The sequence below is a fragment of the Barbus barbus genome (assembly GCF_936440315.1).
Source record: "Barbus barbus genome assembly, chromosome: 12".
NCBI lineage: Eukaryota > Metazoa > Chordata > Actinopteri > Cypriniformes > Cyprinidae > Barbus > Barbus barbus.
In genome coordinates, this window is record NC_136740.1 from 12,003,174 (window position 1) to 12,075,262 (window position 72,089).

At 37.9% G+C, this 72,089-nt stretch overlaps 3 protein-coding genes across 3 annotated transcripts in view; 1 reads left to right on the plus strand and 2 right to left on the minus strand.

The window, feature by feature from the left end:
• Positions 1 to 525, minus strand: part of LOC306878195 (metastasis-associated in colon cancer protein 1-like) — a 5,129-nt gene extending 4,604 nt beyond the window's left edge. The window contains exon 1 of the mRNA XM_079430385.1: positions 266 to 525. The gene's annotated coding sequence lies outside the window, so the exon portion shown is untranslated. The remainder of the gene's footprint in view (positions 1 to 265) is intronic.
• An 18,477-nt stretch (positions 526 to 19,002) lies between these two features.
• Positions 19,003 to 43,338, plus strand: LOC306877848 (ATP-dependent translocase ABCB1-like; the record flags this gene model as incomplete). The annotated part of the gene is made up of 28 exons (XM_079429841.1): positions 19,003 to 19,054; positions 19,352 to 19,460; positions 20,430 to 20,493; positions 20,614 to 20,764; positions 21,001 to 21,088; positions 21,262 to 21,453; positions 21,558 to 21,729; positions 21,932 to 22,056; positions 22,235 to 22,412; positions 22,507 to 22,620; positions 22,714 to 22,824; positions 24,376 to 24,501; positions 24,639 to 24,842; positions 26,202 to 26,372; positions 28,967 to 29,128; positions 30,500 to 30,733; positions 30,831 to 30,980; positions 31,195 to 31,299; positions 34,050 to 34,127; positions 34,246 to 34,329; positions 35,032 to 35,235; positions 35,349 to 35,449; positions 38,184 to 38,324; positions 40,917 to 41,073; positions 41,155 to 41,352; positions 41,461 to 41,667; positions 42,602 to 42,748; positions 43,138 to 43,338. 28 exons carry the CDS (start codon positions 19,003 to 19,005, stop codon positions 43,336 to 43,338), a joined length of 4,026 nt encoding a protein of 1,341 aa, XP_079285967.1.
• A 2,297-nt stretch (positions 43,339 to 45,635) lies between these two features.
• On the minus strand, positions 45,636 to 47,374 carry LOC306878409 (transcription factor Sp8; the record flags this gene model as incomplete). Its single annotated transcript, XM_079430757.1, has 2 exons — positions 45,636 to 46,982; positions 47,354 to 47,374. 2 exons carry the CDS (start codon positions 47,372 to 47,374, stop codon positions 45,636 to 45,638), a joined length of 1,368 nt encoding a protein of 455 aa, XP_079286883.1.
• Between the last annotated feature and the right edge of the window lie 24,715 nt (positions 47,375 to 72,089).

The window sequence follows — 72,089 nt, forward strand, 5'->3', positions numbered from 1 at the left end:
CATCCCATATTAAAAATATAAACGTTCTATATTACTGCGAGTTTCTCTATTAAATAAAAGCATGTAAACATTTAAGGATTAGCCTGTTAAAACGCCATAAGTGCACACATTCCACGCTGTACTCCAACATGCACACAATTTAAATCAAAACACGTGAAAGAGACTTGTAGTCAAATAAGCCTTTTTTATATTCATGCTTAGTTTGGACAAATAGCCTATACAACCTACATCAAATATTTAAACTATTTAAACTTAAAACACGTACCTGGAACATGGTAGTTTCCCCACTCAGTCCTTACGCGAACTTTTTAATCGTCGGGGAGTATCACTCCAACTGTACACCTTACACTTCTATGTGCCTCTGTCTACTTGAATAGCGGAGAAGTGCACACTGGGATACGTAGTACCATACAGTCAAACAAGTGTATTGAACTTCATTCCCAGGTTCTCAGTTAGACTCCACCACCCACAAGCCTCCTCTATGAACGCACAGAGAGTTGCAACACCTGAAACCCCAGGAAAAAAGTGGTTTCGGTATGCAAACTCATGAGAGGAAAAAATGCTTCTGTGTTTCAAAATAAAAATGGAATAAACTACAACACTTCAAATTTTTATCTCCTACATATATATCTATCTATATATATATATATATATATATTATATATAAATAATTATTATTTTCTAAAAGCAGTCTTTATAAAATTGATGAAACAATCATATGTTTTCAAATGTTTTTCATAAAGATTTATTTGTTTATAGCCCTTCTTTATGATGTCAATAATCAGAGAGGCAGTTTTTTGGTTTGGAAAAGATATGCATGATCGAAACTACATTTTTTTTAAATGTTTGCATTCATTTTCACTTATTTATTATATTGTTTACATTATGAATTTTAAATGTCATTGAAAGTGCATGATCATTATGTACTCAAACATAACATGTTTATAGCCATAATATTATGCAGGCTAATAAGCACAAACACAGGGCATGCCTTTAATTCAAATTATTTCCTTTTGGTATTCAAGACAGAATTGACTTAGGACTTAAACGTCCGTGAAGCAGTCTTGTAACATCATTTGAAATGATATTTTAAGGCTCATTAAAACGATTAAATGTCAGTGACCACCCTCTAGTGGTTAACGTTAGCTAGTTCAGCTATGAATTCATGGTAGCTCATTTCGTAAACACTATTGATTTAACAATTAATAATACTTTTTAAATAATTTTATTATGTAGTTTAATGTTAATTTACAAATATTATTGTAATTACCGTTCAGTGCTAAATCGTGTTTGTGCATAAGACAATAACAATTATTTTACATATCTTGAAATGTTACAAATGTTTTAGGACAGGGGTGTCCAATCCTGCTCATGGAGGGCCACTATCCTGCAGAGTTTATCTCCGACCCCGATTACACACACCTGAAGCAGCTAATCATGGTCTTATAGGCATACTAGAAACTTACAGGCAGGTGTGAGGAAAGTTGGAGCTGAATTCTGCAGGACAGTCAGTGGCCCTCCAGGACCTAGTTTCGACACCCCTGTTTTAGTATATATAGAAACTAACATTAACCTCTAAGGTATATAAAAGCTGTAAAATTACTGTTAATTATTATTTCAAAATATCTAATGCATGTAAACTATTTTTTATTTTTTTTTTACCTATGTGTTTGAAAAAAAGATGGGCACTTGCATGATATACAGGTACATCTAAAAAAAATTGAATATCGTGAAAAAGTTCTTTTTCTCTTGCAAGTTATTTCAAAAAGTGAAACTTTCATATATTTTAGATTCATTACATGTAAAGGAAAACATTTTGTTTTAATTTTGATGATTAGAGCTTACAGCTCATGAAAGTCAAAAATCAGTATCTCAAAATATTAGAATATTTACATTTGAGTTTCAATTAATGACCATCTCTGTAAAAGATGATGCGCTCTTAACTTAGTAAAATTACGTTCATCTTACTTATTTGTTTCTGCTCTGTTGACATTACTCAGTTTGATCGAGTTTTTATTACTTTCTGTTACTTTAAGCATTGCAATTAAGTTCAATAAACTTCATTTCTTTGTGTTCAATGAAAAGGTCAAACATGTGACTCCTTTGTGCATGTGCTATAGACAGAGGTGCACATTAGTTTTTCAGCCTGGTTGATTTGGAGATTTGGTTTGGTCCTCACACTGCACATAGTGTGACCCATTAAATAAATACATAAATAAATAAATTAGTGCTGTCAAACGATTAGTTGCAATTAACCGCATTTAAAATAAAAGTCTTTGTTTAAGTATATGTGCGTATTCTGTGTGTAATTATTTTGTATATATAAATACAAACACATGCATGTATTTAAGAAAAAAAATTATATATTAAATATATTTATATATAATATAAATAAGAATATAAATCTATATACATGTAAATATGTTCCAAACATATATTGTATGTGTGTGTATTTATGTGTACATAAATATACACAGTACACATACATTATGTAAACAAAAACTTTTATTATGGATGCAATTAATCGTTTGACAGCACTAATACATATATATAAGGAGTTTATTTGCAAAAACATCATGTTTTTTTATTATGGTATAATGTTTTTATTGTTTTATTGTTTTAGTTAGCTGTAATATATGTAATAATAATAATATACAAATATTAAATGAAATGTTTAATGTTAATAAAAATGTTTTATCCATCTCTGATAATACCAGGTTGCTATGGTCATATAGGCCTACTGTAGATTTGTTTATGCATTAAACAAGAAAAAATATGTCGTTCCCTCAACATAACATCTCGAGGCCACGACATAAGGATGACGTTACCTCGATAAAATGACCTTGTGGCCACGACATAATATCACGTTCCCACGAGTTAATATCTCAAGGCCACGACAAAACTAAGTGAACCGAAGACGGACCGCTCCCGGGCACCGTAAATATTTTCTAAACTTTAACTGGTGTGAAGTGTTTGTTCTTGTAGTAAATAGGCTTTGTCGTGGATCCCGGGCGCTCACGCGAGCCTGTGAGAGGCATTTACAGTAAAGACTAAATATCAGTCTGACAGAAGCCAAATTGAGCATTGTAACCCAGTCAACACGTGAGATCATGCGATGATCACAGTGACATCACACAATCCTCATACTGTGATCCTCACCATGTGAGTACAGCGTGAGCTCATTGTGAGTTCATCTGATCCTCACCATGTGAGTACAGCGGGAGCTCATTGTGAGTTCATCTACATTTACATTTATCTGACGCTTTTATCCAAAGCGACTTACAATTGCTATATATGTCAGAGGTCGCACGCCTCTGGAGCAACTAGGGGTTAAGTGTCTTGCTCAGGGACACATTGGTGTCTCACAGTGGATTCGAACCCGGGTCTCTCACACCAAAGGAATGTGTCTTATCCACTGCGCCATCACCATCTGATCCTCATACTGTGATCCTCACCATGTGAGTAAAGCGTGAGTTCATCTGATCCTCATACTGTGATCCTCACCATGTGAGTAAAGCGTGAGCTCATCGTGAGTTCATCTGATCCTCATACTGTGATCCTCACCATGTGAGTAAAGCGTGAGCTCATCGTGAGTTCATCTGATCCTCATACTGTGATCCTCACCATGTGAGTAAAGCGTGAGCTCATCGTGAGTTCATCTGATCCTCATACTGTGATCCTCACCATGTGAGTAAAGCGTGAGCTCATCGTGAGTTCATCTGATCCTCATACTGTGATCCTCACCATGTGAGTAAAGCGTGAGCTCATCGTGAGTTCATCTGATCCTCATACTGTGATCCTCACCATGTGAGTAAAGCGTGAGCTCATCGTGAGTTCATCTGATCCTCATACTGTGATCCTCACCATGTGAGTAAAGCGTGAGCTCATCGTGAGTTCATCTGATCCTCATACTGTGATCCTCACCATGTGAGTAAAGCGTGAGCTCATCGTGAGTTCATCTGATCCTCATACTGTGATCCTCACCATGTGAGTAAAGCGTGAGCTCATCGTGAGTTCATCTGATCCTCATACTGTGATCCTCACCATGTGAGTAAAGCGTGAGCTCATCGTGAGTTCATCTGATCCTCATACTGTGATCCTCACCATGTGAGTAAAGCGTGAGCTCATCGTGAGTTCATCTGATCCTCATACTGTGATCCTCACCATGTGAGTAAAGCGTGAGTTCATCTGATCCTCATACTGTGATCCTCACCATGTGAGTACAGCGTGAGCTCATCGTGAGTTCATCTGATCCTCATACTCTGATCCTCACCATGTGAGTAAAGCATGAGCTCATCGTGAGTTCATCTGATCCTCATACTGTGATCCTCACCATGTGAGTAAAGCGTGAGCTTCATTGTGAATGCTTCACACTCCTGTCCAGTTGGCGGTGGTAAATGCACCACCTAAGCTGGTTTTCCAACCACCATAAAACATGTAAAGAAGAAGAAGAAAAAGTTGTGCAAGGAATTGTTACACTGCAGAAATTGTCAAGTCAAGTCAAGTCTGCTTTATTGTCAATTCTTCCACATGTACGGTACATACATACAGAGAATTGAAATTGCGTTACTCTCAGACCCTTGGTGCATACAGTTAACATATAAGACACTGACAGTAGACGTTCAAATACGGATAAATACAGTTTAAACATATGTACATACAACTATACAGATATACAAATGAGGACATTTGTAGAAAAATAAAGAAAGAGATAGATAAAGTGGCATAAGGCACATGGCAGATAGAGTGCAAACTGGTTAAATAAAACAAAACTGTGCAGATATATGTGTATATGTATAGAGTGAATATATATAGTGCAAGAGGAGCTTATCAGTCTGAGGACATTTTAGAAAAATAAAAAGGAGATAAATAAAGTGGCATAAGGCACATGGCAGAATAGATAGAGTGCAAACCAGTTAAATAAAACAAAACTGTGCAGATATATGTGTAGTGCAAGAAGAGCTTATCAGTCTGTTAAAGTGACAAGAGAACAGTTTTTTATCAGACTATCCGAAGAGGTAGTTTGCAGTCAATGCTGGATGAGGTAGTGATCAGTCCAATGCTGCACAAGTGACAGGTGCTGGTCACAGTTTTTAAGTGGGTGGGGGGATGTAAGGTCCTGGGAGGGGGGGGGGGGGGGGGGTTTGGGTGTAAGGTCCTGGGAGAGCGATCTTCTCAGCTGCTCTCACTATGCGTTGCGGCAGGATGCGTTGCAAGCGCCATACCACACAGTGATGCAGCTAGTCAGGATGCTCTCGATGGTGCCTCTCAATGGTGCTCTTCTCAATTTGCAGATGAAGTAGAGACGCTGCTGTGCTTTCTTGGCCAGTACTACAGTGTTCCTTGACCTCTCTCACTCATTTGCTTAAGATTTTGAGGGAACATGATTTTGATGTTCCAGCAGACGGAAGAACACTGTTGAAAACACCTCGTTCTGGCAGTTTGACAATAACTGAAAAATCAGGTACATTTTAACTTTGAAAATGTCCATGCACTCATTTGGCAATGTTAATCAGAAATTTCACTGAAATGTAAAATCTTGTTTTTGATAGGTGGCAAATACACATATATTTAAAGGAAGGTATTAAGCATATGATTAATGTGTGCATGTGCGTCTTTCATTATCGAATTTATTTATTCCGTGATGGACAGACATCTGTTGTACCAATCAGTTGGATTTTTGATAACAATGGAACATTGAAGTGTCGATGGACATCATCACTCTCAAACATTAAAAACAATCCTCCACCTAACCCTAACTGGAAGGTTTATGACATTGTGAAGATTGTTGGACCATCTATTGGTAAGAAATTGCAATAGTTGTGTGTGTTTGAAAATTGAAAATCATGAAAATTGCAAAAAGTGCTTAACAAATTTATTTGACCACCATTTGTGCCACAGCTGCCCTAAACTAACATTACTCTAAGACAAACATATTTATTTGTTTTTATTCAGATGCCCAATTACAGTTATGTACTTACAGTCCATAATAGAAAAATAGGTTTTAATAGTTAAATGTTACGCTTGATTAATTAGTGACTTCTGAGAATAATTGAATGTGTGGCTGAAATTTGGGTATAAGAACACAAATTCAAGTTGTTTCAGTTTGTTATGTGTCTAATATAAGACAATCAAATTTTTAGTTTTAAATAAGATTTCTAAAATATATCTTTTCTCTTTATTATGATACGTGGTCTTATAAATTCGCTAATCATAATATATTTATTTATTCTATGATGAATAAATAGTTGACTGAATTTCCATTATACACATAGTATGCATAAATTTCCCACTAACAGGAGACTATGATCAAGCAAATCAATACATCTCAGATTACACAACTGGGGTCTCAGCAGCAGAGGACTCAATTACTTATTCAATGAGAGACACAGAGAAAAAGGAAAAATAAGCTCTGTGATGAAAGTGACATACATTCAGAGACATCTTCCTGTGTAGGTCTGTATATATTGAAATGATTGGTATGCAGAAAACAATTTAGGCATAACTCTGTGATCATTCTTTATTTTTATGTACTAAACAGATGATATGAACTTGAAGCAGTCAGGAAATTAAGTGAAGCAATCTGGTCTGAAGTCAAGAAATGCCAAACCTCCTATATACCATGGTTAGCCTGTTTTAACTTTGAACTCTCTAAAGCACTTTTATATATTTTTTTCCAATCAATTTTTGATTATTTTATTTCTTCTTTTGAACATTAGTCAATATTCCACACATTCAGAAAGTTCAGTGTGAGAGTGTTTCAACTTTTTAACTAAACTTTTATTTAATAAAATGATTTTTTCTTCTGCATGATCTGTCTTTAAAGATACTTTAAAGGAAAAAAGATGAGGATGATCCCAAAAGTTCTGCTTTCCCAGGTGATTTAAACATATACACACATATACAAAAGATAAATCCATGTATTATGGTGTGTATAATGTGTTACTATGCAGAGGTTTTTACACTTTATATAGCCAAAACCCACCATATACGATGAACCTTCAGCCAATGACCCCTTTCCTGTAATAAAAAACAAACTTTAAATTCATACTTAAGAGTAATGTTGGACATGTAAACCTGAAGATAAACATTTTTAGTTCAAATGTATTAGTTTTATAGAAGCTTTACAAAGAATACTGCCTTACAAATCCCATACTAAAGATACAAAACAAATATAAACACTTCAGGAAAAATGTATCTATCAAGAACGGAAAAATGTGACTGTAACAATGTTTGAATATATTAATATTTCTGCTTTGTCTGTTTTGTATGAATTTTTTTGAAGACCCTTACAACCCTCAGGAGGCCTGTTGTGGGTCCCCTGACCCCAGTTTGAAAACCCATGCATTCATGTATTGATGTACATTAAGCCACTTATGTCTTCCTCTCAGAATTTCATGATCTTCTACAACATCACATGACTTCTAAAGAAATTCCAGTGCAAACCATGATACCAGGTGTGTATACATTGAAGGTTTGTTATGGCAAAACATTAGGTGATCATACTTATTTTCATGTGATAAACAGATGATGTGCATTTAAAGAATTCAAGAAATGCAATGAAGCGAGTTGGTCTGAAGACAAAGAATGTTCAGCTGGCCAAAACTCCCATATACCATGGTAAGCTTGTGTTTTAACTTCTCTAAGGAACTTAGCAGAATCAGCTTTATAATTTTCATTGCAGTTTTTGAATGTCTTATGTCTTTTCTTGAAAATTGTCAAGAGTCCACTTATTCAGAAAGTTCTGTGTGTCAAAACATCTGGTGAGTATGAAAAACATTTTTTTTTTTTTTTTTACTTAAATTGAATCTGGTTAAGCTAATTTGATAATTCAAATTTACATTGTTGAGGTGACTGTCTGGATGATAACACTGAAAGCCCTGATAAGAGTTATTTCAACTCAAGCCAGCCAAACCCAGTATTCTTAGGTGAAACAATAGATATTCCCTTCAACACGTGCCTATCACAAAGTAACTTATAAGAGAATTTTGTGTCATCTGCATGAACTGTCTCACAGATACTCTTCAGGGAAATGTGGCAATGCATGAGGATGATCATCCCAAAAGCTCTGCTTCTTCAGGTGAGTTACTGTTTTCCATAAGGGATTTATTGTGTGTGTGTGTGTGTGTGTGTGTGTGTGTTTTTTGACATTGTACCAAATGTCCCCACAATTAAAGTATAACTCTGAACCACCTACATGTGCATTGTGGATAAAATGATTAGGGAAAAAATCTGTTTAATTGATTTATATAAATGCAATTTAACTGACCTTATGTATGTAATTTTTATAACAGGGAAGGAACCAAAGGAAACAAAATGCAAAGTCACCATGGAGAAATTGTTTGGTATGTGATATATCAATTAGACATTATTTAATTCTACAGAAATAAAACATCCTTGGCTAAATAAGAATCTAATTATTAAAATTTTTCAGATCTGAATACTAAGATTCTCCAACAAATTCAAATGTTGGAACAGAGACCAGCTGTCATCATGAACGACTTGGCAAAAGTTAAGTCTGTTCTCATGAAGCGGGCAGATGAAGATACCCATTTGTTGTTTTTTTACAACAAAGCCCCAGTTTAATTGATAATTTTTTGCAGCAGATACCATGTAAATGAAATGTTGAAGCCTGGTATATTTTAATCATAATATTATGTATGTTTTTGTCAGGTACACTATCTCATCCATACTCACGGCAGCTCCAATATAGGTGAGATGGTGAGACAGAGTTTAAAAAGCATGGCGACAGACGATGTTCTCTGTCTGTATAACCGACCGGGAAAAGATGGGAAGAAGGTGTTGCCACCTGTGCTCCTGACATGTTTGAAAAGTAAGTCTATAAGTTGTGGTTTGTGCATCTGAACGTTGCTACAGAAAATGTAATGTTAACACCTTGCTCTTTGTGTTTTTAGGATATGTCAGGTCTTTTCAAACACAGAAATAGAGGTGAAGAAGCAAAAAGTCGTCACAATAACTACACCAGAAGCTGAATGTATTCGCCAAGTTGACATTTTTGTGCCCAGTGCCAACACCAGGCTGAAAAGAAAACAAAATAAAGAAAAAAAACTGACTTTTTGTTTGATTGTCTTTGTTGATGGAAATAAAGAATGTGCTTGTAAATGTTTGAGATGACTGGTCCATTTTAGATAACGGTGAACTAACACAATTATTGCACAGTGGTCTCATATGGTGATCTCACGGTACGAGTGCTCATGCTATGGAAACACTGGACGCGTGTATTTCAGCCGAGAATGTAGTTGTTTAAAACTCAAATCTGCGGTTTATTTATAAAAACAGCGCCTATTTGAAAATGTGCTTCGCCGATTTCGGAGCCGTGAGCTCCAGGCGATCACCGCGCTCGTGCTCATGTATACCGAAGAGAGCATAACCTCGGCTAGTCCTTCTGACATTTGCCGCTGGCTCTGATGTCTCTGTAGTGGATAAACATAAAATATAATTCGTTTTGGGTAAATCTAACAGGTAATCTTTGGTCTATGGTACAGCTCCACATACAGCGACAATGATTTTGTCATCTATTGTTGTTTCGGATTTCTGCCTCCGCTCGTAATCACGTCATTCGCGCAAATCTCGCCGCAGGATGTCTATAGGCCTAGAGGGGCGGAAAATGGCGGCGTGAAGTTGACAGTGTGGGTGAATCAGTCCTCAAACATTTGACCATTTTCTTGTAAATTTTAGTACATTTCGTGTAATATTGCATATATTTTTTACTTTAAGCACTTTCTGATCAGTTAGGGTATCTTTTGGATACACTTTAATGTAATTTTTAATTTATTTATTTTTTGTGTGCCCGTTTTTGAAGTTTATGTGGACAGTTTAACTGTTAACACAGCCTTTTCTCCGTCGTTATTTTTATCCTTCTTGTCAGTGCTGTTTAAATTTTTGGGAAGACTCTTTGGACTATGACAAAAGATAAAAAACGCAAATCTAAATCGATGGATTCATCTTTAAGTCTCGGTGCTTGTGTTACGGTGGACTTTGACTCAGAATCAGGTGCACTCGTTCCTCTACCTGAAACGCCGTCGAAGGAACCAAAGCACAAAAAAGGCAGGAATGACGATGGAGATGGAGATTTGCAGTCTCCTTTAGCCGCGTTAATTATAACGTCCCTCAAGTCCGTCATTAATGAAAGAGCCGACATCCTTGATAAAGGCATCGAGGAAGTGAAATTGTCAGTTGAATTTCTGACAGAAGAAATAAAGGATGTGAAAGGAAAAGTGGAGCGAGTTGACAAACGGGTGACTACTGCGGAAAAAAGAATCGGTGAGTTGGAAAACAAAGTAGCTACAGGATCTCTCCAGATATCAGAGAAGGTGGAATCTGCGCTTATACGGTTTGCCCGAACAACCAGGAGAAAACGTCAGACAGAAAGTTCTGGATATTTGTGAGGCTGTCATCCCAACATCTGCTGGCAAAGCTCACGAGTTCATCGATGTTGTACACCGTTTGGGGAAAGTGAGGAGCGAGAATGCTTTGTCCTCCGGTCAAAAACCACCTCGAGGGATTATTCTACAGTTCACAATGCGTCACTTTCGCGACGCGCTCTGGAAAGCTGCAAAGAACTCTCCTTATCTGGCAAAACATCACTTACGGTTCGCAGAAGATCTGTCTCCCGAGGATCGAGAGCAGCGAAACAAACTTTGGCCTCTGGTTGAGAAAGCTCGGCAGCAAGGACGCCGCGCTTACTTCATTGGTCCCAAGGCGTACGTTGATGGTAAAGAACTTGTTTTACAGGACATGGAGGTCACCGGGTGAATTGAACTTGAGTTAGTTTGCTGTTTTGGTCTGCTTTTCTCAACTCGTTTTTTGGCCTAAGAATGTGACGATGTTTTTACCTACAAAATGCTAACTTAAAAGTCGGACATTAGAATAAGTTACTTTCAGGTACATTGTTTTTTTTTATTTATTTATTTTTATTTTTTATAATTTATTAGTGATTTTATATATTTATCTTTGATTATTATGTTATATTTGTATATTATATCATTTGATTTGTTTATTTTTTCACTTTATTTATATTATCTGTTGTTATTTCTTCAAAGACTCATTTCTTGAAAGACCCCAATCTTGTTTTGTTTACAAGGGTTTTTTTATTCATCTTATGGGCTGACTCACTTGTTATGGTTTTGTTGTCAGATTGTTCAATGTTTCCAATTTTTTTCTATTTGCTCAGTTAATGCAAGAGGGTTGCGTATGATATTAAGCGTAAAGCTGTTTTATATGCGAAATCACTTAATACTGCAATTTCTAGTGATTTTAAGTTTTGGCAATCACAATGTTATTGTTATTTTGTTGTTATTGTTATTGTTACGAGTTATTTTCTTCATTTGGTTCTAATTTTCAAAGAACTCATTTTTTTTATTTTCAGGAAAGATTTTGATATGTAAACTCGTTGAGTAACTAATAATTCTATTGCATGTAAGACTCTCTTATGGTGTAAGTCTTATAAGATAACTTAGTATGCCTTGGATTATTGTTTGTAACCCTCACTGTTTGTTTTATTGTTCTCTCTTTGTCGTTGTAATTGTTGTTTTGTTATTGCATAATAAAAGTCTATAGGCTTATTTCACAACGTGACGTCAGCAAGCCGGAAGTAGGGAAAACTCTTTTCCGGTAAAATCGCTTCCAACGAGTTCGCACTCCATCATGGCAATGAATGAATGAATGAATGAATGAAACGATCATAACCATAGACATAGGCCGTTTCTCAATACCAAGTTCGCAGAGTCTGGACTTCCGTCCTTTCGAGTTTGGACTTGCCAAGTTCGACTCAGAAGAACGAACTCTCGAGGACGGGAGGACGAACTGAATTCTGGGTTATGGCCCGTATCAAGTCCGCACAAGTCACCTCTCGATGCATCCTCGGTAAAAGGGGCGGATCAAGAACACATCCGGGGATTTGAACTGGACTTGGCTAGATGTGAACTTTGAATTGGAACAGTACTTGGGCAGCGACTGATGACGTTTCACAAGTCCACAAGAACACAAGTACAGACAAGTACGCATATTGAGAAACGGCCATAATCTCTATTATGTCTATGATCGTAACGGGCAGCGGCGCGACCGGAAGTACCGCTTCCCTACTTCCGTTCTCGGCCGCCATATTGTGAAATAGGCCTATTCGCGTCTTTGCATTGGCTTAACATGTAAATCACTCGCGCTTAAGAGGCTTCATTCGCGTCTGGTGTGAACGCACCATGCTGAGTGTTCATTTTGTCCAGCAGTGTACATGATGTCTAAATGAGACCGCGGTTATTCCTAGTTAACCATTTTGTGTTAATGGTTAATGTGGGAATACACTTAAGCAGAAGTGTAAGCACGGGACTACTTAATGGATTATGCATTCTTCTTTCCTGTGGTCGAATTGTGGTAAATTATTTACTTTGACAATCCTGAAATATGTAAGGAAAAGGTAGTGTAATTGTAATGTTTGAAGTGTCTTAAATTATTCCCAAAAAGGCCACGTCTCATTCTGAAGGTGTTCACTAACAATAGCAATGTCAGTAACACCTGATGTACTTGTTAAATCATAAGAAGTATGGCATCTATGCTAATATTATTCTGTTTCATTCTAATTCTGAGATCACCGTAGCCACCCGGACTCAGTCTGTATCCAGATCAGATGGTGGAGACAACTCTACAGCCCTGAATGTCAGCAGAGACCATGCCAACTGTGTCCCAAAGACAGATCCCCAGTGAAGGCCTCGTCAACTATGCGGCCATTGGCACAAAACCTCAGCAAAGACCACGATGACAAACACCACGTTGGTACGTCTGGCCGGAGGAGAATACAATACAATACAATACAATACAATTGCTTATTTGGGGACACTTCATTTTTTGGAATATTAGTGACTTGTTTGCAGAGACACTATTTGAAGAGAATTAAACATAGCTGGATGATGATGACATCACTAAATCAACGATGAACTGACTGTTTACTTTTGTCCTCTTTTTAGAGCTGCTTTACTGCATAACTGAATTTTTTGGCATTATTGACACTATTTTCCTGTTTAACAATGTAAAGCTGATTTGACACAATCTGTATTGTATGAAGTGCTATGTATAAATAAGGGTAAGTTGACTTGCTTTTGACAATTCTTCATAGACATGTTTGTGTGCTGTCTGTTTTGAACAATGTTGTATTTTTGAGAATTATATTAGTAGCCTTCAATGTGAAAGAAATCAGTCAAATAAGATTACATCACATCAGTCTCAAGTGAATTGTAATAACACAAATACAATAAGTTGTGGTTACTAAATTTTCTCAAGGCAACAGGTTTCCTCAATTTAATGAAGTAGACAGAACTCAGATTAACTTGTTAGTTTTAAGTTAAGTAGATTCACACTTTTAAGTAATCGCAATTTAATGAATTTAAATTAGTCCAACTTAAAATAAAAAGTGATCACAACACATTTTCTTTTGTTTATTTGTTAATGTAACTCAGAATTGTCAAGTTTACTTAACTTTTTTCTTTTAATTATGTATGAATTTCCTTTACTTAATAATTTCAAGGCAACGGGTTTCCTCAATTAGTAAAGTCAACTAATTGCTTTTTACAGTGTACAAATTCAAATATAAATTCAGGTATCTCTTGTTCTTTGAAACCACAATAATGGGGAAGACTGCTGACTTGGCAATGATCCAGAAGATGAACAATGACGCCCTCCACAAAGAGGGTAAGTCACAGAGGGTCAAAAGGTGTGGCTGTTTACAGAGTGCTGTATCAAAGCATATTAAATGCAAAGTTGACTGGAAGGAAGAATTTGGTAGGAAAAGGTGCACAAGCAACAGGGATGACCGCAAGCTTGATAATACTGTCAAGCAAAGCCGATTCAAACACTTGTGAGAGCTTCACAAGGAGTGGACTGAAGCTGGAGTCAGTGCATCAAGAGTCACCACGCTCAGACGTCTTCAGGAAAAGGGATACCAAGCCACTTCTGAACCAGAGACAACGTCAGAAGCGTCTTACCTGGGCTGTGGAGAAAAAGAACTGGACTGTTGCTCAGTGGTCCAAAGTCCTCTTTTCAGATGAAAGTAAATTTTGCATTTCATTTGGAAATCAAGGTCCCAGAGTCTGGAGGAAGAGGGGAGAGGCACAGAATCCATGTTGCTTGAAGTCCAGTGTGAAGTTTCCACAGTCAGTGATGATTTGAGCTGCCATGTCATCTGCTGGTGTTGGTCCACTGTGTTTTCTGAAGTCCACAGTCAACGCAGCCATCTATCAGGAAATTTTAGAGCACTTCATGCTTCCTTCTGCTGACAAGCTTTATGGAGATGCTGATTTCATTTTCCAGCAGGACTTGGCACCTGCCCACACTGCCAAAAGTACCAAAAGCTGGTTCAATGACCATGGTGTTACTGTGCTTGATTGGCCAGCAAACTCGCCTGACCTGAACCCCATAGAGAATCTTTGAGGTATTGTCAAGAGGAAGATGAGAGACACCAGACCCAACAATGCAGATGACCTGAAGGCCGCTATCAAAGCGGGTTCATCTTGAGAAGCTTATACTATTGTCAATTATCTCTTAGATCCTGTACTAAAGTTCACAAGTGCAACTGAGTTTATTCATAAAGCCACAGTAACTTAAATAGAAAGACTGGTTTGCATGAGGCGCCAAAATATGGACGGAGTCACGCTAAGACTGGGTATGCCCGCATGTTTATTGTTAATATGTGTTAGAGGTCGATGCAGCTCCAAAAACAACTCTTAAAATAACTTTCTGTATTGTCTTAGGTTTGCTCTCAGAAATGTTGTTAATATAAAGAGTACTAAGAACAACAATATTGTATGAATTATGATATATGTAAAGGTGATATATGTTATTTAATTAATAAAAGCCATTGCTGCCTGCATATGGAAAGCTTGCGACAAAATGTAAAGCAGAAAAAATATATTTGGGTTTTTGGGTCGATTGGAACTGTACCAATTCAGTTTGTCTATCTGCTAGGCCTATATATTATTAATACATAGATGTTCAGCATAAACCTGTTATCTTTGCTTGACATTTTAAGATCTCAAATTTCTCACACAGCCAGCAAGCAACGTCCACCCAACTCAATCCAGTCCTTCAACAATTCTGATTTGGTGTGCTATGTTTTTTAGTAGGTTTATATCAAATGATCAAAACCATAAAATCACCCTAAAATGCGTAAAAAAATAAATAAATAAAAATACTACTACCATGTTTTTTGTAAATGCACCATGGTCTAAATCAAAGTAGGCCTACCACTGTACTGCTGGTACTGTCACCAGATTTGTAGTAGGCCTAAGGGAAATTCTCAAATGAATGTTCAGAATCTGGTTTAGGATGTTGTTGATGTAATGTTGATGACAAAAAGAAGGACCCAAGAGAACTTAATATCTAGTCTTGTTTCATTCAAGTCAAAGTTTTGTAACTACAACATGAAGTTTGTGTTGAACATTTACCCAGCACACTAAGTCATTTATGCGCCATTGCGCGACATTGGTCGATCAAACAGATAATCCCGCCCTGAGTCATAAGCCGTTTCTCAATATGCGTATGTGGTGAGTGGGGCGGGGCCGAGAGCCGTGGGAACGGAGCGAGGCCGGTGGAGTTAATGATAATGAGCGACACCTGCGACACTCACCGGTCTCGAGTCCCACGGAGGAGCTCCGGAAGGATAAGAGGAGGAGTGACGACAGTGGAAGAGGAGAGAGGACCGGGCCTGGATTTTATTTTGTGTTTTGTGTGCGGCAGTCGTCCGTGAGGGGCTGCCGCTGTACTTTTACGTTTGTTTATTTTGGTTATTAAATCTTTGAATGTTTGCCGGTTCCCGCCTCCTTCTTCCCTACCTACGAACTTTGTTACATTGGTGCCGAAACCCGGGAGGAAGGAGGGACACGCTGTCAGAGAGCCCTCGCTGCTGAGGGGGATCGCGGTGCTGACGAGATCGGGCAGCAGGGAGTAGCGGGGACGGCCGCTGGCTGCCCGAGGCGACGGTGGTGCTGGAGCGATGGAACATCAGGTGGGACGGAAGACTCGCTGCCGTGCTCCTGGGTCGAGGAGGGGGGCTGCCGTCCGAGAGGGAGCGGAGGAGTCGGCGCCATTCGCCGAGTGGCCGCAGCCTGCTGCCATCCGCCATATTGGGGAGGAGCAGGGAATGGGGGACTCGCTGCCGGCTGCCCTCGACCGGAGGAGCCATCGCCGTCCGCCAGGAGGCGGAGCGTCGAGCCGTCCACCAAAGAGGTCCAGTACCATCGCATGGCACCGCGAGTGAGAGCCTCTCAGCTGGTTGAGGACCAACCAGCAGTGTGTCCGGGAACCGGACCGAATTTATTTTTTTTTTCCTCTCTCCCCTCTCTCGTCTCTGTCACTCCTCATCCTTCCGTCTCCTTTTCTCTCGCCTCGTCTGTCCGTACCCCCAGGTACGCCGCGGCTGCCCTGACGGGTGGGAGTAGAGCGCAGTCTCGAGGGTACCCCCCGGCCTGCGAGGGGCGATGGGGGTATGTGGTGAGTGGGGCGGGGCCGAGAGCCGTGGGAACAGAGCGAGGCCGGTGGAGTTAATGATAATGAGCGACACCTGCGACACTCACCGGTCTCGAGTCCCACGGAGGAGCTCCGGAAGGATAAGAGGAGGAGTGACGACAGTGGAAGAGGAGAGAGGACCAGGCCTGGATATTATTTTGTGTTTTGTGTGCGGCAGTCGTCCGTGAGGGGCTGCCGCTGTACTTTTACGTTTGTTTATTTTGATGATTAAATCTTTAAATGTTTGCCGGTTCCCGCCTCCTTCTTCCCGAATCTACGAACGTTGTTACAGCGTACTTGTCTGTACTTGTGTTCTTGTGGACTTGTGAAACGTCATCAGTCGCTGCCCAAGTACTGTTCCAATTCAAAGTTCACATCTAGCCAAGTCCAGTTCAAATCCCCGGATGTGTTCTTGATCCGCCCCTTTTACCGAGGATGCATCGAGAGGTGACTTGTGCGGACTTGATACGGGCCATAACCCAGAATTCAGTTCGTCCTCCCGTCCTCGAGAGTTCGTTCTTCTGAGTCGAACTTGGCAAGTCCAAACTCGAAAGGACGGAAGTCCAGACTCTGCGAACTTGGTATTGAGAAACGGCCATAGTGTTTAATTATTGTCATGAGTCCGGGTCCTGCAGTTCTTCCTTTCAACACCAGAGGTCACCATCTCCCGGACTCCACTCCCCTAACTGCACACACCTGCCGCATATCATTCACCTGACATTCATCATTACACCCGCAGCTGTTCTCCATTGCCACAGACTATTTAGTCTCCTTTCTCTCACCACTCTGCCTGCTTGTATTAATGGTATTATTGTAGTGTTTGTGCTGGTCTGGGTTACATGCACTGTGTTGCCGTCTCGTATCCCATTCCTTTAATGCTTTGCCGTGTTTATTTTTTTTGCTTATTTATGCTTATTTTTTTGCCGTGTTGGCGTTTTTGTTTATATTAAATACCTTTACCTGCACTTGGACCCAGACTCTGTTTTTTCCACGGCTTTCCTGAAGCGGTTCTGTGACAATTATCTCATATCTTCCATATATGAGCTAGTTGATTCTGCACATTAAAGTTGGATAGGAAGTATTTTTACATCGAAAAAAATAGAACGTCAACTTTAATCAGAACACTGATATATGAACACTGATGGAGGGAAAGCGCAGCATAAGAGAAAGCTTTGAAGGTAGCTTTCTGTTAACTCTTAAATACCCTATAAAAATTATAATGCCCCTCTATATTGAACTCTTAGGAGGAACAAAGTTTGTGCCCTCTTATTGGTTCATCTTTTATTTTTCATATAACCTCATTTAACCCAGATTTTTCCGCTATAAGGTCAAAAGTCACAGTTTTTTCTCCTTTGCACGCCTACCTTTTTATTTTTTGTGCAGTATTGACTCGGAAGGAGGTGTGTCCAGGTATCACAATGCGCTATAAAACATCATGTAACAGAAGGAGAGGCTCAGCCTGCTGTGTCTACATATTGTCTGTCCAATTGGAGCTTTTGTGAGCACCACATGGGGTAAGCCAAAAACAAAAATGTTATTTGTATATTAATTCCTTTTTTGCGTACTGTTTCATTTAGGATAGTCTGGACGTTCACAGACCATTCAAATGGTAGATTTTTATTTACAAATAAAAATAGCCTAACTAACTTTTAACTTTTATTGTAGGCTATGCATTTCCGATCATATCATATTTCACTTGTAGGCTAATATACTTCCGTTTATGTTGTAATCGGTTTGGTAACACATGCATGCGGGTTGAATGAATTTAAACTCAGAGATGAGCTTATGTAATAATAACACCAACATGCTAGATAATGACAGTAAAAAAAAAAAACATATACGTAAAACATCTCTTTATGATTAGTTAAAGGTCCTGTATTTATAAGAAAATATGAATGCAGCAGTAATGTGTTTTTTCCAGTTATAAATCAATGCCATTTTTTTCATCCCCTCATTTATTAAAATTTTAAAAATGTTTAATTAGTAAAAATATTAAGTCTATATAGGCTTCTTGAGTTGCCTTTTAAGGTTCTTTGGAGATTTAAAAAGGTCTAGAAACCCGTTTTAAAACCCGTTACATTTATAAGTTCTTCAGATGAGTGTCTTGGTTCCCTTTTAAATCACAGTTAAGTCAAGTCAATATTATTTGAATAGCACTTTTAACAACGCAAATTGTGTCAAAGCAGCTTTACATCAGCTTGATATAAAGCTGGGTGGCTTTATATCAGATGTACAGTATTTAGACGGGGAAATAGTTTGTCGAAATAGTGTCATTCTCCTCTGGCCAGACAAATTCAGTCTAGGCTAAAGCAGAATCAGAATTACATTGCATTGCATCTTAAAAAAAGCAGAATAAAAAAGTTTTTAAAAAGGTATCATCAGGATACAAAACCTTTTTAAATGTGTACCTCCTTATGCTTACAGTAACTATTTTATTTGTTTAATTATTTTATTTTTATGTTTTAGCAACACAAACACTGTGCTGTCACAATGAAAGAAGAGCCGAGCGCTCAGTCGACAGACCCTCCACCGTACTTACAAGGTGTGTTCTGTATATTCATTTACATTTTACATTTACATTCATTCATTTGCCAGAGATTTTTTTCTTCCCAAAATGACTAGCAGCAAACAATATTCATAGTACATAAGTCTAAAATAAAATTAGATTGGTATAGTTTGAGTAGAAGTCATTTAATTAAATGGCAATTCTAAATATATATATATATATATTTGTAAAATGCTGCGTCATTTAGAGTTAATTATTTATATTTGACAGACACCTTAGACTTACGTTAAGTAAGTAACTGTTCTTAAGTAAGCATAAACCACTTTTGTGCAGAGGTGATCCCCGAGGGCTTCATCAACCTAGCTTACACCCAGGATGAGAAACCTCAGGAAGACAAACCAGAGGAGCCAACGGAGTCCTCTGGGAAATCAAAGGGCAAAGGGTAAATGTGACCAAGGAGCAGAGTTTTTAGTTTTGGATGTGTCTGATTTGTATTAGATTGTTATTAGATGACTCGTGTCATTTGTAAGTAAACTACAGTCAAGAAATGAACAAGAGCTGGGGCCAAAAATTCCCCAGAAAGTTTTCAGAATTCTCTAGTTATTTAAAATGATCATCAATACACCTCTAGTGCTTTTAACTGATACGGGGGTTTCAGACCGGGTACCCCCAGGAGTCTGCAAGGGACTGTTGTACAATTTTAGGATTTTTTTTTTTTTAGCTTAAAATCTAAATTTGACCATAATTATTATTATTTTTGCATTTTCAATATCAGAAGTCATGACATTGATCTTATTTTATTATAACACATTTTACCATAAAATAAAAAATATATTTATTTTTTCATTTTATATTTTTCGAGAGCCATAGTTTTAATGATAAATTAAATAAAAATAAATGTGCTTGTAATTTTGTAACACAAATATTTGTTAGTGTTGCTTAGTATTTCCAAATCAAAAATCAATTTAAAATATTCTAATTTCTCTTTGGCATTGTCATCAGCTTGCTCTTTTTTTCACTTTGGAACTATATTTATTGTGAAAAGCAACATTCAAAAACATTTGAATTGAACTATATACATCTAATAGTCAATTCATATTTTAGTTATAACATAAATGACAATTACTTAAAGGCATACAGTTTGCAAACATTTGGTCTAACATTTTATTCCATATATTATTCTGTTCTATTTTGGCTGAGGATTTAGACACCATATGACTGTATCAATTAATTACATCAATGGATAACTTATATTTTTTTATGCCCCTTAATATGCCTTAAAGGTAAAAAAATATATATATTTTATTTTAAAATGATTTTATTTTAAAAATTTCAAATGGCCATTAATAAATAAATACATATGTAAATCAATCAATCAATCTGAAACCTTGACTATTTCTTGTTTAAATAGCAAAAAGGGAAAAAAGTCAAAAAAGAAGAACGAGCCAGTGAAAACAGTTGGATTTTTTCAGCTGGTAAGTGTGCATCTCTGTAATTCTACATGACAGAATTAATTTGCAGCTTTTATAAGCAGTGATATAACATGCAGTGCTAAGCAGTCAGGGACGGCAGTCAGCATGTTTGTTGTGATGCAGTTTCGGTATGCCACCTGTCCAGAGGTGCTGCTTATGCTGATTGGCCTGCTGTCTGCAGCTGCCCATGGTGTCGCGTTGCCTCTCCTGTGTGTGGTTTTTGGAGAAACGACTGACAGCTTTGTGTCAAGTGGACAGAGACTTAATCTGGCAGGTATATTTAATAGAACAATAAAGAAACATCCATGTAAATGCATGTTAAATGCTAATGAATTCATGTGGTTGAAACACCAGTCAAATCCATCTCTTTAAAAGTCAATAGAATGGACTGATTTGAGTTTAAAATTTACCTCTAGTGTTACAGCTCAGCAATCATCTCATACATTTTAACTTTAATGCGGTGGTCTGGTTTTACTGGTTTTAGGAAATGTTTCTCTCAAATGTTTGCAGGCAACTTCACTGGAAACTTCACCCTCACAAACTCTTCAACGTGTTTGGCTGGTTCTCCTGAAATAGGCATTGAAGACAAAATGACAGAGTGAGAGGCCATCTGGTGTCAGATTCATTCTCATTCAGCTCTCCCTTTAATGATTTAGTGAAGTTTCTTAATTATGTTTAACATTAGTGCAGGAGTTGAAATGTTAGAATCATCCACCTTTGATTCATTCACTTTGTTGAACCTTGACCTAATTTGCTGGTTTATTTGCACAGACACGCTTATTACTTCGTTGCGATTGGGGCTGCGGTCCTGGTTCTGGGAACGTTCCAGGTAATGCTTTTCTTGTTAACTGCTGCCAAGCAAACAAAGCGGATCCGGGAGAAGTACTTTCATGCCATCCTTCACCAGCAGATGTCATGGTTTGACACGCATCAGATCGGAGAGCTGAACATAAGACTTACTGAGTACGTGAAGTGAAGCCACTTTCCAGGCTCGTTTCTGTCACCTGACCAGTTCTTATTTACATCTCAGGTGTTTAAACTCTTTTTAAAATGTTCCCCCAATGCAGTGATATAAACACAATCAACGATGGCCTCGGGGACAAAATCTGTGTGTTTGTCCAGTTCTTCTGCACATTTATTACTGGTTTCATCATTGGTTTGATCTATGGCTGGAAGCTGACGCTGGTTATTCTTGCTGTCAGTCCTCTGCTGGCCGGATCAGCAGCTGTTTGGTCTAATGTATGATGTTTAATAGTCTATTTTTGTTTTTAGATCAAATGGTTTGATGAATAACATAGATAAATGAATGAAATAAAATATAAAAATAGAAATGATTAAATTAAAAATTATATAATTTTAAAATATCTTAATTTTAATATTTTATGTTTTTATTTATTTTATTAATTTATTTGTAAATATCTTACCTTTTTGTCGCCTGTAGATTCTTGCTACTCTGACCAGTAAGGAGCTTACAGCATATGCTAAAGCAGGAGCAGTGGCTGAAGAGATTTTAGTCGCTATCAGGACTGTTGTGGCATTTAATGGACAGAAGAAAGCTGTGGAAAAGTGAGCAAATTCTGTGTTTTTCATGCATCACCATACGTTCACAACTATTTTGTCACTTGAACAGGGGAGATTAGATTAGGCCGTCTTCTAAATGTCAAGAATGCGATCGAGCTGTTCTGAGTGTGTCCGTAAAAGATGATAAATGGTTTTCTGTGACAAACTATTTTCGGTATTCTAGGTATGAAAATAACTTGATAGAAGCAAAGAATTTTGGGGTAAAGAAAGCCATTACCACCAATGTGTCCATGGGGTTGACACAGTTCATTATATTTGGCACTTACGCGCTGGCATTTTGGTACGGGACAAAACTCTCTGTGGACGAGCCAGAGAATTACTCAATTGGAAAGGTCCTCACTGTAAGTTTGTGTGTAACTTTTATTTATCTGTTTTTGAATAAAGTCACAGCAGGAGATGTTTTTTTAACTACCTGCTTTGTTACTTTCTCGGCAGGTTTTCTTCTCTGTGATGATTGGCTCATGCTCTTTGGGTCAGGGAGCTCCAAATCTGGAGAGCATCGCTAAGGCCCGGGGTGCTGCTTATGAGGTCTACAAAACAATTGACATGGTACAAACTTTCAGTCTGTCTTCATTCTTTATAATAACAATACCCGTATTGTTATTCTGGATGACTAATTTCTGTTCCCGTTACCTGGTGCAGCCTCGTCCCATTGACAGCAGTTCAAAAGAAGGTCACAAACCAGATCATGTGAAAGGAGATATTGAATTCAAGAACATCCATTTCAACTATCCCTCCAGAAAAGATGTGACGGTAGAATTGCATATTTTTCCACCTGTCAGGAACTTTATTATTGATACTGTACACTGTAAAAAAAAAATCCGTAAAATTTACGGAAAAAAACTGGCAGCTGTGGTTACCAGAATTCTACCGTAAAAAATACGGTAGCAACGTTTTATGTTTTACGGTTTTAACTTAAATTTACAGTTAAATACCGTAATTTCTTTAATTGATATAATCTTAACATACCAACCTATTAAAGTACTGAAATCTGTTTTTTTCCTTTGAAATACACTGATAACCACCAAATGCAGGTGATGATGAGAAAGTCACATGATGAGCCAAAGCCCACCACAAGCAATTTTTAAACAATAGAATATACAGAAGGTGCACAGTGTCATTCACACAAGCTTTAAACACCATCATGGTGAGACTCATTAAACTGAAATATGCTATAAACATTCATTTAACAACATTAGATGTAACATACAACCCTAATAAACATAACCGATAAGAAAAAACTAAGAAGAAACAGTTATTTCAAAGAAAAAAACGTCAAATTCAAACAGAATTTGAAATGGAATGCAGGGAATTCTGGGAACGTCAGTTTACGGTTTTTCCCTGTAAATTTTACAGGAACTTTCCGTTAACCATGTAACAGGTTTTTACCGTAGCATTTTCACAGTTTTTTACCCTTAAAATCACGATCATTTTTTACAGTGTACATTCTATGTGTTGAAATTATTAGTTAATGAAATATTGCTTTTAATGATTATTTAAAAAAATAATTAGTAGTAGTTTTATCAATGATAATGTATGTCTACATAAAAAATGCTAAAAATGTAACATTGTCATTTTAAATGCTGAAAGGTACAGTGCAGTAAAATATAAAATGAAAATGGATGTTCATTTTGAAATTACTTGTTAATACATTATTGCTTTTAAAGATTAACTTTACTCAAAGTGAGCATTAGATGTTGGCTATGGTAATTTAAATGTAAAAATAAAGGAAAAGGCACACAAGAAGTTTATTAGTTAAAGATTATTAAAAGTAGGCTATTATATATATATCAATAATGTATATAGAGATATCCATTATTGACTAATACTAATACATTTAAAGGGATAGTTCAGTCAAAAATTAAAATTTTGTCATGAATTAAGACTTTCGTTCATCTTCTGAACACAATGAATGACTGAATGAAATGCGAGAGCTTTCTGACCCTGCATGGACAACAAAGCAACTACCATGTTCAAGATCCAGAAAGGCTGCAAGGACATTGCCAAAATAGTTGAATATGTTGAATAAAGTCATTATTTTTGTTTTCTTTGCGCACAAAAAGAATCACTGATGTCAAATGGACTATTTTAATGATGTCCTGACTACCTTTCTGGGTCTTGAACGTGAACAAAAATATCTAAATTAGTGTTCTGAAGGTGAACGAAGGTCTTACGGACCTGGAACGACATGAGGTGAGTCATTTAAGTCTGCAACATTACCTTTTAACCAATATGGTACTGATATATTGTGCATCTATAGAAATTATAACCTACTAAGGACTGATTCAATGTGTCCCTGTGCAGATTCTACAGGGAATGAGTCTTAAAATCCCACATGGAAAGACCATTGCATTGGTTGGAGCCAGTGGCTGTGGGAAGAGCACAACAATTCAGCTTCTGCAGCGCTTCTATGACCCTGATTCAGGAGAGGTAACACTGACTAATGAGCAACCATGTATCATTTCACCTCTCAGCATTCCTTCAATACTTCATGTCACACAGAAAATGATGGAATTCAGTCAGTCTCAGGAAAGAAGAGCTGTTTAATGAAATGTGTACAATTACAGGTGACTCTGGATGGTCATGATATCCGCTCTCTGAATGTGTGCTGGCTGAGGGAGAACATGGGTATCGTAAGTCAGGAGCCTGTTCTTTTTGGAACCACCATCGCTGAAAATATACGCTATGGTCGTGAAGACGCCACTGATGAGGACATTGAACGAGCCATTAAAGAGGCCAATGCCTACGATTTCATTTCCAAACTACCAGATGTGAGTACTGTACTGTACTTTTTTTATATTAAAGGTTTTGACTCAGTTCTGTCACGAGTCTGGGCTCTGCAGTTCTTCCTTTCTCCACCAGAGATCACCATCTCCCGTCCTCCCAGACTCAATTCCCCTAACTCCACACACCTGTCGCATATCACACACACCTGTCACAAATTACACTCCCAGCTGTTCCCCATTGTCATGGACTATTTATACACCACACTCCCGCTACTCTGTCTGGGTCTTTAGTTGTAATTGTAATTGTTTGTAGTGTTTGTTCATCTCTGGGGATACATGCACTGTGCTGCCGTTTTATGTATCCCGTTCCTTATACTGTTCACGGCGCTCTCTAAGTGTTCTGTGAAAAGTTCAGCCCCTAAAAATTTAAGGAAAAAAATAATATTGGTTCTGTATTGGTTATCGGCCATAACTTAAAGTGCCCCTATTATGGGTTATGAAAAGTTATTTTTTTGGTTTTGGGAGTCCCCGACAACAGGTTGACATGCATGCAAGGTCAAAAAACACTAAAATTTTCTTATAATATGCATTTATTTTTCCCTTATTTGCTCAATGACTCCCAAACGATTCGCTCAACCATTCATTTTTACAAACCCCTCCTTTGCGTGACTCTAATCTGCGGTGATTGGTCCGATTGGTCAATTTAATTTAAAGCAGTGATTGTGAGAAGTGCTACTTGTGTACAGTACAGCCGTTACCGGGGAAACTATTTTAACGACAACAAGTGGGCAGGCAATATGCTAATGTTTCCTTTTGATGTCAACATTCGTTAACTTAAGATTCGTTTTAAAAACTATTAATTTCAATGATTCAGAGTCGACTCTTTCTTTTGAGAGACAATAACTTTATACATAGTGCACTTTCAGATTTAAAACTTTGCAGGATGTTTTCATTCACTTAGAGCTATGAATGAATGATGCATTTATATAGCGCATTTATTGTGTATTGCCGATTTGCCGTACACCCAAAGCGCTTTACAATCACGTGGGAGTCTCTCCTCAGCTATGTTACACACTGCATGAAAGGTAATTTTCAAATATCCATAATAGGGTCACTTTAAAATTAATTATCTGCTTTTTTATGGGCCATAATTTTAATATTGGTCAAACCCTACTTAGAAATGTTTTGATTTTTGCATTTTGAACAGATATTATGTATGTGAGCTGCACTACAGCATACTAAAAAAACAAGTTTTTTTTTTTTCTACAAGAAAATGCTATTTCATCTGTTTGTTTGTAATTGTTTGTGAAAATTACTAGTCATTTCTGAATGAAAATTATTTCTTAACCGTTTTATTTTAGTGTAGTTGTGTTAAGACTGAAAGGTCGTTTTTCTCTGAGACAGAAGCTGAACACTATGGTTGGAGAGAGAGGGGCTCAGCTGAGCGGAGGCCAGAAACAGAGAATCGCTATTGCTCGAGCTCTCGTCAAAAACCCCAAAATCATCCTGCTGGATGAGGCCACATCAGCCCTGGACACACAGAGCGAGTCCATTGTTCAGGCAGCTTTGGACAAGGTATGCAAAACATAGTACATTTTCATGAGTACTGGAATAGACAGGTTACAGTTGCTTATTATGGGTATAAATGCCTTTTATTACTGTTTTTGTTGTGCTAACAGAATATTAACCCAAAAAAATTGTAACACTGCAGATTATAGTTTTTTATGATTGCTTAAGCACGATTTTAAAAACAAGGCTCTTTTTTTCAAAACACAACACACAATTCACACATCCAGACACACAAGTATCAGAACAACTCAGATCGTTTGCTAAATGAAGCACTTCATTCAAAACTTTACAATCATTTAACAAAACCCAATTTTGTCACCACATGGCACACACATGGTTCATACAACCTGATTCTGTTTGAACCACTTACACACTATGGTGCTCAATCTTAAACACATGTAACATTTCTACATTTTTCTAATGATATACTAGTCTGGGTATTATTCAGAAATATTGCTAGAGTACACTCCATGACTGACCAAACACAACACACAAGACCAGCACTGTACATTGATGAAAATATTTATTTCTCTCCCCATTGTAAAATCAGTCAATACATCCATGCATTTCCAAAGGTTGCATATTGCACTGAAAAGCAGAGCATATTCTAAATGCAATATAGAACATAAACAACAAAAAGATTTGTGGAGAGATAAAGAAAGCATAAATAATAAACAAAACAAAACAAAAAAAACTCAACATCATCTCTTTGCTGCATCTGGCCATAGCACTTCGTCCACATCCTCTTTCGCAAAACCGGCGAGGGAAGAATCTTCTTGAGTGGCGAATCCATCCTTGCACAGACCCTGAATCAATCAGGTCACAGGCCTCCTCCATGTGTTGAATGAGGGACATCCTGGCATAAGGCTGGAGATTGTAAACCATCCATCGCCATGCCAAAAAAAAAATTGTCCCAGATGACAATGTATGTCATCTGCTCTGCATCCACTTGGTCCTCTGCTGTGACAATATTGTGTAGTCTGTCTAAAAATGTGAATATGTAGGCCATGTTGTAAGGGCCTAAGTTGGCATGCCGGTGGAGGACCCCATTCTGCATGATTGCAGCATACACTCACCTAAAGGATTATTAGGAACACCTGTTCAATTTCTCATTAATGCAATTATCTAATCAACCAATCACATGGCAGTTGATTCAATGCATTTAGGGGTGTGGTCCTGATAAAGACAATCTCCTGAACTCCAAACTGAATGTCAGAATGGGAAAGAAAGGTGATTTAAGCAATTTTGAGCGTGGCATGGTTGTTGGTGCCGGATGGGCCGGTCTGAGTATTTCACAATCTGCTCAGTTACTGGGATTTTCACGCACAACCATTTCTAGGGTTTACAAAGAATGGTGTGAAAAGGGAAAAACATCCAGTATGCGGCAGTCCTGTGGGCGAAAATGCCTTGTGCTAGAGGTCAGAGGAGAATGGGCCGACTGATTCAAGCTGATAGAAGAGCAACTTTGACTGAAATAACCACTCGTTACAACCGAGGTATGCAGCAAAGCACTTGTGAAGCCACAACACGCACAACCTTGAGGCGGATGGGCTACAACAGCAGAAGACCCCACCGGGTACCACTCATCTCCACTACAAATTGGAAAAAGAGGCTACAATTTGCACGAGCTCACCAAAATTGGACGGTTGAAGACTGGAAAAATGTTGCTTAGTGCCAATTGGGCATCGTTTAAATGCCACGGCCTACCTGAGCATTGTTTCTGAGCATGTCTATCCCTTTATGACCACCATGTACCCATCCTCTGATGGCTACTTCCAGCAGGATAATGCACCATGTCACAAAGCTCGAATCATTTCAAATTGGTTTCTTGAACATGACAATGAGTTCACTGTACTAAAATGGCCCCCACAGTCACCAGATCTCAACACAATAGAGCATTTTTGGGATGTGGTGGAACGGGAGCTTCGTGCCCTGGATGTGCATCCCACAAATCTCCATCAACTGCAAGATGCTATCCTATCAATATGGGCCAACATTTCTAAAGAATGCTTTCAGCACCTTGTTGAATCAATGCCACGTAGAATTAAGGCAGTTCTGAAGGCAAAAGGGGGTCAAACACAGTATTAGTATGGTGTTCCTAATAATCCTTTAGGTGAGTGTATATTGTGATGTTACCACCACGTTGACCCGGGACATTCAAAATAGTTCTGTGGCCAACGATGTTTCTCCCTCACCCTCTTACTGCAACATTGCCTTCCATTTTTGAAGACACACAAACTCATCTTTTGCTTTTTTTATGGTGTTTGCACCTGATTGTTGAGTTTACAGTTAAGCAACTAAGTGTCTGCACACCAGAGGGCTGTGTTTGATCAGTTGGTTTATAGGGGTGGTATTTTGGAAAGCAGTGTCTTGAAATGGCAAAGAAGTGACATCATGTTAGATTTCTGTGTCTAGTGTAAATAAGTGTGTTTAGTGTCTCGCAAAACACTGTGTGTAGTGTTTTGCAAAAAGTGTGAGGCTGAGAATGTGCTTATAGTTCTGCAGATCTGGATCTTTGAGTTTCACTAACTGTGTGTTATATTTAATTTTAGTGTAAGCAATCATAAAAAACTGTAATAATTTTGTGTGTTGTTTCTTAGGCCAGAGCAGGACGTACTACCATTGTGATTGCACATCGCCTGTCAACTATTCGTTCAGCAGATATAATCGCTGGCTTCAGTGAAGGCAAAGTGGTGGAACAGGGAACTCACAGAGAACTCATGGCCAAGAAAGGAGTGTATTATTCTCTTGTAATGCAACAGGTACATGTTTGTCCCTCTACATGGTAACTGTGTAATAATAGTGGGATAGAACTGACTTTATGAATTTCTATGCTGTTGTTTCCTTAATTCAGGGTTTTCAAACTTAACAAATTTGACATTCTTACACTTTTGTTTTGCTTTCTAAACTATAAATCATGTAATTAATCAAATTTATTTTATTACATTGTCAGCCACTATTTGTAACGGTAATACCAGTAAGAGAAAATAAATATTTTATTATTACTAAAGGTTTATACATCTTATTTCTTTATTCTTACAGTTAGAAGAAAAAAGATACATTGACAATCTTTTTTCTTATAATTATAAGATAGAATTTTATTCAAATATTTAACATATATATATATATATATATATATATATATATATATATGTATGCATATATACATATTAGATGTGTGTGTGTGTGTGTGTGTGTGTGTGTGTGTGTGTATATACATTTTTGACAATCTTTTATCTTATAAATATAAGATAGAATTTTTGTTATATATATATACACTTATTTATATATACATTTATTTATATATACATATATTTATATATATATATATATATATATATATATATATATATATATATATATATATATATATACATATATATATATTTATTTATTTATTCAAATCTTGGGTTCAGTAAAATTTTATCTTTTTTGAAAGAAATAATCTTTTACTGAAAAAGAAAAAATCTTTATACTGACCCCAAAATTTGTAACAGTTGTGTGTGTGTTTGTGTGTGTGTGTGTGTGTGTGTGTGTGTGTGTGTGTGTTGGTTGCAGGGCCGGCTTTGCCGACAGGCGACACAGGCGGCCGCCTGGGGCGCCATCTGCTGGACGGGGCGCAAAATTGCAGAATTAAAAAAAAAAAAATGTATAATTAAATGTATGTATGTATCGGATTATGAAAGCTGCGCACACGCTGTACACTTTTACTGTACACTGTCCACACACTGCTTGTATTTGTCCATTTCTTTTACTAGATTATACTATCCTAAAAAACGTCACTCTGACAGCTGTCAAACTCACGCGCGTTGTGGCGCGAAAGTTCCCCCCCTTGGTGGTTGAAGGCTATAAATGATCATATATAATCAAAGGGGGGGGGGCACCAAATAACCTAGAGCCGGCCCTGGTTGGTTGGCAGTACTGTGAAATTATAAAAGGCAATTATAATGGAATATTACCATTATAATATCATGCTTAATATTTCTGTCACTCAGTATAAAGGAGTCTTTATACTCTTAAATTAAAAATATATATAAAAATGGCTGTATCCTTTAGGAAGGGGGTATTTAGAGTTATTTGGCATAATGTTTATTTATTTATTTGTTTATTTTTCTACTCATTTACATTATCAGACCTCTGGGAGACCAACTGATGATGATCTTGATGCCAATGAAGATGATACTCAGGATGTTTTTGAGGGAGAAACCGGTGAGGAATCTTCTGAAACAGAGACTCCTGAGGGAGGAATGGAAATGCAAAAGGAGAATGGAACTTTCAGACGAAGCTTAAGACGTGGCAGTGAGAGACGTTCCTCCAGAAAGAAGTCCTCAAAGAAGAAGAGCAAGAAATCCAAAAAAGACAAAAAGGTACATGTAATCCGCATCTTTGATGCTACAGAGTGAATCACACTGGTGATTCATAAATGGAGTAATTGGATCCTGTTCATTTCAAATTCTTTTGTAGGAAAAAGAAAAAGCTCCAGAAATACCTTTCACTAAAATTCTGGCTCTGAACAAGCCGGAATGGCCGTACCTGCTGGTGGGCACGCTGGCCAGCCTTGTGGGTGGAGCTGTTTATCCCTGTGTGGCTATTATTTTTGCCAAAATCATTGGTGTGAGTGTCCTTTGTCTGTGTTCGCACATCTCTGAACAAAAATCTCTATTGTGTAGATTTTGCTTCCAGCTCATCTGCTCATGATAGTTTCAAAATAATTCATTCATTTAAAAATGAGGATTGGATTTTACACTAGTCCCATAAGCACATAGCATTTATAATGATTTAATTATAAATTAAATGTTCAGTTCAATAGAATCTCATCTGTTTCTAGGTGTTTGCAGAGGTTGACCCTGAGGTAAGGCGGCAGAAGACCATGATGTTCTCACTTTTCTTTCTATTAATAGGAGTAGTGGCCTTTATCACCTATTTCTTCCAGGTGAGTCTATAGGTGTGTTTCCATTACAGAGTTGCATAAATCTTTTGCATTATTTTATAAATGTTGATAAAAACTATTGCGAAATGACTGTGTTTCTATTACCTGATGTTATGCCACTAAAACGTAATTTTTTTCCTCTCGTATTAAGTCATGGCGACGGATGTTGGTAGGTTTGGATATATCGCACTAGCCATTATTTTTATTCGAAGGAGACGTATACATGTATCTTTAGCAAAGCAAAAACTTTTTTGCGATGAATGGGAGTTTTTGCTAAATTTATGTGATTCTATTTCTCAATTTTGCACAATTTGAAGGGTATTGGAAACAAAGCTTATGTTGCATTATTAGTAGTGTCTGCTAGCATTGCTTTTGCTCATATTTTGGGTTAGAGATATGAACAAACCCCTAACCTTTGTTTCACAGCAAAAAAAAATATATATATATATTATTTTATTATTATTTTATTATTTTTTGTAATTATTTTATTATATCTTTTCATATGACAACACTGAAGAAATGACACTTTGCTACAATGTAAAGTAGTGAGTGTACAGCTTGTATAACAGTGTAAATGTGCTGTCCCCTCAAAATAACTCAACACACAGCCATTAATGTCTAAACGCTGGCCACAAAAGTGAGTACACCCCTAAGTGAAAATGTCCAAATTGGGCCCAAATTGTCAATATTTTGTGTGGCCACCATTATTTTCCAGTACTGCCTTAACCCGCTTGGGCATGGAGTTCACCAGAGCTTCACAGGCTGCCACTGGAGTCCTCTTCCACTCCTCCATGATGACATCACGGAGCTGGTGGATGTTAGAGACTTTGCGCTCCTCCACCTTCCGTTTGAGGATGCCCCACAGATGCTCAATAGGGTTTAGGTCTGGAGACATGCTTGGCCAGTCCATCACCTTTACCCTCAGCTTCTTTAGCAAGGCAGTGGTCGTCTTGGAGGTGTGTTTGGGGTCGTTATCATGTTGGAATACTGCCCTGCGGCCCAGTTTCTGCTTCAGTATGTCACAGTACATGTTGGCATTCATGGTTCCCTCAATTAACTGTTGCTCCCCAGTGTCGGCAGCACTCATGCAGCCCCAGATCATGACACCCCCACTCACCATCATACTTGACTGTAGGCAAGACACACTTGTCTTTGTACTCCTCACCTGGTTGCCGCCACACACGCTTGCACCATCTGACACCAAGTTTATCTTGGTCTCATCAGACCACAGGACATGGTTCCAGTAATCCATGTCCTTAGTCTGCTTGTCTTCAGCAAACTGTTTGTGGGCTTTCTTGTGCATCATCTTTAGAAGAGGCTTCCTTTTGGGACGACAGCCATGCAGACCAATTTGATGCAGTGTGTGGTGTATGGTCTGAGTACTGACAGGCTGATCCCCCACCCCTTCAACCTCTGCAGCAATGCTGCCAGCACTCATACGTCTATTTCCCAAACACAACCTCTGGATATAACGCTGAGCACGTGCACTCAACTTCTTCGGTCGACCATGGTGAGGCCTGTTCTGAGTGGAACTTGTCCTGTTAAACCACAGTATGGTCTTGGCCACCGTGCTGCAGCTCGGTTTCAGGTCTTGGCAATCTTCTTATAGCCTACGCCATCTTTATGTAGAGCAACAATAATTTTTTTTCAGATCCTCAGTTTCAGAGAGTCCTTTGCCATGATGAGGTGCCATGTTGAACTTCCAGTGACCAGTATGAGAGAGTGAGAGCGATAACACCAAATTTAACACACCTGCTCCCCATTCAGACCTTGTAACACTAACGAGTCACATGACACCGGGGAGAGAACATGGCTAATTGGGCCCAATTTGGACATTTTCACTTAAGGGTGTACTCACTTTTGTGGCCAGCGGTTTAGACATTAATGGCTGTGTGTTGAGTTATTTTGAGGGGACAGCAAATTTACACTGTTTTACAAGCTGTACACTCACTACTTTACATTGTAGCAAAGTGTCATTTCTTCAGTGTTGTCACATGAAAAGATATAATAAAATATTTATAAAAATTTGAGGGGTGTACTCACTTCTGTGAGATACTGTGTATGTATATATATATATATATATATATATATATTAGTGCTGTCAAGTGATTAATCGCATCCAAAATAAAAGTTTTTGTTTATATAATATATGTGTGTATACTGTGTATATTTATTTAAAAGCACACACATACAGTATATGTTTTAAATATTACATGTATATATTTATGTTCATATAATTTATATTATATATACACACACATGTTATGTAAGCAAAAACTTTTATTTTGGATGTGAATAATCGCTTGACCGCACTATACACATTAAAATAATATGAGTTTGGTAAGAATTTTTACCAAACAATTCAGTTATTTCCTCTTATGTCCACCAATGCTGCATTTATTTAAGTAAAAATACAGTAAAACAGTACAATATTCTTGTAATATAAAATAAAAATTATTTAAAAAATATATATATTATTATTTAAAATATATGTTTTATGTTTGAATTATTATGAAATATTTCAATATGCAATTTATTCCTGTGATGGCATTACTGAAATTTCAGCATCAATACTCCAGTCTTCAAGAGTCACGTGATCTTTCAGAAATCATTCTAAAATGCTGATTTGGTGCTAAAGAAACATTTTTATCATCAGCGTTGAAAACAGTTGTTCTACTTAATATATTTGTTGAATATATGGTGTATGTATAGTTTCTGTACATAATATTCACATCTGTTGCTCTGTCCTGTAGGGCTTCATGTTTGGTAAATCTGGGGAGCTGCTAACCATGAGGTTGAGAAGTCAGGCTTTCAATGCCATGATGAGACAGGCATGGCACATTTCCCACATCTCTCGTTCCATTACTCTATGCAGTTGAGAACTAATCTGGCACAAACAAATAGCTATTGAAATTTGTGCTTCATCCTCAAGCCTGTTTCTCTTAACAGGAGATTGCTTGGTTTGATGACAACAACAATGCAGTGGGAGTCCTGACCACTAAATTAGCCACAGATGCGTCTCTGGTTAAAGGGGTGAGTGGAACACAGTGATTTGCCATCAGAACCAGTAATTAAGCTTTCACTGTGGATACAGCCAGTGTTTTTGGCTCTGGTTCATTACATCCATCTCGTTAAACCGTTATAGGCCTGGCTGAATCTGTTTCTCAGTCGTATTTATGTGAGAGCTAATCCATATGACTACAGATTTTAGTATTAATAGCTTGAATTCACAGGTACACGACCATTCAAATGTTAGGGGTCGGTAATATTTTTTTTTAAAAGTCTCTTATGCTCACCAATTTATTTGATCAAAAATACTGTAAAAACTGTAATGTTGTGAAATAATTATATTCTGTTTGAAAGCATTTTAAAATGTAATTTAGTCCTGTAATGGCAAAGCTGAATTTTCAGCACCATCACACCAGTCTTAATTTCACATGATCTTTCAGAAATCATTCTAATATGCTATTGTTATCAATGTTAAACACAATTGTGCTGCTTAATATTTTTGTAAAAACCATGATACACTTTTCAGGATTCTTTGACATTATTAGAAATCTTTTGTAATGTTATAAATATTTTTACTGTCACTTTTTATCTAAAGCATCCTTGCAGATTCAAATAACCTTACTCACACCAAACGTTTGAACAGGAGTGTATTTGAATATTATATTTATTGATAATGTAGCTTAGTTGGGTAGTGACTTCTTTCTTTTCTCTTTTTCTCATCTCTAGGCTGCAGGATCCAGATTAGGTCTAGCCACAAACACTATCTGTTCTCTTGGCATCGCTGTCATTGTGGCCTTCATCCATAGCTGGCAGCTCACCTTGCTTATCCTTGCCTGTGTCCCCTTTCTCACGGGGGCAAATTTCATCCAGATGAGAGCCATGGCAGGACACGCATCCAAAGATCAGAGTGCACTGGAGATGTCTGGCAAGGTACAGTATAATGGTCATTTGACCTTTTTTTTGGTTTTGTTTTGTTCAATTTATATGATTTAATACATGCAATAAAGGATTATGTGTAACTGACTCGTAACTCTTCCCCACAGATATCCACAGAAACTGTTGAGAACTTCAGAACGGTTGTTGCATTAACCCGCGAAGACGTCTTCTTCCACAAGTTTATTGACAGCCTGAGCAAGCCATACCGGTAAAATCACATTTTTAACACTAAACATTTTAATACAGGGGTTTTCAAACTGGGGTCTGGGGACCACAAGGTGGCACTAAGGGCCCCATGGAAAATTTGAAGCAGGAGACAAAATAAAAATATTTCACAAAATGTACTTTAGGGCGATGGTTTTCAATCCTGGTCCTCGGGACCCACTGTGAAACCCCGGCTAAAGTCGCATAATCTAATTCTGAGACAAAAGAGCAGCAAAATTGTGATGGCAACAAAAATGACGAAAATAGGTAATTTGTGTTTATTGCTGTAAATGATAGATTATATCAGTGGGTTCGAGATGCAGTTCTCTAATTTTCATTTCTAACATGTTAAACGCTGAAATTAATAACTTTATTGACACTGTTTTATTATTTTTGTGCAAAAAAATACATAAATACATTGTGAATAATAAAATAAAATACATTTTGCAAAAAAATACTAAATAGCCTACTGATTTCAATCATCTCTGAGTTTACTTTAGATGCAGAAACACCTGCTGAATCTCATATCATTTGATTCAGAAACTACAAACAGACCTTAATATCAATTCACGAGAGTGAAAATCATGTCAGTGCTGGGAAAGGCAAGAAAACTATGACTTTAGTCAGGTTCCGAGTTATGTATGAATTATTTCGTAAATTTCATCGATATGTGTATATATATATATATATATATATATATAGGCCTATAATACTATTACTGTTTATTGTAGACTAAATGACTCTTATTATGTATTAATAAAAAGTTTTGTATGTCCTACGGAAGCAAAGCACCGTCTCATGTTTTGGTTTTTAGAAAAAGAATATGCATGAATGAGAAAGTAAAGTGCAGGATGTGCTTGATGTTAAAAAAAGTTTTTAATCATAATAAAACACAAAAAAGATCTCATAACAATATGTTACACGCACTGACTGAAATGATCACGCGTCTCTCCGACAGCATGCACTCCCGGATCCATAATGAACGGTCAGACCCTCAGACACAGAATTACAGTATTTCAAATTATAAGTCTTGGCGTGTATTCAAGCAAACATAGTCGGTTTATGACTTAATTGAATATTTGGGGAAAAACATCTGATGTGTAACAAATATTAGATCTGTGCATTAGCCTATGCTGCCGTCTATGTCATTAATATTAATCAAACAATAGAAAATGAAGTGAATCACTCACTGCTCTTGAGTGAATAATTTTAGTAGCTAAAAATAATCAATTTATAATAAATACTTACAATAAAGACTATACAGTGATTTTTTTTTTGTGTGTGTGTAATGCCGGATTTATTCCAAATGTTGCACAATGAATTAGATTAGATTAAATTAGATTATTTATTAAATTTCATAAACATAATTCATACATAATTAATTGATGTATTAATGACATTTTCTACTTTTATTTCATTTTACTAATAACCTCATACAAATCATTTCAGTGAATTGACTTGTAATTGTTGCTACAATCAAGCTCTTGTGGTTCCCCCCATTTGTTTAAATGTTTTTGTGATTTTTAAACATGAGCATCATAATAAATGGACAAGTTTTTAGCATCATTACTCCAGTGACATGATCCTTCAGAAATCATTCTGATATTTCTGATGTGCTGCTCCAAAAACATTTATTATTATTATTATTATATTTAAAACAGCAATAGATTTTTTTCAGGCTCATTTGTTGAATAGAACATTCAGAAGAACAGCATTTATCTGAAATAGAAATCTTTTGTAATATTATAAATGTCTTTATCATTACCTTTGATCAATTTAATCGCCCCCCCCCCCAAAAAAAAATAAATAAATAAATAAATAAAATACTGACTCCAAGCTTTTGAATATTACAAAAGTTTTTTATTTCAGATAAATGCTGATCTTTCTATTCATCAAAGAATCCTGGAAACAAATGCACTCAACTGTTTTAAATATTGATAATAATAATAAAAATGTTTCTTGAGCAGCAAATCAGCATATTAGAATGATTTCTGAAGGATCATGTGGCACTGAACACTGAAGTAATGATGCTAAAAATTTATCTTCGATCAAAGGAATAAATTACATTTTAAAATATATAGAAAGTAGTTGTTTTAAATAGAAAAAAATATTTCACAATATTACTGCTTTTGCTGTATTTTGGATCAAATAAATGCAGGCTTGGTGAGCAAAAGATAATTCTTTAAAAAACATTAAAAATCTTACTGTTCAAAAACCTTTGATAATAATTTGTTTATAATAATAATAAACTTTTAATAATAATTTGTTTTGACTTTAGTGCACTGACAATATTATCACTTAATTTTGAAAATATTTTTAAACACTTTTTTTCTTATGCATTATAAATACGTTTTTGTATTTGAATATACATAACCTTTATTTTTTTAGGATAGGTGTCCCTCACAAGCAGTGTTGTTATTGATAACTTAATCAACTGAAATGAAGCACTAAAGCTAAACAGAAATGTATATGAAAAAAACACACAACAGAATTATTCAAATGAAAACTGAAAATCTGAAAATAAAAACTAATTAAAAAATTAATAGCAACTATAAAAGTATATAAATAATAACACTGCTCACACGGGAATCATTATATTCGGGGGTTCTAAGGACTAAAACTTTTGAAATCTCAGAAACTGCAAACAGCTCATTTTATCCGTGGCTCAACAAAAGTGCTCAGCTAATGCCAAATCTTATTCAGCCAAATCTTACAAACAGCAATATGTGATGTTTCAGATCTAGTTTGTGTAAAGCACCCATCTACGGAATCACCTTTGCTCTTGCCCAAGCCATTCCTTACCTGGTCAATGCCACAATCTTCCGCTTCGGAGCCTGGCTTATTGCACACTGCTACACAGAATATGAAAATGTTTTCCTGTAAGTACAGTTTTTATCAAGACTATCTCTATATATATATATATATGTGTGTGTGTGTGTGTGTGCACCTGGTATTCATCACGTCCTGGGGACCAAATGTCCCCACAAGGATAGTAATACCAGTAAATCTTAATCTTGTGGGGACATTTTTTGGTCCCCATGAGGAAACAAGCTTATAAATCATACAGCATAAAGTTTTTTGAAAATCTAAAAATGCAGCATGTTTCCTGTTGTTACGATGCTGTGCGGAACAAGGAGCGCACGACGAGGATATACAATAGTTTTTCCTTTAATCAGGATTCCAGGAGCAGATACAAACAGGGGAGTGCACACACATCAATGATAGCAACAATAACCGACGGTGAGACTAACAAAGACAGGAACTTATAAAGGGGCAGATAATTGGGAAGGACAGGTGTACACAATGACTAATTAAACTGAACTAGGACACAGGGGAAAACAGAAAACCCGACATGGAACAGTCACAAAAAACCCAACATGTAACATATCGCCCCCTCCCGGCAAGGCGTGGCCTCACGCCGTAACGTAACAACTGAGGAGGGCGGGTGGGGGATCTGGAGGAGGGTGTGGAACCGGAGGGTGGCAGGGAATAAACATAAGAGAGTCCAAACAATAAGTCCATGGGGGAGTGGAGGGTGGGAGGAGCCAAGGGGGAGCCAGGAACAGGAGGAGCCAGATGACGACCCAGGCCACAGTCCAGATGGTGGCCCACGGGGGAGCCGACGGAGGGAGGAGCCATGGTGGAGGAGGGACCGCCGACTCCATGGGGCCGACCAACGGCGGCGGAGCAGGTGGTGGTGGAGCCCGAGGTGGAGACAGAGAGCCGAAGAGCCAGGGTGACGCCGAAGATCCGGAGGTCCAAGGCGGAGCAGATGTCTTCGGCGACCTCGGCGCAGGCGGAGATCCGGATGGCCGCGGCGGAGCCGGAGCGACAGAGGACATAGGTGGAGCAGGAGGGAAGGAGGAGCCCAACGGAGCCGGAGGGACGAAGGGACGGGGCGCAGCCCAAGGAGAGTAGTCCTGAGGTGCAGGTAGGGGGACGACTGACCAATGCGGAGCCGGAAGGACGAGGGAGCCCGGTGGAGCTGGTGGGTAGACGGGATCCGGTGGAGCCGAGGGAGCTTGAAGGCATGGTGGAGCCGCAGGGTCGCCGGACTGAGGCGGAGTCTGGGTCTCGGAGGCTGAGGGCGGAGACGAGGGATCCTCCAGACTCAACGCCAACAGAGCTGGAGGTCGGCAGACCCGCGGCGAACCCACGCCACAGATGGTGAGCTGAGGGTGAGCAGAGGGGCTGACGAACTCAGGCGATGAGGGTGTTGGAGTAGGAACCAGATCAATGAGAGGCGGTGGGAGAGGGAGGTCGGGTGGGATAATTTCCCAGAAGTTCAATACAGGAGCTGGCTTAGGGATGATCGTGTCAGAGTGGAAGTCAATGAGGTTACCCAGGTCCAATTCATGCTCACCCTCAGCGGTGGCGCCGTGGGCGGGGCGTTCCATCGCCCCCGCGATCTCCACAACTTTCTCCACCGTCGGATGCACTGCCGGCTCTCGCACCTGGTCAGACGTTTGGGGCTCGGGCTCCGGGACGATCGGCAGCTCTGTCGCTCCTGATGGCGATGGCTCAACGACCGCGGCAGGCTCTGGCTCTCCGTCTGCGGTGGGCTCGGGCAGCTCCGCGCTGCGGGGTGGTAGTGGACTGGGCGCTGGGTCCCGAGTGGGGCTGGTGTCATTCTCTGCGAGGTCCACGGTGAGATGCGATTTGCAAGACACCAGCACCCACTCGATAAAGGCGGCGAGGCTCTCTCGAGGACCGTCCCCGGACAACTGCCCACGTGTGGTGTTGTTCAGTCCAGCTTCGTAGAACGAGCAGAGGCAGTAGTCCGGGAAGTGTGTTAAGTTGGCCAGGAATAAAAAATCCTCTGTGTGGTCCTCGAGAGAGCGATCCCCCTGTTCCAACAGGAGGACGAGGACACCGGGATCCATAATAAAAAATAAAAAACTTGGCAAAAACCGGGAAAATAAAACGGGGGAAAAACGCCGCAAACTTGCTGTTTTGGTCGGTTATTCTGTTACGATGCTGTGCGGAACAAGGAGCGCACGACGAGGATATACAATAGTTTTTCCTTTAATCAGGATTCCAGGAGCAGATACAAACAGGGGAGTGCACACACATCAATGATAGCAACAATAACCGACGGTGAGACTAACAAAGACAGGAACTTATAAAGGGGCAGATAATTGGGAAGGACAGGTGTACACAATGACTAATTAAACTGAACTAGGACACAGGGGAAAACAGAAAACCCGACATGGAACAGTCACAAAAAACCCAACATGTAACACCTGTGAGGGCTAAGTTTAGGTGTAGGGTTGGTGTAGGGCAATGGCACATACAGATTGTACAGTATAAAAACCATTACGCCTATGGGATGTCCCCATAAAACATGGAAACCCAACATGTGTGTGTGTGTGTGTGTGTGTGTGTGTGTGTGTGTGTGTGTGTGTGTGTGAGAGAGAGAGAGATTTAAATATCAAGCTTGCTCTTTTGATGTGTTGGTTCGTCTTCCACAGGGCGTTTTCTGTGATTGTCTTTGCTGCAATGAACATTGGTCAGTCCTCATCACTCGCCCCTGACTTTGCCAGAGCCAAAGCAGCAGCTGGGAGGATCTTACTGCTGCTAGAAAAGAAACCAGCCATCGATATCTATGACGAGTCTGGACACCGACCAGTAAGTATGAAATTCTCAAACGGTTAGAAGTAGTCACCAACAAGCACAATAATATAATATAACATCTTTTTTTTTTTTCAGACAAATTTTTCAGGGAATATTGAATTCCGAGATGTGCATTTCTCCTATCCAACGCGTCAGAATGTGAAAGTCCTGCAGGGCCTGAATGTGTCCGTGTGTCAGGGCCAGACGATGGCACTGGTGGGCAGCAGTGGTTGTGGCAAGAGCACCACCATTCAGCTTCTGGAGCGTTTCTACGACCCTGCGGCAGGCCAAGTGGTGAGTTCATCAGGTGGTTTTGTGTGCCTAGAGGTCTACGCCATTATTTTTTGCTCAAGGGATCAATTTATGAACTCATGTTCAGTCTGGTTTTTGCTTGTCGCACAGTTTTTAGATGGGAACGACAGCAGAAGTCTGAACCTGGCATGGCTGCGCACGCAGATGGGGCTGGTGTCTCAGGAGCCCATCCTGTTTGATTGCACCATTGCTGAGAACATTCAGTATGGAGACAACAGCCGCGTCGTCAACCAGGAGGAGATCGAGGAAGCTGCAAAGAAGGCCAACATTCATAATTTTATCCTTGGCCTTCCAGAGGTATGCATGATGTCTCTATTAATGTGTGTGTTTATGAATTTTGCTTTACAAACAAGTTCACTACTTATTTATTTAATAAAACAAATCATTAAAAACAGTAATATTGTGAAATATCATTAGACTTATTACTGTTTTAAAATGTTATTATTTTATGTGAAGGCAAAGCTGAATTTTCAGCATCATTGCTTGCTCCAGTCTTCAGCGCCGCGTAATCCTTCAGAAATCATTCTAATATGCTGATTTACTGCTCAAGAAACATTTCTTAATATCATCAATGTTGAAAACAGAATCCATAAAGTTTTTTTTTTCAGGATTAAATAGAATGTTCAACAGGGTTATTATTGTTACCTAAAACCATAAAACAATTTTTGTTATTTGAAATAAAATAAACTTTTAACTGAAATAACAATAAAAACAATATTTAAAAAAACATTTAACTTTTTATTTCAACTAGTTGCCATAAAATTTCTCATTTAGTTTATCTTTAGTAAAATAAGTAAAACTGAAATATAAATGAATGTAAACTATATAGACGTATTATGAAAACAAATATAAATGACAAAAACACATTACTAAAACTTTAATTAAAATTAAAATGAACATTAATGAAAAATATTTTTTAACAAAAGTAAAAATGAAAACTAATTCAAAATATTTCTTAAAATTATAGTATCTTAATGATAATAAAGTAACCAGTGTTCAATAGAAAAGCATTTATTTAAATACAATTTATGATATAGTAATGTCTACACTTTTGATCAATATAAATAAAATTCATCAATTTGAATTTTTTCCAAAAAATATGCATATATATATATATATATATATATATATATATATATATATATATGTGTGTGTGTGTATATGTGTGTGTGTGTATATGCTCTAAGCTGTCTGATTTCATGATCTATATACATATACAATATCGTTTCAGAAATACAACACTCGAGTTGGAGATAAAGGCGCTCAGCTGTCTGGAGGACAGAAGCAAAGGGTAGCCATCGCTCGAGCTCTAGTCCGCAATCCCAAACTTCTACTGCTGGACGAGGCCACATCTGCACTTGACACAGAGAGCGAGAAGGTTTGTACAGACTCTTACACACATTTTCAAAACTATTTCAGAGTATTTTGATCAATTTAATAGTAAAGTAAAGCATTAGTAAAGTTAATTTTAAAGTTTCTTTTTTGATGCTGAATGGACTGTATGCGTTTCTGTTTTCAACCAGCAGGTGGCACTTTTGATAGTTTGAACTTGTGTGCCTGCATCCTGCTGGTTTTAGGGAATACCTTTAAAATCCTAAATGTACACTCTACATACATACCCCCTGAGTTTTAATGTCTTATTACATTTAGAAAAGAAAACAAAAGAAGACCAAACCTAAGACTCAAATCAAGAGATTTCAGTGATAAAGTGTTGCTTGAAATATCCATTTACCTCTGGGTGCCACTTCTTTCTTTCCTGTTATACAGATTGTGCAGACGGCCCTTGATGACGCTCGGCATGGCCGCACATGTATTGTCATTGCCCATCGCTTGTCCACTATTTATAATGCTGACATCATCGTGGTTGTTCAGAATGGGAAGGTGACTGAGCAGGGAACGCATGCCCAGCTCATGGCCAAACAAGGGGCCTACTATGCTCTAGTGAATGCACAAGTGTCTGCTCACTAACTTAAACTCCCTTTGATTTATTCTAGTGGTTGTATATCTAAAATGAAGAGCAAAGATAAATGATTAAATGGTGCAGTTAATCTTAAATTCAATTGAAATCTCCTCTGTCGCTAAATATTCAGTTTGTTTTAGGGCTAAATGTTACAATCTCAACATGACTTTGAATGTAAAACGCTTACGTTGATAAGCTAAGAAGCATTTCAATATTCTGACTCTAGAAACAATTCAACAAAAAAGTGGGATATTGGGATATTGCGCATGGGGGCGCAATTTGCTCGTGATTTGAGCCTCCAACATGTTGGACCTTTTTTTCTGCACAGGTTTTAACTTTATTGTCTTTCGAAGATGCGTTTTAGATTTTTATAAAATAAATTACCCATCATTCTGTCGTTCTTTCCTTAGGCATGTTTGAATTTAACTTTTTATTTAAAGTAAAGCTAACTTGTTTAAAGTAAATTTAAGTTCCCAAACTCTTCTCTGGACTTGCATATTTTTACCTTTTGTGCATGAAATTTGGTTTGTTCAGTCACATGTTTTGGCGGTACATTTTTATTCATTCTTTTTTTCGTATGTAGCCAACTCTGCACAATTACGCGCTGACATAATATTCTTCTTAATGTTTATTTTCGAAAAACACATTCGGAAAAACACTGAAATCCTTGAACATGAATTGTTTTCGTGGTTACTGAAGATTGGCTTTGAGACTTATATATGCTATTTTATTTTAAAGTGACTGCAAAAGTATAGCTGTCTTTCAAAAGGTAACAAAAAACTAAGTTTATAGTCACCGTTTTTTAATTCAACATTTGAGTGCTGAGTAATTTTACATGTTACATTTCTTATTTTATCTCATATTAAATGTTCTCAAGTTTATATTTAATGTCTGGAATCTTAGCTACTTTAGAGAATGTGTGCAACTCTTTAAAAAAAAGTGTTATAATTGTAGCAAGCAGTTAATTCACTAAAGCTGCTTTTCGTGGGTTTCACAACAACTGCAGTTTTAACATTTGAACACATTTTTATTTTTTACAATTGGTATTGAAATGGCGTAACAGGTCCTGTACTAGAGCACATTTATTTGATAGAAATTGGACATTGCAGTAATATCAACGGCAAACCGTTCACTGTGGCTGAATCCATGTTGAGTTTATTGAGTGGCTTAAATTAGAAAGCCAATTTTCTCAAATAAACGATGTGAAATAAACGCTCACCTTACATATGCATGCTTACATAAATTAGAAAACGTTATTAAACACTGAATTTAAAATCTTACAAATCATTTCAAAGTGCGTCTATGACAGACCTAAAAAAAAACAAGTCCAACTCGTGGATAAATATGACGTTTTTCTTCACAAAACCACTCCCGTACAGTTTTGGATATTTACTAGTCAATATATGCAACTAAAAATGCTATTCAAAATTTGCGTCTTGAACAAATACATACCCAAGTTTTACATCAGTGTGGAATAACCTTCTAGTCTATTCTATTTTTATTTTCAATATTTACATTCTTTTGCAGCAACAAGAAATAAGTACATTTCTTACAAACTTAGGATTTGTAGTCTGTATAGTTTCGACAAAGACCAATGTGCGATATATAGACTATCTTTTCGAATATTAAAGAAATTAATATGTAAATGACAAAACGAAGTCTATTCAACACTACGGCAATTTATCCTTACGAAACTGGATTTGAGTAGTGTTCATGAATAAAGTGCCACAGTTTGGTTTTGAGAGAAACAAAAAGTTAGCAATGACAGGCCACTTCACTGATGGGTAAAATACATTTTTTTCATTTTCATAACAACAGTAAGTAAAATAAGACTATTCGACAAATACCCATCAGAATGCACATATCAGATGATGTCCTTTTTAATATTCCCTTACTTTACCAAATTCATGTCACATAGAATCTGTGCAGACCAAAACAGGCTTACTTCATTGTAAATTACATTTGAATCGTAAATTGAATCACTTTACAACATCCAAGTGAAATGGCCACACGGTTATTTCACCAGGTGCCACTTTATAATAACTTTCACTTTAAGCTTAATAGAAATGAGCCTAGTTAATGTACACTCGAATAGCTAAAAAGAGATGAAACTTTGGTTTATATTGTTTCACACTGGATATTCAGAATTGAATGTGCATTAACTAGCGATCTGATAGTGTTTGTTAACAATTGGAATTATTTAAAGTTTTTATAAAGTGTTACCGAACGAACAGCACAACCTTTTTGCGATGCAAACCGTCAGATAATTGTCTAGTCCTTTCGTGTACGTGCATTTTGAACGGGATTAATCGAGGGAGTTTGCACGGCCGTTCATGCCCGTCGTCGGGACAGACTCGGGAGGTTGCAACAGGTCAGGTGAGTGGCACGAGGGGCTACCGGGCACACTGTGCTCGCTGTCGGTGTCGCTCCCTCGTTTCCCTCCACTCGCCCCAGAGCCAGATCCTGACGAGCCTCCGGCACTGTGCGTTTTGACATGTTTACTGAGGTGGTCGCTCCGCATGAACCTCTTGTTACACACGGGACAAGCGAAGCGCTTCTCGCCGGTGTGAGTGCGTAAATGTCGCTGGAGCTCGTCGGAGCGCGTGAACCTCTTCCCACAGAACAACCAGTTACACACAAACGGCCTTTCTCCGGTGTGCCACCTCAAATGAGCCTTGAGGTGCGACGTTTTGCCGTACACTTTCCCACAACCGGGAATGTGACAGCTGTGTAGCCCTTTTCTGCGGAGGCTCGCGCCAGCTGGACCCAGGCGCTCCGCCTCTTGACAATTCGGACAGTCGCACGTCGCTCTACCCGAGTAGCGCCGCGCCGAGGACCGCGGAGATCCCGCCAACGAGGCCGTCGGGCCCCCTGTCAACATGGAACCCCCCGCTCCACCCAGGGGAGAGGGACTAGAGTCCGGGTACGAGGAGAGCACGGGTTTGAATCCGTCCATGAGATGCTGACCGGTGGTCAGCAGATGCGGGGACGCACTGGTGCTAAAGGCAGAGTGGCTTAAACTCGAGTAGTCTGAGTTGTATCCGCCCAAAGGAGAGTGTAAGGAAGTCTGCAGCCCACCGGAGTGAAGGGACGTCTGGAGCGCGGCTCCGTTCGGGTTCTGCACGTCAATCCAACCGGCTCCCACGTCCCACCACGCGGACGCGCCCGTGGTGCCCACATCCCCAGAGGGTATGCCAGGGTGCGAGGACTTGAACCACGACTCATAGGGATGGGCCACGCTCATTCTCGGGTAAATGCTTTGCAAGCTGTCCACAGACGTGTGCACCTTGGAAATAAACATGGGCTGGTGGCTGGGCTCTTGGGAGTTGTTGGAAACCGACCCCTGGAAAACGGAGTAGTCGTTTCCGAAGTGGGAGTTGGATGAAGTACCAGAAGTTAAGGAAAAGGCACTGGATCCCGTGGAAGTGTTCGTGCCAAAAGAGTCGCTTAAACCACCACCATTCCGAGCGAAAGAGGATAAACTGGATCCCAAACTACAGCTGCTGGCTGCCGCTCGTTTCCACGGGTGGAACCCTTTTCCGAACGAAGACGAGTTATCCGAAATAGAGGAAGGAGAAGGACTCGGACTCCCGATTTTGTTACACGTCGCAGCCAACATGGCTAAAGGAGTCGACCCCAATCTCGGCTCCTCCTGGAACAAATGAAGTTAGAAGGTAAGTAAAGATGGTAGATTTGAGAACTGGGTGCGTTCGAAGAACAGTTTTAACTCGCTGCCTTTTATCGTGCAAGCCCAGCATAGGCTACCTGAAGTATGGCAGTAACGAAATCTTAACCACTGAAATACAAACACTCGCAAACACACAAAAAAACGAAACACAACATATAAATACCAAGATAAGTTATACATACAATGTCGTAGTTGAGAAATGGAAGTCCTGCTCGTTTCTCTCGCTTAAAACATAATCAAGTGTCTCTCTCCCCGGCTGACTCAAGAAATTTTAATCCCCACGGCAGGACAATAAAGGAAACTAATTAAACCAGCACGAAACTCCTTAGACTCACCCCTAGAAGTGAAGTTGCCATCACAAAAGTGCCCTCCTCAGAGGATCTTTTTATATTTATGAATCAGAGCACTGTTTTTTTAGAGGTGTGCAATACAATGATGTGGTCCGCCCATTCCAGCACAATTGTAGCTCCTCTCACGGCTTTGAAGTGCCGCTGTGACACGGGCGACCAATCAGGAAGAGCCGTGCCTTCACGCGGCCACATTCTAGCGTGAGGTCATCGATAGAGCACTTCAGACAAGATCTCCACCCCTTCCAACACCCCCCTCATAATAAAACTCCAGTTAAATGAGTAGGACTGGAAGTTTTAGGGAAAACTTTTCTATTCTTTTGTATAAAGAGGTTAACGAGGTTACTGGACCCCCTGATCTGTTATGAATTATAATTATTATTATTATTATAAGGCTATGTGTGCTACAAGTTGTGATAATGGAAAAAATAGCAATTGTATATCATATCACTCCTACAAGTCGTTGTCATTGTCTTACAGGTTGTTTTGTAGAATATAGATTCCCATAATGTAAAGAAATTATGTTGTACAGGTCATAATAAATAATTTTAACTGTTCTTTAAATGTTTGACCATTGTTTCGAAAATGAACACGTTTAATAAAACTTTCCTTTATAGACCAAAGTTTAAATAATTCAAACAAGCGTGCATTGTGGGTCGATTGATTTAAAATGTATGTGCATTCATTGCAAATGAACGAAATCAATATGTACTGTATAGGCTACTCTCATAACTTTAGGCTATAATATTATAACATACCATCTCTTTCTTTCTCTGTCTCCTTATTAATAGACACACACATAAACACACACATGACAAGTGCAGTAACACACACACATTGAGTGTGTTTTCTGGCATTTTGTTATTATAACGTATGTATTACGAATTGCGAGCATTTAACTCTGTGAACTTGTTGGTCAGAAAAAAAAAATCATTTCACATAATGCATGTAAACGTCTTTACAAGGTGCAATATGGCTTTTATGTTCTGTTAACTCTCAACAGCAATACAGTGGCGGGCTATTGATATCAGGACGATGAATGCAGAAATGCTCTCAGGATAATGATGTAGCCCTGGCTACTCTATTTACATGCGTCGTGGACTGGAGGCATAAATTTCATTTGAATTTCAAATTTAATAAAGCAGGAGGTTTTTAATCATGAGAAGTTTTATTTGTTTGATATTAACATTCTTATTGACCGGCTCCGTTGACCAACTTGGTCATTATAGGACAGCAAAAAGTTAATTAAAACGACCGAAGATTATTCATCAAATCATCTGCCTCCGCCGTGTCGCCTCCTTTATTGCGGGAAGTGATAGATGGCTGATCAGATTCATTTCTCTGTTTCTTCGATTTGCACAACAGTTCTGTTGTTTCCCTGGCAGTGCTTACCCTTTCTAATTCGAAGAACAAGAAGCAGCACTCAAAATTGAGAGTGAGAAAAATACGCAACAAAAAATTAAGCAAGGCACATCGGGGGTAAAAAAAAATTATACTTTGCGCAAATGTCATCCATGTATTCTGAAACAAAACCTGTACAGTTTGTAAAGTTAATTCTACAGAATGAATAAAAAATTAAGTTAAAACAATCAAACGTACAGCTTTTGTGTCAAACATTCAGCATGTCTAAATAACTGAACTTTTCTCTCAGATGATTTAAAGACTTTTTGGTTTGTGGATGGTGAGATTATGATAACTAACTAATGAATCTATGTCCAACACTAAAACATTTTCATACCACACAGTTAATAAAAAAATCCCTGAAATTACATCAGCATGTAAAGACTAACAGACAAATAAATAAAGTGGTGAAACTTCACGGCAATACATTTCCATAACTCAACGTTCACGCGCAACCCGTTCCAAAATACAAATGTCGCACACACACACAAACAAATGTCCCATAAACTGCAGCATTGTTTGATCGCAACAGATGCACGATGCACATACCGTGTCTGTGTCCTCGCTTTATTGATTGACCCCGCGCGCATCTCCTCTAGCAGAAGGCAGTGGCGCTCGCGCACAGTGAACGCGCAGACCCTGGAAGATAAATGTTACTTTGGGAATTGAGTTTAATTACGAATAACGGAGGAGCCGCTCGGCCACCGGTGGTGTAATCAAAACATGTGTTCATGTCCTCTGACAAGACAGCGCGAGAGATGCGCAAGAGATGATGAGGTGGAAGCGCAGCAACAGCGTGTGATTTTTTTTTTTTTTAAACAATACTACAGAAAACACATTTCACAATTGTATTACTTTTAAATAACATATTTCAAAAATTATAATAGGTTAGAACGTACACTTGGCCAAAAAAATGTGCAATTAAAATTGAATTCGTGATTTTGGGAATATAATTCATATCAAAGGTTTAATACTGTAATAATAAAATTTAATAAATTAACGAAAAAAAAGATAATAATAGCAGTCAAAAACAACAACTAAACGTTCGCGCATGTAATATCCTGTTGCTTTCTTTCCCAAGATGCCATACAGGCCACGGAGGTTCTTTTTGGCCTGTATTGAACAGATGTCTCTGCCTTTCTTCTCCCATGCATGGGCTACATTACCGTCATGAAATCAAGCTGAAGAAACCTGTCCCATTCGTGTCCCTAATCATCGCGTTATTCTGGCCCAGTGCGCACGAACAAAATGGGTTTAATATTGCGTGCTCTCAATAATTTTGCGAGAAGAAAAGAGGGGAAGTCAGCGGCTGTGTCCCGGAGATGGTGGGAGCATTTTCCTCTTTAATCTTATGATTATCCAGGAAAACTGATAATCTAGTGTTCTACCTGTCCGAGTCCTGCGAAACATCAGTAGACTAATAGCCGTAATTCGAACCTAGTAATAAAGATTTAGGACTACGTTGAAAGCATCAGTCAAAAAAGAAAGAAAGAAAATATAAAAAAAATAATTACTTTGCAGAAAGACAATTAATTATACTTTTAAATTAATTAATTAATTTGTTTATTTCGAAAGTCAGAATCTATTGTTAAATAAGACTAAAGAAGTATGTAGTTTATTTACAAGGATTCAGTTTGTGTTGTACCAGATTACAAGTTCATAACATTTTTCAATATAGTTTATATCTACAGTTGTTTATATATATATATATATATATATATATATATATATATATATATACACACATACACTTACACACACACACAAACAAACTGTGTGTGTGTGAGTGTGTGTGTGTGTGTGTGTGTGTGAAACTGGACCACAAAACCAGTCATAAGGGTCAATTTGTTTTAAAATCTGATTAGAAATTTTTTAAGCTTTCTAGTTTTGTATGGTTTGTTAGGATAGGACAATATTTGGCTGAGATACAAATCTGAAAATCTGGAATGAGGGTGCAAAAAAAAAAATATTGAGATAAGCGCCTTTAAAGTTGTCCAAATTAAGTCCCTATAGCAATGCATATTACTAATCTAAAAGTAAATTTTGATATATTTACAGTAGGACATTTACGAAATATCTTCATAAAATATGATCTTTACTTAATATCCTAATGATTTTTGGCAAAAAAAGAAAAATAGATCATTTTGACCCTTACAATGTATTCTTGGTTATTGCTACAAATATACCCGTGCTACTTAAGACTGGTTTTGTGCTCCAGGGTCACAATATATATATATATATATATATATATATATAACAAATAATTATATATGTTATGAATTCTCTCTCTCTCTCTATTACTTGTTATACAAATTATTTCAAGCGTTATGAACCGTTACTATAGTTCAATGTAATGCTTTTGTAAAATATCATATAAATATGGGACCATGGCCGGACTCTTTCTTTTCAGCAGGAGGTGGGACAGAGAGACCAGATGTCCCTGTGTGTGCAGGGCTGCCAAGTGAGGCTAGGGCAGTGGAGCCCGAGACACAAGAGCCCAAATGGTGTGACAAAGGAGGAGCAGGAAGCCTGGCTCTGCCTGGATGAACCTCAGAGAGCGCCAGTCCACATCCACATCCCAGCCCCAACCCCTCGGCCCACGTCCCACAACCCCATTGAACTACTAGAGCAGGGCCACGGACCATGTGCTGACTTTTTGCTGGATCACACAACCATAGACATGATCACAGGAGTGTAAACACTGACATATGATCACTACTAGAGGACAAGTGTGCTGAGTTCAAGCAGAAAGCTCACATACATGCACAGGTTAGTCCCGCAAAAAACACATTTATAATGTTGTAGGGCTCTTGTATATTTAAAACACCCTGTTGGCGATGAATACCTGCTGCTTTGGATAATTAATGAATTCACATTAACCAGATAAGGTGGTGTTTGTCATATGACATACACCAGTGTACTCTGCTTGTGTGTGTCCCATGTCCAGTAACTCATTCATCTTGATTTAATCAGTGTTGTGTGGACACTAGATGGGGGAGGAGGCATCCAGCGGCTAATCACCAAAGCTAAACACCTGGAAATGTGGCATCATGGACTATGTGGTCATTATCATTATCATTAGCCCTCTAATTAACCAACAAATCACATGCTAATGTTTCACAGAATACTAGAGCCAATGTACTTAACTGAATGACAGATGCAAATTTTCTTAAGTTTTAAATATGACAGCAGGGTCAGCTCTTGCTATGACCCGAGGGACTTGTTTTAATCATAAACTCTCATTTTGGGGTTAAAGGGGCATTTCAATGTTTCAAAATTAATCCTTTGGATTGAAATGTCTGATGAATATCTGAAATGATTTGAACTGGAAGTTTCATTAGGAGACAAGCAAAATTAGATCTACATTATAATCCCACAGACAATATAACTACACAGATGCCAAAAAGAAAATTGCAAAATAAATAAATATTTTATTATAAATAATAAAAATAAATAAAAATAAAACAGATAGATAGATAGATAGATAGATAGATAGATAGATAGATAGATAGATAGATAGATAGATAGATAGATAGATAGATAGATAGATAGATAGACACTAAATATATATTTATACTAAATAAATCATTATTTAAATTAGAGATAAGAATAGATTATACATGTATATAAAAATAATTGAACAAATAAATAAATAACACCACACAGACTAATAAAATAGTAGTTTAACAACATTATGATATTGCCAAATACAGTATCTATGGCTTGTGTTTGTTCAGCCATGCATGAAAACGCAGTTAAGTATGATGCATTCTGAGGAGCAGTGCTTTTGTGTCGGGCTATTTGCTGGCCATAGTGAGGTCATCAGGAGCGGGTAAGCAGGCTTTGTAAAGGCCCTGCACAGGTGTGGCAGCAGCCCTCGCTGAAGGAGTGCAGTGAAGCACAAACAATCATCTAAATGTCTGTGAGATGAAATGGCTAGTTAACAATCTTTTGACTGCCCCAACCTCCGAGCTTTTGTCGGGTATCGATCGACCAGCTGCCACTGGGTTATTGTCAGCCTGGATGGGAGCCCCTTTGGCTGGGAGGGATGGGTAGCAGTTTATGTGTGTCTGTGCGTGTTGGATAGAAGGGTGTTGCTTCTTTCTAAAAGGCTTTCTTATCCTTTAAGTTAAAGGTTAGTCTAGGTAAATTAGGTAAGAATTTTTATTTGAAAGATTAAGGCACAAAAAGGGGAATGAATAAAGTATATGAATAAAATATACACTAAGAATGTCAGCCTGAAAAATCATGCATAATAACATCAATAATAATTAATTTAATGAAAGAATATTGTTCAGTAAGTAAGAATGAAGTAAATACAGTATATAAATAAATAATGTTTGCAGTGAGTGAGAACAGGCATGTTTAGGCACTTTTTAGTTTTTTTCCTCTGAATTAGTTAACTAAAAAATTAAATCAATTAATTTGTTTTAATTCAAGAATATTGTTAATTTAATAAATTAATTCATTAATTAAGGTTAATATAAAAATCTGTAAACATAGTGTAAAATGTAAAATTTTTCAATATTTATTTTTTACTGGTATTTTATCAGTATTTAGAATTTTACACTTCATTGCATTGTCTTTTTGAATTAACAGAAATGTCTGTAAAATTAATGGATAATGCATGTGTAATGAGCTGCCAGTACCTATTCTGTTAGTTTATGGATTTATTTTTTACAGTAATGGCTTTTTTTTATTTTATTGAGTTCAGTTGAGTTGAGGAAAAATTATTGATTGCACTTTTAAAGTAACAATATCCACTTTTACAATGTACAATGATGAAACACAGTCTGATTATTACTGTTAAATTTGGAATATTATGAATCGCACAAGTTGGTCCAACACAATAGATAAAATACTAAATCATACAAACACTTTGTACTTAAGCTGGGCAGTCCTGAACTGTTTCTAAAGATAGAATGATCCCATTAGAATGAACACAACTGATCATAAAGCTAATTAAACCATCACAATTATTTAATACACAGTTTATTCCCAGACTTTCCTGACTGTCCCCTACATTACTCCAGTGGGTGTGTGCAAGTTTGTCAGCGTGAGGGACAGCACTAGAGCCAGCGGCACTGAGTAAAGTGCTGAGAGTCAGCCCTGACTCCTACAGTTTCAGTAATTACCCACAACTGCCCATTCTGTCCATCCACAGCCATAATGGAGACCAGAGTGTGTGCCTGTCACCGCTACAGAAAGAGAGGGAAGGGACAGGGGAGAGACAGGGCGGAGAGACAAGTATTTGCCTACCTCATTATGTCATTGCGGTGACACAATAGCAACTTCTTTTTTTCTTTTGTCACTGTGACAAAACATTTAAGTTAGCAAACTCATTCTGAAAGGGGCCCTGCATCATTATCACTGGGTTTCTTCTAGTTAGTTCAACTTTGTGAAGTGTTTCATGGACCTCTTGGACTTATTAGACAATGAAATCATCTATAATTATATACTTTAGGTTCTATCAAGATCAAACAAACTATACTACTACTACTACTATTACTATTATAATTATTAATGTTATATTATTAATATATCATGTTGTTATATAGTATATTAAACAGGGCTGTCAAACGATTAATCGTGATTAATCGCATCCCAAATTAAAGTTTTTTTTTCCATAATATATGTGTGTGTTGTGTATATTTATTATGTATAAATACACACACATACAGCATATATTTGGAAAATATTTACATGTATATATTTATATTCATATAATTTATATCATATACAAATATATTTAATATATAAACGTAAAATTTTTCTTAAATATATACATGCATATGTGTGTATTTATATATACATAATAAATATACACAGTACACACACATATATTATGTAAACAAAACTTTTATTTTGTATGCGATTAATCACGATTAATCGTTTGACAGCACTAATATTAAAACATAAAACTCACAAGAAAATTTTCAATACAAAGATTCATAGAACTTTTAATATTAAATGTATTATTGGTGGTGTTGTTGTTATTATTATTATTTAGTATATTGTGATTCAGTGCTCTGTGTCAGATCTGTCACGTGTGAAGAAAAAATATAAGATTTGGGCCACATTCTGAATGTAGCCTTTGTTTAATGATTATGGCCAAAATTGTTAGAACACTTGGCATATTTAAGAGGTTTCGGAACTCTTGCCGAACTATTGCCGGAACTACCTGTGAAGGAAGGAATCTGCTGGAATATTGAAAATTATGGACTGACCCCCTCAAAGTCTTGACCTCAACCCCATCAAGCAAATTTGGGGCGAGTTGGAAAATAAACTGGACAGATATTGTACGTTGAAAGAAAAGCCTTTGGCTTGAGTTGCAGTTGGCATGGGATAACATTAGTGTTGAAGTTCTCAGGAAATATATTGACACTATGCCAGAGAGATATGCTGCTGTCATTGCTGAAAAAGATGGACACCCCAAATATTAAAGTTAAATAACAACAGCACGACTCACTTCATCTGATATTTGTTGTGCTCAGAGCAACCATCTGCATGTTTCATGAATATTATAAAATTAAATCATGTTTTGGAGGCAAAAAAAAGTCAATATTTTCAGATCTGTCATGTGTTCTAATAATTTTGGCCACCACTGTATAAAATATACTTATTCAATCATTGGCTGATCATCTTAATCATTAGATTTAAACTGTTTATTATGTATTATGTTGTTATAGTTGATGCCCTCCAAAGTATGGTCTACTTTATACACTACTCACTCAGGAAGGGAGGGCTTATTGATTATTTTTTGTATTCGCAGACATTCCTTTGTCCTTCCATAGCCTGACACTTGTTTTTAATCAGTCAGCTGATGTCTCTTGGCTTATAATTTGTGCTCAGTTGACATGAAGAGAATTTAGATGTCACAGACAGAAAGGCGCTGGAACTGTGCTGAGGTCAGCAGGCAGATAGAGAGATATGTGGCGGCATGTCATTGCAACAAAAAGATGTTCCTTTACTCCAAAAACTAAATCCTACAAGCTATATTGTACTAAGTGGCTCTAAAAACCAAGAGTTATAGTTTTATTTTGCTACCCTTTTATGATTATCCAATGTCTATCATGTTTAAAACATCTCAAATTTTGATTTTTTTTCCCCAGGCGCTGACCAGAAAGATGCCACTGAGATCTTGAGAACATTGCTGGTTTGAATCTCATACCATCAGATGCCAAGATCTCGCTGCTTTTGAATAAGATGGATATTCTCAGCATTGCTTCATCGGCAAAATAATGTTGAACAAAAACGCAGCATGATGAATTTCGATTTTTGATTCAAAAATCCTTTTTGCAGTGTAGAAACCTTGCCTCTATCTTTCTTTCTCTACTTAAATTGTCCAGCCTTGCATTCAAAAATCCTTGTGCATTTCCCTTCTGGCCTTAAGGAAAAATCATATTGAGGAAGAAGTAAAAATGAGAGAATTGTGGAACGGAGGGACGAAGGAGGGGCTTGATAAAGGAAGTCAGGACAGTCTTCTTGCCATGCAATTTAATCACTGTATACCCAGGCAAGTATTGACAGTTGTCCTGTGGAAGCTATTAAAGTTGCTGTCCAAGGTTAAATGAAATTGCAGTTTATCAGGAGAGCATTGAGAAAATAAGGGAATCTGCTGGAGCCGGCTGATTAATGTGGAGCATGATCAACACAAGGGGGTTCATTAAACCATACATCACTAGGGTAATTTAACATGTCATCACGCCTGCTCTCTCCCCCTGCAACACGTGTATTTATGTGTGCGTGGGGGTGTGAGATTGTGTGTGCTTTTTGTCATGGTTACACTGTACATCAAAGAATCAGTGTCGGTTTGGGTGTTGGCCGATCTTATATTGTGAGGAATGATATGCAGCATTGTATCGTGCTGAAATGAAATAACGGTAATTGCTAAAATGCTCCTCCCAACATTTGGTGTTTGTAAAAGTCTACAGAGTAAGTAAATGCATGATGGGTAAAATATGACACAGAAGGGTAACCTTCACATGTGGGTGTTTCTGTAGGCAATTTGCGGACCTTTAGAAAATAAACCCTCATGAAACACACTTCACACTTTCACTCATTTATTTAATGTGTTTAACAATGTCAAATAGTGTATATAGAATACATCACAGGAGAATTCATTTAAAAAAAAAAACAATTCCTGAAAAGTCACCATTTGCGAGTCATTTCCACATAATCTCAAAATATGTATTTTGGTTAGCACCAAATTTTTTGGAGCAAAAGGACCGACTTCTTTATCTTATCATTTATAAGCTATGATTTTTAAAACTTTAATGCTAATTTATATTTTTTATAATATATAAATTAGTAATAATTTAATATTAATATATAACTTGATTGATACACAGTATCTAAAAATATTAAAAGCAAAATGTGATATTTATCTTGATTTGTGTTATTTTTATTTTTTGTTCTTTTTGTTCTTCTGTCTCATCTAAAAAAAAATGTAAGAGGCAAAATTGTGCGTTGTGATGGGGCCTGAATTTATATAAACATTTATATAAATGTTCACCCCACAGATATTGAAATACGCTCATTTATGCTGATTGCACACATTTGATTAGAATATTTTTTAATTTAATATTTAGAGCTGCATGACAGAACCTTGACCTCTGTATCGCCACTTGTGGTTGAAAATGAAATTGCATGTTACATGCGTAGTAACCTAACTGTTTTACGTTAATTGTGCATAGGCGTGAATTGCCATGTCGGAACAGATCTGTCACGCATTTCAAGTGTATTTCAGAAAAAAGTCATCGGTCTATGATATCTGTCTATGATTATCTGAGTTTTGCTTTGGCACTTTCTGCAGTTCTTCGTTTTGACAATGGTTGTAGTTCTCTTATTAGTTCAAACTCAAAGTATTCACAACAACACTATTTATTGTAGTTATGAACCACACAGGATAGTAAGCGTACCGTGTTTTTATTACAGACATGGCGTACATTGACAAAAACGAATGACGTAAGCTATTTTCGCGCGAAATCCGACCCGACAGCTCAAAATACAAATCGTTATTGTAGGCCTACCCTAGTGAATCTGGATAAGGCAAGAATATGATTTTGAAAATTGTAAGCTCAGTAATACATTTTTATGAATAAGAATGTGGGACAGAGCAAAAACGAGAACAGCTACACATATAAAAGTATCAAAAATTATGAATATGCAGTACAAAAAAATTACAAGACAATTTTTATGTGACCTTCATTTGTTAGTTTTAATAAAAGTCAAACTTTTTGTCATAAAAGTCCCCATAGTTAAAGAATTCCCATATATAGAATCATTTTGAAATCTTTAATATTTCAAACGACTTAATCACTTTGATAGCTGAACAGAAAAAAAAAAAACTGTGACACACAGGTGCACTATATCACTTCTGCAGGGACGTCTGGCATTTCTATTAACATCCTCGTCGTTTCACAGTTTCCCCCAATGTCCGGCCCTCTCTAATCAGGAGGGCCTCATGATCACTTGCAGTTTTGCAGTGGGACTAGCGTGCGGGCATAAATAAGGCTATGCTAATAGAGCTCGGCAAGGCATGTCATTTATTATCAAGGATTTGTTTACAGGAGGATAATTGATGGTGCCTGCGGGACAGTGGAGAGTCGGACATGAATCACGGGCCAAACGAGGCTCTTGATAAGGCGCTGAGAGTCGCTCGTAATTAAGCGGGGCACTAGAGACCAATTGTTTGTGGAATGATTTGGCCGGGGCTAATTGACACTAATTGTTTAATCTGATTTTCTTGCCTTCCACTGTGATTCTAAGTCAGGCCCTGTAGAGCAGTCATCCACAACACTGTATTAATGAGGCCTGGGAGGATATTAGTGTGTGTATGGATGTGTGTGTGATCGAGGTTCATGCATATGGAAGGGAATTAGTTCTTGGAACGTCTGACGGTTCTCAAGGGAGAATCGGGAGAAGAATATGGTAAATGCGTACATAATATTTCACATTCGCAGTGTTTACATTCAAAATGAATGAATCGTTATTTGTCTTACTGTCTTTTACCATAAACTACTGGGCATCAATGATCTTGGTGGGTTGCTTTGTTCCCTAATGTGTATCATGTTGATACAAGCTTTAAATGAAACGTCTAGCCCTGGTCAGCCCGCACACCTTCAGTCAGGTTATCACACAACGCTAACAGCGGGGCTGCTAACAGTCGATCTGATTTACCAGTGCTCTTCAAACCCCTCTGAGAACAGTTCAACCCCACTCTGTTCCAGCTGACTGACACATAATGGCTTTTAATAGCCATATTACTTAAAATTACTGGGTCAACAGTAGCAAATGTGTTTCATGGCTCATTAGCCAAAAACGTTAGACAAACAGTGCCTGTATATTTAACATTAGCGAAGATGCAAAAGAAATGTTTTCATGCTGTTGATATGGAGTCTCACCGAGTCTAATACTGGGGCTTTTTGGCAAAATCAATGAGTTCCTGGAGAATATGCGGGGTTCTTTTTTTTTTTTTTTTTTTCTCATATGCCAGTGATTTTTAAAATGTTATGACTGTATATTAATTTAGATCGCTGGGGTCTTCCCTTTTCATTTCATTAATCATGTAAGAACCTTTGCAGAGTTGGAAAATAACCATAATAATAAGTCATGGTGACAATATCAAGGCAACATTTTTTTTTAAAACGCACATCATTTTATTTATTTTTTGCTCTACGTATTAAATATCAGTTAATAATTATTATGTCAATGATAATAATTACGATAACAAGCTAAATTACAGATTTTTTAAATTTTATTAAATGTTCCGCGTTTTTGGAATGTTTTTTCTTCCATCATTTGTATGTTGATGCTAAATCTATACAGCCTTATGTTAAAGTCTGATATTAAATAATTGTGCCAATATATTTTTATTTCCTATGCTTTCTGGGTAGGTAACAATTAAACTTTAAATCTTTTATATTTGAATTAAGTTGAAGTCAGGATTGCAGTGCAGGTCAAATAGTTTTCCAAAGCATGTGTAGACGATAATGATGATGTTGTCATGAACTGATATATTAACTGTTGTTCTTTCATATGTTCTTCAGGCTAGCTTAATAGTTTTGTAAAAAAAAAAAAGTTTCCTGACAAAGTCACCCTGCTTTATCTGATTACATTTGGAACATTTATAAAATTACTTAAAGATGGGATGAGCCGAACCAATGAACATTAGATCACATTTAACACTCATCAGCCTTGTAGCTTTTTTAATTAAAACAAACCGTGATGAGATATTAATGATGATTAGAATGGGAGATGTAGTGTGTTATCAAGATTACTGGTGGTGAGACTCACAGCTCGGTAATAGTTGGCACACATACAGTAGTTAGAGAAGCATGTTTTCATTATTTTAGTCTTTTGGAGTTTTAATTTCTGATCATTTACATGCAATTGATATTTAATGAAACTCCACCAGATCTTCATTTCATATTTGAAAATTTTGTTTTGACTTTCACTGGTCATGATGTGGCTTGTTTGAAGGCTGAATTATTTGCATTTCAATTAACATTTATCTTGTCAGTGTCTTCTCAATGAAGTATTTGTGATTTATCAGGGATGCCTGCCTTTACTTTGTGCTAATAATTGGATGCTATTGAAAGGATGAGTTTCATTGATTTTGTCGATGACTGCGGACATTACTGGCGCAAACCCTAGATTGTCAGCAGGGTCTGTGTTGAGCCGCGATCAATGGTGGTGAATCTTCCCCCTTGCTTTTTTTATTTACTCCAGCCCGCATTGATTGAAACATGCAATAGTTCAGGCCAGGGAGATATTGTCACGACACTGAAAAGTTTCACATTCGGAGCCTCCGAAAGCTCAATTTAGATTTTTAACATCTATCGGGTTTATATAAAGATGATGATGATGATGATATCTGCCCTCTGATGCTTACAAATGTCAAATGCTGACTAATACAGATTGGACAAACCTGGGTTTTGTCACTGATACAGAGCATGTGAATGTAATGTTATTTTAAAAATAGTATCAGGAAATAAACTAAAAAAAAATAAAAAATAATAATTTTTTTACAATGAAACAGCAAATAACATTGAATTAAACCTGAATTTTTGATGTAGAATGGCTGAAATAGTATTTTCTTGTAAAACAAACTCCAGTAATCTTTGTGCCATTTAACAACAACAACAAAAAAAAACTGTTTGTTTACAGTTTAAAGTCAGTAATTTTTTTTAAAAGAAATGACTGTTATTCAGCAAGGATACAGTGATTAATCGATGAAAAAATGTCTGTTGTTTTGAACTTTCTGTTCATCAAAGAATCCGGTTTCCACAAAAATATTAAGCAACATATAACTGTTTTCAACATTGATAATAATAAGACATTTTTCTGGAGCACCATATCAGCATATTACAATGATTTCTGAAAGATCATGTGACACTGAAGAATAATAATATTTTATAATACATTAAAATTAGAAAACAGTTATTTAAAAGTGTAAAATCATTTCAAAATACTGCTGTTTTTACCATATTTTTGATCAAATAAATGCAGCCTTTCTGAGCATAAGAGACTTTAAAAAACATTAAAATATCTTACTGACCCCAAACCTAGATTTACATATATTTCAAGCACATATATCAGCAGTTTCAGTCAAACTTGAAGCATTTTTATCCAATAATGGTGAGAAAATCTTCACAGATTTCTCAAAGAGTGTAAGAAAATGCAGAGTTTCATGTTTTAAGTCTTCCATTCTGAGCTGAACAAAGACAATAGCTTTAGTCCAGCGGATTAATCTCAGTCTTAACATCAGACAATCTCAACGCAACAAAAAAGAATAGAAAACGTGTTGTGCATTCACTCTGGTCATGCAATTCATTCAGGTATTTTCAGTGGAAAAACTAAATCTTACTTCTCATTTCTTCCTCAAAAAGTGGTCAAACACTGACAAATGAACAATCCCTACACTCTGCCTTGTGGTTCTTGCCTCTCCCTATTACTTTACCCATAAACACCAGCTCGCATACGCTGTCGGCAAGTTGACGTTTGCATATCCCATTTTTGTAGGACCTTAGAGAAAGGTCACTTGTTGTAACCCATCTGGGACTCACCGGGTTGAATGTAATCAGTATGCACTTGTTATTCCGGGTGCCTGTGCATTCTCTTTTTATCTGCTTGTTGGAGAGAAGTTAATTTCCCTTGTGACCTTTGTGTAATAAAACAGCATTATCTGTTGCACTAGGGAAGAAGCAAATTAGCTTTCTCAGTAGTGTTTTGTCACAGAGGTGATCACTTATAAAGTTATTTACTTAATTAGATTAAGAGCGCTGTAAAGGCCCTGTCTAGAGTGAGGAGGCGTATCTTGTCTGTCCATATTATCTCATGGCCTCTCCAGCCGGAGAGCACAATGTCTGGCATCTCCCCTATGTTCCTCATGTTCCTGAGGAGGATTATGATCATACCGACGGCCGGCGCTTCCTAGCGACTGTGTCTAATTTTGATGAGTCAGACTTACTGTGAATCGCTTATCTGAAGTAGGCCGACGAAGGAGGTTGGATGACAACCGTTTTGACACCCGGCTCCAATGTGACCGCTTTGGAATCACCTGAACTGAACGGAATGACAAAAGCTCCATACTAAAAGCATTATAAGCGCCAATTCCCCTGTCTAAAGCTCTTAATGTGGCTATTTTGCACAGCGCTGCACGAACATGTGCTATTTGATAGCCTTGAGTTTCTTTCAGCCATTCAGTTCGGCTAATCCTTCCCCTTATGCTTAGACTGCGGCCTGATTTATCGGTTAAACTGGATCTGCCACACTTTGTCCTACACAGCCTGATGGCAATCTGTTAGCGGGGAAAAGCGGTCCAAAATTTTGTTTTTCCTTTGCAGGTACAGGTCTGCAAGTCGCTGCTTGTTTTTATTGCATTTGGTTACAGTGCTGCAAGGTTGTTCATATAAACAGGACTGGAAAATACGCCAAGGAGGTGCCACAATGCACTTAGGCCGGCTTGTATGAGCATCTTTTTTTGGGGGAAACTTTCTCACACACCCGTTTTTTGTTAATGTGAACAGTCGCCGAGAGTCCCACAGGTATATGCGGGTGTATCTGTGTGTGTGAACCTCTGAAAGTGAATGTAATGCTTTGCTGACCCGTGGAATCTACCTCATTATCTGGCCCATTGTGCTATTCTCCTTCCTTGGCCCCTTTCACACCCTGTCACCCAGCCACCTCCACTGCCACCGGCCTGGCCAGCTCATTCATGTCCCTTCAGCCCATTGTGAGGCCCCTGGAACCCAGGGCCCTGTAGTGAGCAGGGGGAAAGGGCGGCCCCTGCTTTGTGTTTCCCTTGCCACTCTTCACACGCACGGCGGGGAACTTCCTTTCTCATGTCACCGAAACCGGCATGGCCTAATCCGCCTGGCCACACCACCCGCCGAGCATGCTGGGAAGGGGCATTTATAAAGCAGTCCCTAATGGTTCGTTAATAAATCGCTTCCATTTTACGCTCGACTCTTCACACCAGCGCAGAGGAGGATAACGCAAGGCCGGAGGATCCGTCGTTACGCTTGTCGGAGAACAAGCAAGCGCTTTGATAGGAGAGTCTCGGAAGGAATCACAGATTCTCGGATGTCAGAAGATGAACGTATGAGTTTTTTGACCTGAAATAGCTCGTAACAAGCTGTGATTCTGCGGAGGTGTGAGTTTCGCTCAAGGGTTAATGGTTAGAGCACTGCCCTCCTGACCGTTTTCAGCCCCTCATGGGTCTCTAGAGAATCTATTACCCATCATCCTCTGTCTTTAAAGAGGTGACTTTGGTTAAAGCACTCTGGCTAAGAGGTTAGACAGGAGCTCCATATTGACTTCGACGGTAACCAAGATGCGTATGGTCTGTGATCTGAATGGCCCCCGTGTGAGGCGTAGAGGGGGCTGCTTGTATGAATGGGACCATGGGTGATTGGCTCAGCGGGAGCGGTCAGGGGTGTTAGGGGTGTCGGGAGCCCACAGGGCTAATCTTGTTAAGTGTGACACACAGCCAGGGGGAGTGGAGGGGTGGTCCCAGTAAGACAAACACACACACACATACACTAACAAGTGCGCTATGCAAAAATCTGAATATGAGGGCAGAAGTGCATATTTAAATTATTTTTGTTGTTTGAGTATGTTAAGATAAAATTAGCTTATTTAACAGTTTGATTTTTGGGTCAGTGACATGATTGTCGTTTTTGGCCTACCTGTTAATTTCTTCAAAGTAGTAGCCTTTTAAAAATGCATTTCACACATGCAGTTTTGCTAAAATTTATGAACATTTGAAAAACATTTGTTAGCAAAATCAATGTCATGTGGTTCGACCAACATGCTGAAAAAATAACTGGAAGCGTCATATGATAGAGATCATGTTATGACTGTGTGCCAAGGTCACTAAGTCTTTTTAATTATCACATAATTTGACCATTTGAAAGGTTGAAAAATGTCATTTGGTGCGAGTCCCCAAAATCATGTTCATAAATTAACAATCACTGAATTTGTTAAAAAAAATACCCTGAAAAATATACTAAAAAACATTTTTGCAAATGATTAAGATGTGGTTGTATTCGTTAATGGTTACACCACATGACATTTTTAGAATGATTCAGTTGAAACTGTTCTTTAAAATCCTATAAAAGGTTTTTAAAACCATATGAAACCTATATTTTTAACACTAGATTTTTTTAAAAAGATTTTTGCTTTTCTTTATCTTTGAAATACACCATTGACCCTTTAACCTTATGGTAGTCAACAATATTGATTACATGGATTTGCAGTCAAGCACAAAAATATTGGCCATTAAAAAATGAGTTAATTATTCTGAAGAATCTGAGCACTCGCTTTTGTGCTCATTTAGATCATGAACTGTTGTTTCAAAACTAATCCTGGCCACTTTTTTTTTTCTTTCAATTAAATTAAAGTCAAACTTCATGAGTGCATGAGCATGGCATAAGTGCATTAAAGTAGCAATTAGTTCTTTTTTTAGGTTTTGCAGTCAAAGTAGTAATTTCAGAGGCCATGGGGTCATGTTGTTTGTCACGAGAAACTGAGATTGGGTCAATTAGAGCGTAGGAGGATGTGTTCAGTTCATCTGATAGCTGCATGTGGCACTACAAAACTTAACGATTAGTGAACATTTAGAAGAGAGAAAAAACAAAAACGAAAGAGTGAACGGTGTACTATAATCTGCCCACAACATCGCACCAAAAGCCGAGACATAATGGACCTTTTTCATTTTTGCTGAAAACAAATGCAATTATTATACCATCGATTCCTCATATAGACAGAGCACTTAATAATGTGCGATTTGAGATTCGAAGTGATTTGGATGATGCGTTGCCGTTATTAATGCATGGAGGAGCAGAACCATTACAGGCACTCCTCACCTCCAACAATCTGCGTTGAACCCTCTGTCAGTCAATCAGTGCTCTCGGTTATCCAGAGAGGCATAAATTGGTTGGTTATAACAAACAAAAAGCTATCAGTGGCTATGAATAGAGAGCAACTACTGAGCAGGGTCAAGCGTCAAAAGTTCTGACTAACCGTGAGCAAGCTGCTGTCATTAATAATATGGAAAGAGAAAAAAAAACAGCCAGGAGAGTATGAGTACCTAGAGATAATGGTGGAGCAAGTCTAAATCTATAGGTTATGAAACACGCTCTCTACCTGGATTGCAGTTCCTGTGATTCTGTACATAATTCCTACACAGAAATAGCAAAGAAAAATTTAAAAAAGCAATGCCCTTTCCTGTTGTGGTATGTGTGACGGGTTTGATGCTCTGTATATTGCATGCATTATCGTGGATATCTCAGCGGGACGCTCAGAGAGGTTAAGGCCATGCTGGTTTACGTGGCTGGTGCTGGTAGCAAACATAATTGGCAGCATGTTTTTTCAGGTATAAACACCTCATCTTGTCAGACTGTGGCATAGCATGTAATTACCGCTCTTCCTCTTGCTAAGTGGGCTCTGTATTCGTGTTGTGGGGATTTCCAGTGTCTTTCCATAACAACTCGAATCAGAGAAGAAAGTGAAGGGGTATTTAGTTCTTCTCCAGAAGTGTTTTGCAAACTTGTCTTGTAACGTTATATGCGGAAGTCAAGGCAAGAAATGGCAAAAAGTGCTTAGAAGGAATTAGGATAGATTTTTATTTAAGCTCACAGATGCAAATGTATAAATGGCCTAGAAAAAGCATTTGTACTGGAAATGTATTCACTTGGCATTCACTTGTGCAAAATGCAAAACACAGTTGTTAAAGTTCAGGTTTTTATTTATTTTTTAAAATTACACTGCTAGAAAAGTTTTGTGCATGAGAATAAATAATATTTAATAATTAATATTATAATAATTAATAATTTTAACCGCACAAGTAATATGAGGACTTCAGATTTCAAACAAGGACACACTATGGACTACCAATAAAATAATTGATTAAATTTTAGCCTATAAATTTAAGATGTTAATTTAATACAATAAATTATATGAAAAATGGTCAAAAATATTAATTTAATATTTAAGCATGCCTGTATATAAATTCCATATTAAAGGGATAATTCACCAAAAAATAAAAATTCTGTGACATGAATTATTATTATGTCACATGAATTATTTTAACAATCTCATTATGTTTTTGAGCCTTGATCGTGCTAGGATCCTTGCTGTCTATGGGAGGGTCTCGGAATTCATCCAAAATATCTTAATTTGTGTTCCGAAGATGAACGGAGGTCTTACAGGTTTGGAACAACATGAGGGTGAGTAATTAATGACAGAATTTAAATTTTTGGGTGAACTATCCCTTTAAAACACTCAAGGGTTGAGTACATAGAACAAGTGCACAGTGTATAGTGCATCATTTGGGACACAAATGCAGAGACATTTTTATTTGCTTTTTAAGTGAATTAACTTTCAGTTCAGGAAAATATTGAAGAATATGAATAAGCACTTCATCTGAAATACAAACTCCCTTCTTTATCATTTTTTGTGTCTATGAGGTTAAGAGATTTCCTCCAGCTCTTACTAGCTCCAAACATTCCATCAAAATAAAAAACAAAGTAAAATGACGGAGAAAAATACAAGGCCATTGTCATTGCCTTTTCTCTTCTTACCCTTGGTTTCCTCTTCAGAAATTGATGCCTTTTTAAATTGAAGCAGAGGAACCAACAGGTAATGGTTTGCACGATAACTACTAACTGATTTCATCAGTTAGAGTTTTCCCCTGCCATTTTTTACACTCTACAAGTGCAATTGTTGGAAGCTGGAGAGAGATTAGCTGTCAGACGTGTCAGATAAACAAGCAAGAGAACAGCAGCAGTTCTGATATGGCAGTCGAGGAAGCGGTGGGTGGTCAGAGAGACACATTTGTCATATCCGATGTGTGTTGCATGTCTTCTGCTCAAAGTTGCTCTCAGTATTATTTTTTTATTTACGTTGCGCTAGCTGATAAGATAATCATCTTGGACGTTGTACTGACACCTAGTGGTGTGGATGCACATCATAAAAGCTAAAACTTTCAGTTAACCATGCTATTGTTAAAATATATTTGAAATGAAGCATGATTAATTTGTTTCATTGGATAAATGAAAGTGTCCAATTACATAGCTAAGTATCTAAAGCCAGTAGTATTCATTAGGAAACCTGATCTATGTCAAATAAAATCGCTTTTTAGTCCTTCATTTCATGTAAGTTTACATGGTATTAAACACATTTTTTACTTTTCACTTTTCTTTGTGTAAAGCGTTGATTAAGAAAAGATGACTGCACTCGTATTACGTTTGACGTTTGTATTCAGTTTGTAAACAAGTTTTGAATAATCTTCCCTGAATCCAGTTTGTCTAGTAAGCCACTTTTGATATTTCTTTCTTTTTTTTTTAAATCATAATACTGTAGGACTATTTTTTTCCCTTAGAAAAACTATGTTGAACAGCTCTAGTATCTAGTAAGAATGAGCAGCGGAGCTGAAATCTTTGGCACCTGCAGTGCTGTTATTACCGCACTATAGCATTATGATATTATAAACACCCTGTTTGAATTAAATAAAGCACACTTTGCATTTGACAATGCGTTTCTCTCTTTCTTTCTTTCTCTCTCTCTCTCTCTCTCTCTCTCTCTATGTCTCTGCTAAGCAAAACAGCTGTGCTGGCCTTACAATGCATTAAGTCTCTCGTTCCTTTTAGATAGTTAAATTGTGCATGAAATGTTGCTGGCGCGGGAAGCTCCGAAGCTGGACTGATTAGGCAACATCTGTTACATTGGGGAGAAATCCGTGTCTGTCCTAATTGGCTGTCAGACAGGGATACGGTGTACCGGATGGCGCAGGGGGCTGCCACAGGTTCCTCTCCCCCATCCCATCACCTGCCCGACTGCCCTCCCTCCCCCTGCTACCACCACTCATCAGATGTAATTATGGAGAACACTGACACAAAAGAGCAGAATGGAGGGGAACAAGCTATGTCCATCTGTACAGGCACATATACACATACTAACCCTGAAACATGGGAACTGTGCATACTATGTTGACCCATCCCAACTTTTGCACCATTTGAGCTGAGCTGAATTTCTTGAATTTCTAATTACTTGTATCTATTGAAAATGGCATTAGGGCCAGTGATTTTTTTTTGTTGTTGCATCGGTTCATTTAAAATGCTAAACATTACTTGAATACTTTTGGGGGGTTGTAAAGTAAATAACGAAAGGGTGATACAATGTTTGGATATTATAATTATATTTTCTTAATATTTTGTCCACAATCATGTGGTGCAACCTCCAAAATTCACTAATATTCAGAAAAAAAGACAGTAAATAGTAAAATACGAAATTTTATCATAAAAATAATGACACCCTGTAGACTCTCTTAAAAATTCTGATAATGTGTTCTTTTTATGACAAGGCATAATTAAACTTTAATTAAACTCTAGTCCCCAAACTAGAGGCAACGAGCCCCCAACTGCTCCCCGCAGCATAAATGGCTGCCCACTGCTCCGGGTGTATGTTCACTACTGTGTGTACACTTGGATGGGTTAAATGCAGAGCACAAATTCCGAGTATGGGCTACCACCACTTCTTTCCTTTCCTATTTCCCTATCTATATATCAATATATACAGGTCCTTTTCAAAAAATTAGCATATTGTGATAAAGTTCATTATTTTCTGTAATGTACTGATAAACATTAGACTTTCATATATTTTAGATTCATTACAACACAACTGAAGTAGTTCAAGCCTTTTATTGTTTTAATATTGATGATTTTGGCATACAGCTCATGAAAACCCAAAATTCCTATCTCAAAAAATTAGCATATCATGAAAAGGCTCTCTAAACGAGCTATTAACCTAATCATCTGAATCAACTAATTAACTCTAAACACCTGCAAAAGATTCCTGAGGCTTTTAAAAACTCCCAGCCTGGTTCATTACTCAAAACCGCAATCATGGGTAAGACTGCCGACCTGACTGCTGTCCAGAAGGCCATCATTGACACCCTCAAGCAAGAGGGTAAGACACAGAAAGAAATTTCTGAACGAATAGGCTGTTCCCAGAGTGCTGTATCAAGGCACCTCAGTGGGAAGTCTGTGGGAAGGAAAAAGTGTGGCAGAAAACGCAGCACAACGAGAAGAGGTGACCGGACCCTGAGGAAGATTGTGGAGAAGGACTGATTCCAGACCTTGGGGGACCTGCGGAAGCAGTGGACTGAGTCTGGAGTAGAAACATCCAGAGCCACCGTGTACAGGCGTGTGCAGGAAATGGGCTACAGGTGCCGCATTCCCCAGGTCAAGCCACTTTTGAACCAGAAACAGCGGCAGAAGCGCCTGACCTGGGCTACAGGGAAGCAGCACTGGACTGTTGCTCAGTGGTCCAAAGTACTTTTTTCGGATGAAAGCAAATTTTGCACGTCATTCGGAAATCAAGGTGCCAGAGTCTGGAGGAAGACTGAGGGAAATGCCAAAATGCCTGAAGTCCAGTGTCAAGTACCCACAGTCAGTGCTGCTGGTGTTGGTCCACTGTGTTTTATCAAGGGCAGGGTCAATGCAGCTAGCTATCAGGAGATTTTGGAGCACTTCATGCTTCCATCTGCTGAAAAGCTTTATGGAGATGAAGATTTCATTTTTCAGCACGACCTGGCACCTGCTCACAGTGCCAAAACCACTGGTAAATGGTTTACTGACCATGGTATTACTGTGCTCAATTGGCCTGCCAACTCTCCTGACCTGAACCCCATAGAGAATCTGTGGGATATTGTGAAGAGAAAGTTGAGAGACGCAAGACCCAACACTCTGGATGAGCTTAAGGCCGCTATCGAAGCATCCTGGGCCTCCATAACACCTCAGCAGTGCCACAGGCTGATTGCCTCCATGCCACGCCGCATTGAAGCAGTCATTTCTGCAAAAGGATTCCCGACCAAGTATTGAGTGCATAAATGAACATAATGGCCATTCTTTTATTGGTCGGATGAAATATGCTAATTTTTTGAGAGAGGAATTTTGGGTTTTCATGAGCTGTATGCCAAAATCATCAATATTAAAACAATAAAAGGCTTGAACTACTTCAGTTGTGTTGTAATGAATCTAAAATATATGAATGTTTATCAGTACATTACAGAAAATAATGAACTTTATCACAATATGCTAATTTTTTTAAAAGGACCTGTATATATATATATATATATATATATATATATATATATATATATATATATATATATATATATATCCATAGCTCTCTCTCTCTCTAATATATATATATATATATATATATATATATATATAATCCATTGAATTACACTGAACAAAATTATAAACGCATTGTTTTTGCCCCCATTTTTCATAAGCTGAACTCAAAGATCTATACACACACACACACACACACAAAGTACATTTCTAAGAATGTGACACGTGTTTTAAACTAGAATTTTCCTCGTCTATACTCTTACGTGTCATTGATGGATAACACTCCACTATAGGAAGTTTGTAGCTTCTGCCATAATTTATTACCTGAAACACACAAACATACCTCCTCCTATTGATGACTCTTGATTCTTACTGTAAATCCATATGTTTTAATCAAGGACCCTCAGTAGGCAGATTTCTCTACCAGGGCCAAGTGGACCACTAACCCTGCAAGATACACACACTGATAATCCTCCACTAGCAGTTATTATATTGAAAAAAAAAATGTTGATGAAGAGAACTGTTCTGTAATTGTAGCGCTGCCCACGCTTGCTTTTAAACTCACCATGACACAAGTCAAGATCTCCTACTTGGCTCACGTAAGGCTTGAATCTCTAACTGCTGAAACATAATTACAGCAAAGCTATTAGGGCCATTTTAGGCTTTTATGCTCTGTGCTGGCACTGTGGAGAATGTCAATAACAACGCATTTGAAGCGTCAAGGTCCGTGTCACACAGACCTGACACACACATGGATGAGGATATGCACATGAGTGTAAATATTCAATTTATGTCACCATATTGTGTACATCTTCACCCTAATCATTTTTAACAGGTTTTAAACTGTGGCTCCGCCGCTGGCATGATGGAAAGGTTTCAGTGGCACCTGCACACTGACTGACAGACCATAATCAGTCCATGGAGATGTTAAAGATGTGACCTAAACTATGAAAAATTGAGATGATGCCATCTCTGGCATCTGAAATAATGTACTTTGGAAGTCTCTTCTTTAATTGTTCCTGAGATTATGGTACGTGGACTTGACTGTCTTTCAATTCATCTTCCACAAATGTTTTGTAACATAGACGCTGAGGCGGCGTTAGAATCCATGTGCGGAAGTTTATTACAAACAGCAACAAACATACACGTGTAATCAGGCAGTGGGTCAAAACCAAAAGAGCAGTCCAATCGTTCAACAGTCCAGGGGATAATCCGTAAATAGAAAGTGAGAAGCCAGGCAATAATGTCAAACCTTGAATTCAGTCCACACAAGCAAACAATCCAAATAGGGTAATCCGAGAAATCGATGGTCAGAAAACGAGGCAGAAACATACACGTGAAAGCAATCAGAAAAATCAGAATAACGCTCAGTAAGACAGGTAACTGGCAATACTTCGCGAAGAGGAAGCACATGGTTTCAGCTTAAATAATCCCAAACAGGAAGTGACTGTAGAAGCAGCAGAGGGAGCGTGCAGTCAGTACTCGGGTGAGGGCTCCCTCTGCTGGCTTGGCATTACAGAACCCCTCCCTCTAGGAGCGACTCCTGGAGCTCGGCGAGGACGTCCCCGTGGTCGTGGTACTGGACGGTCGGGTCTGGCTCGATGGAACTCCTCGGTGAGAGATGGATCCAGAATGTCGTTGGCAGCCACCCATGACCTCTCCTCAGGTCCATAGCC